The sequence below is a fragment of the Numida meleagris genome, chromosome 12 (genome assembly GCF_002078875.1).
Source record: "Numida meleagris isolate 19003 breed g44 Domestic line chromosome 12, NumMel1.0, whole genome shotgun sequence".
Lineage (NCBI taxonomy): Eukaryota > Metazoa > Chordata > Aves > Galliformes > Numididae > Numida > Numida meleagris.
In genome coordinates, this window is record NC_034420.1 from 426,473 (window position 1) to 497,528 (window position 71,056).

Genomic DNA, 71,056 nt, shown 5'->3' on the forward strand with positions numbered 1-71,056 from the left:
CCCGCAGAGCTATTTATTTACTGTGGGAAAAACAGCGTGGATTTGGGGACCGGCAGGGAGCAGAGCCATGCCGGGTGCAGCACATCCCCACGGGGAAAGCAAGGTCGCCATCTCCCTGCCCCACACTGAAGCTCGTGGCTGGTGGGGGCAGGGCCGTGGCGTGGGGCTGGCTGCAGCACCGCTGCGCGGGGCTCCCACGGCCAGGGCTGGAGGAAGGCCAGCGGCGAACGGTGAGGATGCTGGAGCTCCGTCCCGCTCTTGGGCACGTTTCCTTCCCCAGGCGACGCCGGCCCCTTGGCTGCGCGCCGTCCCCCTGGTCCCCGTGAAGCCGGCGGCGCTCCGGGAGCTGGTGGCAAGGACCGCGTCACGGCGATGTGCCTTGGGGCCGCCCCGCCGTCCCGCTGCGCACCGTGCGGGGCCGGGGCTGGAGGCGGGGGGCGGCCCCGGGGGTACCACCCGCTGTCCCCACCGGACCCGGCGGGACGCGGCTCTGCCGGTGTCGCAGCGCCACCCGTTGCCTCCCGGGGAAAGTGCCCCGGGCGCCAGCGGCGCTCTCCAGCAATTAAGGGCCCGATGGATTAATTGTTTCCCATCTGCGCATCCCCAAGGTGACCCGTCCGCGGGGAGTGGGGAGCACCGCCCGGCGGTCCCTCCCACCCCCCGGGGAGGTGTCCCCTAACCCTAACCCATGGACCCCCCCGAGCATCCTCCTGGCACCGGGCTGCCCCCAGCCGGGGACGTGGGCAGCGATCCAGGCGCTGCACCCCTTTGCTGGCAGAGCTGGGGAGCATCGCCCTCCCGCGCGGCCGCCGCCTCGCGCCTCTCGCAGCCGCCCTCTGCCTTTGTCTCTGGCGCTCAGCGCGCTTCCAGTCTTCAAAGTGTTAAAAGTTTTCAGTGTGTGCTGCAGATCCCTCGCCTGCAGCCTCCTGCCCTGAGTCAAATTAATCATGTACTGGGAAACACAGCAGGCATGTACTAGCCCTGGGCATGGTGTATCACGTACTTTCTGGAATCTGTCACATGGGGAGCTTTCTGTTTTAGGCTCAATTGATCCTTTCTCGGTTTGATACTGTGTTTAATTGTGAGATGGGGCTGTGTGTTTTTGCTTCAGCCGAACTTAAAGGGCCGCTCTTCCCAGCCTTGTTTTCAGATGTCCGCAAGAACAGACCGCCGCTGTCTCCTCACCCAAACAAAAAGCCTTTCTCTCCCCGCACACAATATCCCCTCTGTATTGTCCACAACAAAGAGCAGGGCTAAATTAATTTTAGGTCCAGCTCTTTTAACGCAGGGCTGGGGAGGGGAGGTGCTTTGATGGCTGCAGCTGATGCTTCAAATGAGATAGTGAGAGGTGGCCAGGCGCTGCCCGGGAGCTGGGGGATGCCCGGACCCAGGGACCCCCAGCACGAGGTGTGGTGCACAGAGCCCACCCAGCCCCCCAGCGCTGCGGGACTGCCCAGGTGGGGTGCGGAGCCGCCAACCCAGCCCAGCTTTGCCTGCAGGGGAAGGCAGACAGAGCGGTCCAGGGAGGATGAGTGGACAGAAAAGGCCCCAAAAATGACGACCAAAGTGACCCCCCAGAACTGCGCATGAATACCTGTGGGCTGCAGTGCAGTGATTTTTCTTCCTGTCTCCACACAAAAGATTTCAAGAGCCAAGCAAAAAAAAAGGAACGTCCCTTTGAAACGGGATGAAAAGGGGAAACAAACACTTTTAATAATGTGACTGTCCCTCTGAAAAAGGCTCACCTGGAGCAGTTGGTGCAGGCAGCCATGCACACCTGTGGGTGCCAGGATGTGGTGCCTGTGTGGGAGACCACCAAGTCCCAGGTGTGCCCAGGACGGGCGGTGGGCGGCCCTCATGCTGCAGGGCTGTGGGGGCTGCAGCTGCAGGAGGGAGCATGATGTGGGAGCCCACAGGCACCAGTGGGAAAGGGGAAAGGTGCACACAGGGACATAGAGCAGGGAAGGAGGGCTGGTGCAAGCTCCCAGAGTTCAGCAGGCACCAAGGTCTGAAGAGGGGGAAGGGATGCTGAGGACAGTGCATCTCTGGGCCCTCCTTGGCTGCACGTTCTTCCCCTTCCCTAGCAGACAACCAGGCAAACCCCAACACGGTGCATGCGGGATGAGCCTCAGCCAGCCCCAAGAGGCCAGGCAGATCCTGGGCATCTCCTCACTCCAGTGCAGCCCCTGGTTGCTCTGTGGATGGGTAGGAACTTGCTCTGGGTTATAAATATTCAGTGTTGGCGAAACCCATTAATGTTGCATTAGGGCTGTGAATCTGCAAGCCCCAAAGCCAGGCAGTGCAATGCTGCAGCAGCAGTGCTCTCCGGTGGCCCCCCCTTGTGTGCTGCCTGTCCTGCTCCAGCGCAGAACCCTCTGCTGCCCTGGCACTGCGTGCTGCTGGGAGCATCGCTTCTGTGGCCTGGCGCCTGCACCCATGGCCCCTGGGAAAAGCCAAGGGGAAGGAGGGCACGGTGATGAACTCTCACTCCCAAACCTCCCCGCCTCCCCGAAATGCCACGGCTGCGGGGGCTGAGGGCTGGGTGCTTTTTGAAGTGGGAGAACAAAGGGAAGCCCCTTGGCTGAGGAGTCAGGCTGCCTCAGTCTCATGGGCTGCTCCCTCCATCCGGCAGCGTGCGCTGAATTGCATCTCCAGGAATAGGCAGCAATGCGTGCATTAAAACAGAAGCTGGAGAAAGGAGTTACATCTGTGCAAAGCAGCGATCCAAATGTTACTATCGGGACCAAATTTTCTCACTTCCAGGAGAGCAGCTCTGAATGTGACAATCTGCAGACTTGGGCACCGGTTGCAGACAGCTTCCTCATCTCACTGTATTTTGCAGATCCGCCCAGCAGCCACGTCCCCTCCGCTCCAGCAGCGTGTCGTTGAGCTCGAGGTGGCAGGAGAAGCAGGAGCGGGCTGAGAAGGGGGGACACAGAGGGAGGGAAAAGCTTTGGGGAGCTGAGGGGAGCGGGCGGGATGGAGAGGGAGGCTGGGAGGTGGCAGGGAATCCCTTTGGGCACTGCCATGCAAGGGGAAGGACCACCAGAGGGAACAAAGGGCTGAGCTGTCCCTTTCTGGTCCATCCTCCCACATAGCTGTCCTCCTCCTTGGCAGCTCATGGCTGGCTTCCGAATCCTTGGGACGGACCTGTCTAGGGGTTGATGGCTTCGGCTGGACCGCTCTGGAGGCAGCTCTGTGGGCCCAGGCGAACAAGCTGCGGTCAGCGCTCTGCCTCCTTCTTCCCTTTGTTTCCACTGACGCTGCACCCCCTGCCCCAGGAGCCGTAATTACCTGTCCCTGCTTCTCCTATGAGCTGCTGCCAGCCCCAGGGGAGCACGCCTGGCTGCGGCTTCGCAGGCAGAGCCCGAGGTCAGAATGTGCGTGTGGAGACGTCAAGGGCTGCGGGAGGGGGGAGGATGCAGCCTTCCCCCAGAAGGATCAGTATTGCAGGGAGCTCCTCGAGGAGAAAAGCAGAGAGATGAGGTGAGGAGCTGCTGAAGTTAATTTCTGCAGCTCTTAATGAGCAGCCAAAACCTGAACATTGGGTGGTGCTGCGTGGAGCCAGGATCTGGGCCCGGTGACACTTGTGGGTCCCTTCCAAGTCAGGATGTGCTGTGATCCTGGCGTATGTTATTAGGGGGAGGAAACCAGTTTGATATTAACAAACACCAGAAGACAATGAGAAGGAGTCTGTACCACATAGGTTAGGCAGAGAACTAAGCATTAGCCTGCTAAGGAGTAACACTGAGTGAACTGCTTCTCCTGGGTGCTGGGAACGGGTAGCAATCCAGTGTGCTAGGAGCAGAGCATCCTTGGTGTCGTACAGCCACACAGCCCGACAACTAAGCCCAAGTGGAAGCAACTGAATGGAAACGTTGAGAACAGAAAAACAGCAGGAAACCTGGGAAAAGAGGGAGTGCAAAGCTCTCCTTGTGCCGGCTGTGCGCGCTGAGGTAAGTCAGCTGGAATCTGGCTTGGAGGCTGCTGCCCCAGCCAGAAACAAGGGCTGAACGTGTCCCAGGGCCCATCGCCTGCAAGAAGCCCTGCCTTGTGGCTGGAAATAATGAGCTGCATGACAGACGTGTTCTCTGACACGATGGCTTTCGGTGCCACTGGTGCCAAATTCAACACGGCATTGTCCAAAGGCGCCTCGTGTTCTTCCTGCAGCCCCCGGCTGGGATCAGAGTTGTGGGGATGGGCATCAGCGCAGGGGTTTGGGGGGGGGGGCGGCTTCCTCCCCCTGGGGTGGGGTCAGCTTTGCTCTGCGCTCTGTGGCATTATCTGGAGCTGAACATCTGGAGTTGGGTGAACCTGGCGTCTGCCCATGGTGGGGCTGGCAGCTCTCTGTGGGGACATGGAGCAGTGCTAAGCAACTCTCAGATCTGGCTTCACCAGCACAGGAATGCAATTGGTTGACCCTAGGCCAGCCTGAGACCAGGGATGCTATGTGTTCTCCCATTTTATTTATCTGAAACCACCTTTTTGATGAAATGGAGATGGGTGAAGGGGGGAGAGTTTTGCGAGAGGAAAAAAACACTATCAAGCAAAAAAAAAAAAAAAAAAAAACCATCAAAATATTTGAGGTTTTCAGAAACATCCCTCTCCATCCCCAAGCTCATCCGATAATGAATGTGTCATGCTTAATGAGGGCCTTCCACCGGGAAGGATTCTCAGCAGCTCCTTTCGCAGCCTCCCGCTCCCATCCAGCCGGACGTGCTGCTGTGCCAGGGACCCGCGGCGTGCCAGCCCCGCGCAGCAGCGCTCAGTCCCGGCCCATTACCTTGAGGAGCTCCAGAGCAGCGTGTGTGCCTCTGGTGACGTGACGAGCCCTTCACCGGGGGATGCAGCAACAGCCGCCACCAAATCCGGCTGCAGAGGCTCCTGCTTGTGGGTGGGGAGGATCTACCTGGGGGTGGAGACATCTGCCTCCTGCTCGACGCACAGGTGCCTGCCTGCAGCCTTTTCAACCATCAGCATCCATGCGTGGGGGCTGGATCTTTGGAGAATTCAGTTTAACCCGTGGAAATAACACTTCTAATCTGGATTTACAGAGGCTGCCTTGATTTGTGAGCTGCCTCCCACCCCATGCAACCAGCCTGCACCTGGATTTCTAGCAAATGTCACCGGAGCAAAGCTGTCCCCTCAGTCCACAAGAGCAGCCCAGAGTTTTGTCCCCAGCTCTGCCCACAGCCCTTCCAAGACCTTTCCTCTGGCTGCCTCTGTCTTCTTACAGGTGGGAGAAGCAGGGGGCAAAGAGCAGAAGTTGGCTGGGAATGGGGATGGCAGCAGTTTCTGGTCCTCCTCCGGAAACCCTCAGGCCCAAGAACTTGCCAGCTTGCATAGGAAGCAGAGATGGGAGGCAGGAGAGGGGCAGGCAGAGTCCGTGCATCTGGATGGCTGTGCAACGGACACACTGTGGACAACTGGAGGCTGATTCTGGCCTCAGCTACATATGCAGGGATGGTGTGAGAAGCAGGGAGCTGGGAGAGCCCTGCACTTGGCCAGCCCCAAACCAGGGGCAGCAGCAGGCGGAGACTGGGGTGCCACGGACGCCTTCCCAGCAATGAAAATGCTTCCAGCTCTCTGCTGTGATGCTTCCCGCAAGGCAAGAGCAAGAAACCCACCCTGGCTGTAACGAGTCTCTAAACTCATTAGCTACTGGGCAATGAGTGATGCGTTGCACGGGGTGGGTGGTGACTTGTGTTGGTGCAGAGGCAGACAACGTGGCACCTTGGTGATGGGAGGGCTGGGGACTGCATGAGGGACACCACGCAGCCCAGGGGAAGCACCACCCACCCCAGGCAACACCCCGGTGCTTCGGGGCTCGAACTGATCACCCCAGGGACTGGGAAGGAACCTGTCTCCATCTGCCTCCTGTCTGCTGTGAGGAGCAACAGGCGAGTGAGGAGGGGAGGGCTCAGCAGTGATGTTTGTTGGAGAGAAGCATCATTCCCCTGTCTGGACCACATAAATGAGCACGTGTTTTTCACTATGGGGGAATACATGCAGGGACAGAGAAAAAAATGTTTCAAAAAAGAATGAAGGAAAAGGGGGAGGGGGGAAATGAATCGATATAACAGAAGCATTAGGGCACTCAGGGGAGTGTTTTACTGGGGCCATTAATATACTTCTCAGGTGGTAAAAGCCACTTAGCCTTTAAAAATGATAATGAAATGTTAACTACCCAAAGCATTATTGCTGAGTCACGGAGAGCAGGCAGCCCTCCGGCTCCCACCTGACCCTGGGGTGCTGCGATGGTCCCGTGTGCCCCACCTCCTTCAGTGGGACCCCATAACCTCATTGCCCCCAGCCCACGCAGTGTGTGCCACGTGCCAGATCGCCAGATCTGCCACCACGCATGGGAATGCTCTGCCATGGGGAGCAGGAAGGACCCTGAACCTGAAGTGCTGAGTCAGCGCAGGGACGTGGTGTGCCAGATGTCAGGAATGTTGGCTCCCAGGAGATGGGGACAGATGAGAGTGGAGGCCTCACGCACTTCCAGTCTGCACTGCACAAAACATTGGTGGCTGCTGGTACCTGGTCCTTAATGCCCTATTAACACCCTAAAACACCAGGGCAGCATTATGCCCTGCTGTGCACCCTCAGCCTGACCGCCATGCTGAGCTTTGGGGGTACTGGGACCCTCTGGAGGCCAACCAGCTCTGAGAACCATGGGGGCCAAATTCAGGCTGCGTTCTTGTCAAGGAGGGCTTATGCGCAAGGGAGCAGGGATTCTCATTTCTCATCTTTTATGTATCACTGACTTTTATTTGATTGTGAAGGGCCCAAACAGCCCCCTGCAGTGTCACACAAGGAAATCCAACAGGTCTGCATGGTCCAGCGAGCCCAAGTGTGAGATGAAGGACTTCTCCTAGGACGAGTCAGTGCCCAAGCAGAAAATTAATTTCATTCCATCCATCTGTATATGACCCCAAACTCATCCCCAGTCAGGAAGATTATGGAGCTTTTCCACGGGTGTGGATTCAAAGTCAGAGGTAGCTGTGCTGGTGGGGGGACAGGGAGCACTTGGCTCCTGGCAGCACCATTGCTGATCCCCTGTGCCCATTTCAGGCGCCGCTGAGAGACTCTTTTCTGGGAAATCTTTTCTCTTGGTTGAGTTTTCAGCTCTGTGAGGGAGCGCCTGTGCAGCCCCCGAAGCATGCAGGTGGACTTCTTTACCTCCAAGCCCCACGTATGTAGCTCTGAAAGTAATGCCTCTTTATTTCCATGGAAACTACAAACAGGTACAAAGAGCACAATGACACTATTTGATGGAGCAAATTCTCAGCTACAGAACACTGTTTTTCAACACAGACACCACCATAGCTATGCGCTTTTGCCGGCAATAAACAAGAGCCTGCACGTCACATTCTGTACGTAGGCTCCACACCCACTGTCACTGCCGCTGAAATGCACCACCCGCCGCCTCACCGCGCTCACATCCACTGTTGTCTCCATCAGTGTTCACAACCATTGATGAATGTCAGTGGGTGCCACTTTTTCCTCACGGAGGAATTCAATTCCACACCTTTGCTTTATACGTATTCCCACGTCAGACGCCATTCTGTCAGACCGCCCCTCTGCTGCCGTCTGTCACACGGCAACAAAACGTAACAGGATATTGGTGGAAGGTCCAACCTCTACTGCCATCCCACCAACATCTTCCTCTGCCTGTGCGGGCCGGCATCGCAAAACAGGAGGCATTACTTTTGGAGCAGCCCCCACAGAAGTCAGCACGGCAGCAGGAGCCGTGCAGGCGGTGCAGAGCTGGAGCTCCCTTCTCCTTGCCCTGCCTCACCTCTGCGCTTCGCCCCCCGCTCCCTCTGGGACGCAGCCGCACGGTGCTGTGACCGGCCCCGCTGGGTTCCCCGCGCTGCGGCCGGCCTGCAGGTACAGCACAAGGGCAAAGGAAGGACGTTTCCTTCCGGAGCGCCACTCTGGAAATTAATGGACGCAGAGGGCTTTCTGCCTGCCGAGGGAAGCGGTTCTCGAGCCGCGGGTCACGGCGCGCCTGGAGCCGGCTGGAGCTGCTAACTGGGTCACGCGGCGCTGCGGGCCGGTGACGCGCGGCGCGGGCCAGCCCTGCTCCCAGCACGGCCCCAGAGCAGCGCTCACCCAGCGGCACCGGCGGCCCCGTATTAAGAGCCACGCAGCCGCCTCCGCCGCCGCGCTTTATCCCCAGCGCCCGCTGTGAACAAAATTGCCTCGGATCAGGTGGTGCGAGCCAATTTTTCTCGCAGCAGGGGCTGCAGGTAAAGCACCTCGGTGCAGGAGAGCTGCGCGGCTCTGAACTTCTCTGCTGCCCGTCTGAACCCGGGGAAGGAGGAGAAGGGATACTGTGTGCGCTCGAGCAGAAGCGGAGAAGATGCCAAGAGAGGAGAGAAGCAGATGGAAAAGGCAGAGAAAGCTCAAGATGAGGAGAGAGCAGGAAGGAAGGAGAAGAGGAAGGATAAAGCAAGAGGGAGGTGAGAAAAGAGCTGGAGCTGGGATGCCACAAAGCAGTGGCCAAGGCAGCGAGAGAACTGCATCTTCTCTTTCTTGTCCTACAAACCAGACACAGACGTGGCAGCAGCTAATCTTCCTGGCTCGTGAACAAAAGGATTCTTTTCATGCCAGTAATCCAAGAGCTGCCATGCCACGACTCTCCCAGCTCATCTGCTGTGAATGCACTTATGTGGCGTCCAACTGAACGGGTTAGCAAAATAAAGACAGATGGCGATGGATTAGCTCTAACACTTCTTCAGTATCACAATGCAATCATTGCGGTCTTCTCCGCTGCCTCCTCTCGGGACACTCTGCTGCACTGCAGCTGTGCAGCCGCCCCCAGGTATCCACCAGCCCCAGAGCTGCAACTTAGCACCATGCAAGCGGGAAAGATCTGCCCCCATTATTTGTTTGTGTCTAGGAAAATGGTATGGAGATGTCACAGTGATGGTGAGCCCGCAGCCACCTCTCTGATGCAATGGGATTTCTTTGTCACAGAACACACTTTGTCACACATCTCCAGCTGATTAAGGGTAGACTCTAAGGCCCATGCTGGTGAAGGAGATGCATTGCTGAGCAGCATTTTTACCGTCTAGCCCTGCCAGCTCCAAGGAGTCCACGTGTCCAGCTCCGTGTGTCACATGGTCCATTAAATATCAAGGCAGATATATGGAGAAACAACGATGGAATGCTGACACCACATCTTCATAAGCAAGCAAGGAGAATGGTCTCTTCTCCATGACCAAATATACCTCAACTGAGTGAATGCAGCTGTGGAAGTAGAGCTTCCAGCCAAACCAGTGCCAGCTGATGTGCACAGAGGCAGTGTGCTGGTGACAGACTGGTCTTTGTTTTAGCCGAGACTTTTTCACATTTTTTCCCAGCTGGAAACGGTGTGGGAATTCTAGCATCAAGTCTCATTAAGAGTTGGTTGTTGCTAGTAAACATCCTTTGCAACTGCATCGTCTGCTTGTGCCAAACTGACTCCAGCCCACCATCCAGGTGCAGCCCACCTAACAGCGTTAGCGGGCTGTTAGTGCCGGAGCTGCTGGTAGCTGCAGGAATACTGAGGTTCTTCGGGATGACAACATTTCTGTCCTGCTGAAGCAGTCTCCCAGTCTCATTTAGGAAGTTAGTGGGACATTTTCACCTCTGACCCTATTATTTTGTAAACTGTCTCTTCTGACCCCTCCCTCACCCACGATCACCACAAGATCAAGCAGCCCCATTTTCTCAAGAGGATGCCTTTCCCTGTGGCCATGTTTAGTAAACAAGAGCTGATGACACTCAGAAATGGCCAGGAAACATCAGGCTATCCCTAACAAAAACAAGACATGGTCAGCGTTTTTGGCAAGGAGATAGCTTGCCTCTGCGTTGGCTTTACCATTGGAGGGGCACCCAAACTGCCTAGTCATTGGTATCTTTAGGGATGTCCCTTGCTAGTTTTCATGCATATTTCATCAAGGAGTGTTCCTGATCATTCTGCTTATGCCTGAAAATGTAGGATTCATTCAGATATGGGAAGCCCAGTCTGCCTTCGATCTGTTCCAACGGGCATTTACATCAGCATCTGTCCAGGCGCTGCAAAACCACTCACTGCTGAGATAGATGCACTCTGCCATGTCATCGGGGCTGAATCCTTGCAACATTCAGTGCCCCAAAATGAGCTTAGGCTGTGCATATCGAGCTCCTTTAGGTCTGCACAGTAACAGTAGTATTTTAAGGTCAGCTGTAGGAAACACAGTTGTTGTCAAATATGCCCTAGAACAACAGCACTGACATCTATAAGACAGGTGGTTTTAGGCAAAAAACAACCCTGATGCATTTTGCTGTAATAAAGGCTATCTTGCCCCTGAATTGATAAGAACTGTAGAGAAATTGTTCAAGAAACTGATCCACTCATTTAGTTTGGCTGTCCTCTGGCAGGAAGAGGCTGACCAGGGATACCGCTCCCGCTTCTGCAGTCTGCATATTAGATAAAAAATATTATAAGACATTTACTGAGATCTCCAGTTGGTAATGATGCTTCAGTGAAATTTGAAACATCTAACTTATGTATAGTTGACTGCAACAGAGGAATAGGGGCAGCTGAGGAAGGACAGGCCGGGAAGATGAGGAGGAGATGTTACTCTGTATGTGAGAAAGCTGTTGGAGCACATGGAGCTCTGCCTGGGGGTGGATGAGGAGCTGACAGAGCTTCTGGGAAAGAATTAAAAAGTAGACCAGTACAGGCAGTGTTGTAGCACGTGTCAGCTACAGGCTACCAGACCTGGAGGAACAACAGAGTGAGGCCCTCTGCAGACAGCTAGAAGCTGCCTCACACATTCATGCCCCATACCTGCATGGGGGGACAACACTGCAGGACATAAGCAATGCAGGAGGTTCCTGGAGAATGCTGATGACACCCTTTTACTCCAAGTGGTAGAGGAGCCAATGATGAGAGGAGCTCTGATGGACTTCACACTCAACAAGAAGAAGGGACTTGCTGGGTATCCAGGGGTCCAACGCAGCTTCGGGAATCCCAGACTCCAGAGACCGCAAGGAAAGGCTGAAGCAAGGAAATCTGACCCTGGGTGGAAGAAGATCGGGTCAGGGAACACTCAGTCAAACTGGACATGGGCCTTGGTGGAGTGTATATACTAGTGCTGAGGGAGCTGGCAGATACCATTGTGAGGCCACTCTCAATAATCTTTTGTGGATCATGATGAATATGAGAAGAGCCCAATGAATGGAGGAAAGCAGATGTGTAGCTCCAAGAAGTGCAAGAAGGAGGACCTGGGGAACTCCAGACTGGTCAGCCTCAACTCAGTATGTTGGAAGGTAATGGAGTAACTCATCCTGGAAATTATCTCCAAGCACAAGAAGGACAAAGAAATCATCATCAGCAGTCAGCACGGCATTGCCAAGGGAAAGGCGGGGGAGTAATGCTTAGCCAACCTGATACACTTCTGTGCTGAAAGGACTGGCTTGTCAGATGAGGGGTGAGCAGCAGACATTGCACACCTGGATTTACGTAAGGCCTTTGACTGACACTGTCTCCCACAGGATCTTCATAGAGAAGGTGTTGACACATGGGGCTGGATGAGTACACAGTGGGGTGTGCTGGGAAGTGGCTAATGGCTGGGCCAAGAGTGTGGAGATCAGTGGCTACTGAAGCTTAGTTGGCAGCCATTAACTGGCAGTGTGGCCCAGTGGCCAGTCCTGGCTCCAATCCTATTTAACTTTTCCATTACTAATCTGGATAATGGAGCAGAGTGTACCCTCCGCAGTCTGAAGATGACACTAAGCTGTGTGGTGTGGTTGACATGCCTGAGGGATGGGATGCCATCCAGACACCTAGACAGGCTGAGCAGTGGCTGAGCATCCCAAAAAGCAAGCTGTATCCTGGCTACAGCAAAGGAGTTGTAGCTAGCAGGCTGAGGGAGGTGATACCTCCCCTCACAGACTCGTGATTCCCCACCTCATTGCTGTGTTCAGCTCTGGGACCCCAACATAAGAAGGATGCAGAGCTGTTGGAGAGGAGGCCACATAGTTGGTCAGAGGGCTGGAGCACCTCTCCTGTGAGAAAGAGTTGGGCTGTTCAGCCTGGAGATGGCTCCAGGGAGGCCTTGCAGCAGCCTTCCTGTACCTGAAGGGGCTGACAGGAATGATGGCAAGGGACCCATTTGTCAGAGACAGTAGTTGAGAGAACAAGGGGTAGCTGCTGTATACTAAAAGAGGACAGATTTAGATTAGATGTCAGGAAGAAATTCTTTACTATAAGGGTGATGATGCACTGGAACAGGTTGCCAGAGAAACTGTGGATGCCACATCCAAGGAAGTATGAGGTGGATGGGAGCCCCTCTAGGTAAGGCAAGGGATCCCTGAGATGAGCTCTGACGATATCCTGCTGCTCACAGGTCTCAGGTATATTCTAAGATGGGAGAAAATCGAGGCTGGTAGGAGCCTTGATGGACTTGCACATTTCTGACAGATGGAGCCGTTCTGCAGGGACGACTGCTTCCAGGAGGGCTGTCTGCAGCCCTCCTCCTCCTGCTGCCCTCTGGGAAAGGCACGGGAGAGCAGAGGCGAAGTCATGGAGCTGGCGGTGCCATGCTGGTGAGGAGTTCTGCCCTCAAACCAGTGCCCAGTCCATTTGTCATAGAGGGACAGTGCAGGCTTAGATCTTTAAACACTGTACATCTTATCCATACTGATATTTTTCCCTCAAGCAACCTGAAATCATTACTAGACACTGTACAGACCAGCCAAGAGGGGGACAAATGCTTCAGCCTCCAGGACAGCACCGGGGAGGTTTGTCCTGAGTAGGGCCAGAACACACACTGGATATGCTGGGAAAACAAAATATTAAATAACCTTCCACTGATCTTATTTAGCACTGAACCAGGCATGTTTCCTCTCAAAGCGGGAGACTTGCTCTGGTTGGCACTCAGAGATCAGCCAAAGTCAGGCTGAGTGGGCAGCTGGAATTTTGACATTTTTGTCTTTAGGGAGCTTGAGATTTGCAGCCTCCCCTGCATATTTTCTTCTTCTTGTGCAAGGTAGAATTGGACAGGTAACCAAACAGCAGGCACTGAATGACAGCCTGACAGCATTCTCTGAGCTCCTTTGGAATGCCGACAACAGGCAGGTGACTATCATGTGCAGAGAGGGTCTTGCTGCTGCAGGGTGTGACTGCACTCATAGCTCCTGGCACAGCTCCCCTGAGCAGAGCACGTCGCTTTCAGGGATGCAGTGTGACTGCGTGGGAAGCAGAACTGCCCCTTTTGCATCCCCACCAGCTCAGAGGCTGCTTTCACCCTCTGTGACCCACCTCTCTCCTCACAGCATCACCTCTTCCCACATAACTCCCACCCGACTTTTCTGCACTGCTGCACCTGCTGCTGAGTCCTCCCAGGGCTCCGAGCCTGGTGCAGTGGGAAGTGGTGTGCCAGCTCACTGTTGGCTTGCCCTGTTCTGCAGAGACACTGCAGCTTGCTTTCCACGCAGCTGAAACAAAAGGCAGTGGCAGTGGCTGCTGATGCTGCAGATGGTGATGCAGCCCTGGTGCTGCTGGGTTGTCCCTAAAGACACACACCTGGTCCCTGTGAGATAAAGCTGAGCTCCATTCCCTTCCATGGCCCCGGTGCTTTGGTCTGTACACAGCATGGGAGAAGGTGGAGATGGGGAAAAAAGGGATTGCATCTGAGACAGGCAAAAATCTGGAGAGTTTCAGCCATGGCAAAAACACGGCACTGCAGCCAGCAAAGCTCAGCTTCATCACACCGCTCCTGAGCCAGCTCTGCAATTTGCATCTGGGTGATTTCATTCCCTATCAGTGTTCATTAGCAGCTGCCCAGCACTCAGCTGCCTGCTTGGGAATAATTAGGCCCTTTCTCTGAAGGTCGTGACAGAGCTAACATCTCAGCCTCCCCTCCTTTGAACACCCATAGAGCCAGATACCGGGAGCATCTATTGGACAGCTCCTGAGAGAGGTCCTGGGAGCGCACAGGAGTGGGGCAGCATGGACACCAGTCTGGTGCTGCTGTGAGTTATTCCTACAGCAAACAACAGAGCTGCCCGACAGCTCTGCCCTCCCAGGCAGGCAGATACCAGCTTGTGCTGGAGAGAGCAAAGAGCTGGAAGTGGCACACCTCCTTTGGTGCACAGACTGCTGGGCTCTTGATGCCACACTGCGTGATATGGGAGGGCCTTCATCACCAGCGCTTTCGTCCCAGAAAGAGCCACATGAAGACATCTCTGCAGGAGGTAAAAATAGTATTGTATGTCTCCGAGGTGACTACCAAGACCTTTGAACCAAGCAGTGTCGAAAGGCTCATAAATCTGACCCAGGGGTTGCATGTGGCCATTGCTACTCACTTACCTGTAGTTGAATGCCCTTGGTGAGAACTTATCAGAAGCTCCAAAAAACTGGTAGCCCCAACAGTTACTGTGTTAAGCAGTCTTATTTCAAAACAGTCTGTCATCACAGGCTGCACTGAGCCTAGGGTGGCTGCTTTCATCGGCAGTCCTGGCATCACCTGGGCTGGACAGCTAAAAGCCAGTGTCTAACCAACAACTCTTCTCATCACATCTCATCACCATGTGGTAGAACCCCATGGAAATGGTACTCAGTGGCTGTGGGCGACTGCAGATTTTCAAGGAGAGCACACACACCTCTGTAACCTGTGTTAAAATAGTGCCTAGGCATTGCACGATTCCATCTCCGTACCAGATAGCCCACAGTTCAAACAGATACGTGCAAGAGTGCAATGGCCTGGAGCTGCTCTACAGTCACACGGAGGGTTTGTGCAGACCACAGCCAAGCCCAGGTTTGGCCTGACATTGCAGGGGACAAGGGCACTCCCTGTCTCCACAGGGTTCAGCAGAGCACAGATAGTATCTCTGCAAAGCAGCATCCATCCCATCGGACTGCCATCTTCCTCTGCAAGCTGGGGAAGGGGTCTCATCTCATGCCAGCAGGGGCTCTCCTCTGAGCCAGTGTGCATGAGAGCACAGGGCCAGCACTGCTGGCCTTTGTCCTTCAGGTCAGGATGCTGTTCCCATGGCAGAGCTCGTCTGTCTTGTCAGGAGTTCCCAGCATAGACCAAGGCCAGCGTGTAGTCTTTGTATAAATATAATACAGCAAAACTTGGCTACACTGGAGCACCTTGCTTGTTAAAAATTTAAATAAAAGAATAAAGTGTAACCCGGAGCCATTTCAAACTCCCAGGCAGGCAGATACCTGTTTTGCTCTACTGAATCTGTGCATATTTAGACAGCGTTTGATTAAATAGACAAGAGCTACTCTATCTATTAAAAACTTTCATGAAGATGGAGCATGCTTTTGGTATCTCTGCAGAATACTGCATGCTCTGCTGAGACCGACACCAGCTGTGTTTTGTGTCTTGTGCAGCACCTAGGAAGGCTGGAATACAGATCCAACAGCTGCGCTCCCCTGTGCACAGTAGTGAGCAGCACTGTACATCAGTGTAGCTGTGGGTCGCTGTGGGATGACGTGATGATGAGAGACGTGGATAGGAAATGAGAGGAAATAAGCAGTCACTGGGTGCTGGTGCATGTCCACAGTGTGTCTCAGTCTTCTCCTTCTCACAGTCACACAGCTCAGGTAGCTCAGGCTCCCGGCACCCAGTATGCTGCGTGCTGCCTTGAGAAGTTTGGGTGGGAACCAGTTTGGATGAGAAATGGAACAGGAAAAATTCCCATAGCTGGTGAGGGGAGGTTGGTACTCTGCTCCTGCTGATATATCCCGCAGGCAGCTGGGGTAGCTTCAGCTCCAGAAGACCTGCAGTGCTTGCTTGTAAATGCCTGGTGCTCCGTTATGTGTCACATGAAGCATTCCAACCTGCGAGAGAACAGGCACCAACTTACACCCAGGAGTGAGTTCCCAGGTCATGCTGGCAGCTGGAAAATTGCTGTGATAAGGGACCACTGACAAAGAGCATGGATAACATGTGCGTTCACGCTGATTTCTGGCTGAGCCTGTTGTATTTGCATGGAAATGCTGAGGGTGGCTGTGTTCTTGCTGTAATCTCACAGGCCAGCTTCTGATTCTCAAGATAGACTCACAAAGAAAGGGAAGGTGAGGCTCCCAGAACTGTGTTCTCTTCTGTATACGCTCAGCTTACTTTAACTGCTCAGTGATCCCAAAACTTTATGCCAAGCCATACACCTCACCTTGCTCAGTGCCCAGGTTCTGCCCACTGCCCTCAGCGCCCATTCATTTATTGCTCTCAGGTCCTTCTTCGGTTTGAAAGCACATGGGAGCAATGACTTCCCTACCATGTGTTCAGCATTGGCTGTGATCACAGCAGCACTGACGTACGTTGTTTTTACCTTCACTGATGGAAGCAATGCTCGCCAAACTCACTGCAGGTCTCTGATTTTCATGGGTGTACAATCAGTATTTTAATACGTTTTCCTACCAGAATGGTGGCCTGATTCAACTGGATGGGCGAACTGAATTCTTCTCTCAGAGTTTCTGCCATGATGGCACAGAAACGGAATATTTTGTCATAGTTGAAGATACTTCTGTCCTCCTTATAGTGGACTTTCTTTTAAATTGGAGGCTTTCTCTAGAGCATCCCAAAAAGAGTTCATTACATTAGCGCTCTGTTGATTTATTATTTATAATGACAGTTTACAAAGCAGACTGTGAAGAGACGAGCCCTAGCTAGGTGACTGCACACTTCCACAGGCAGCTCAGCCCTCCTGAGCAACCTGCGAGCCTGAGCTCAGCAAAAATTAGCTGCTGATTAGAAGTGATTTGCAAGGAGATTTAAACAAAATAATCCATCTGTGGTTGGAGGAGCGCCGCTGCGGCTGCTGCAGCTCGCCTGCAGTCTGAGCTTTGCTGGAGATTTTTGTAATGCTTCCTGCAGGCTGCTGCGCTCGCTGCTTTCCCAGGATGGTGTCAGCAGGGCAAGAAGTGCTGCAGTCCCTCACTGCCCCTTCCCAGTCTTTTCTCTGGAGCATCTCCCTGTCAGCCCACAGGCCTGCTCGCTGCTGTTACACACCACCAAACCCCGACTCCATCCACACCGCCCTTCAGCCGACACTGGACTTGGGCACGAGCCTGGGGCAGCACTGCCCCTTTGCTCCCCTCCTGTATTGGGGGGGTGTCTCTGCCAGGTCCATTTTTTTGACAGTTTAGAACAGGGGGCCTGATTAACCAAAGACTTACGTGTGCTTAACTTGATTCCCATCATCCAGAGGGATGTTTTATCACTACCGGCAGCAGAATTGGCGAGGTGAGTGCAGCGCAGTATTGAGCATCTCTCCCTTAGGCATCAGTCACCGAACCGCCAGGTTACTGAGCCTGCAGGTATTGGGAAGCATCGACTGGTGCGAAGCCTGCGACGGGAGAAGATTGATTGCGGTGCTGCTGGAGCGGGGCTGGCGGGGCTCTGCCGCAGTGCCGCAGGCTGCGTGCTCCCGATGGAGCTGCCAACATTAGCTGCTTGGCTTGTGGTGTGGGTGCTTTGTCTGGAGGAATCAGCCTGGGTTTGCACACGAGCTCTTTAGGAGCAGCTTTCTGTTGTCTTTGTTCTGTATCTTTGCTGACCTCTGTTGCAAAGGGTCGCTCAACAAGATGCACCCAGATAGCTTCCTCTGGCTGTTAGGGAGGAAACACCCTTCCTAGCCCTGCAGACAAAGCCAAAGGTCTGGCAGGCTGTGGGGGCCCTGCTGGGCTTGAGCCCCCCTGGGTTTCCCATGCCCATCATGGAGGCAGGAGGTCCTGGCCCCTCCTGATGGGCTGTGCAAAGACAAGAGGCTCATAAAGCTACATCAGCCGCAATAGAGGTAAAGCAAGAAGGTGGCTGCTGCTAAATAACAACTCTGCTGGTTTGTGCTGAACTGAAGACCAAGATTTAAGCAGTTCCCTTAGGTTCTTTCCCTCCCTCACATGTTCACTGGGTCACACCTAGGATGCAGCACCAGACCTCCTGGCCCTGTTGCAAATTTGCTGGATCTATGGGCACAGCAGCCCTCTGCCATCAGTGCCTCTTAGTCCTGTGCACTGCTGGTGCACCTTGTGAACTGCTTCCACGAAGCACTGTGCCCCGTGGAGCTGAAAGACGAGGTGGTCTGGTCTCATTTAGTCAAACTGGCTGTTGGAACCCCAGGTGATTCCTGACACAACAGGTAAAACCCAGCTCTCCCAGCAGTGCTTTTTCTTGAGCCCTGCTGAGTTTGGGTCGGCGGGCATTTCTGATCTGTTCCATCTTGGGCATGGAAGTCCTTGTCTCTGTCTTGAGCTAGAAGAAAACCTTTGCTGCCTTCAGATTTCCCAGTTGAAATTGCAGGAACAACACCTCCCTGCTTTTCACTTTTCTTAAATGAAGGTCTAAGCATGTTCAGTGGTGTGTAACTGCGACATAAACCACTTGGATGGGACGTCAAGGGCAGCTCTTTCTGCACAGGTATCTGTGGCTTGGGGAGCTTGAGACAGAACAGGCACTCGGGGCTTTGTGTGTCAGACAGATTCTCGTTCCCAAGCCAACGATTCCTCTCTTACACTGAGCGCCTTCATTTCACTTTCACATGCCCCTGGGGAAGACACTGGGTTCCCCACTCCTGTGTGTCAGCTGTGCTGGGTCACACTGGGGTCAGTGCTCCCAACACACGTGGCACCATCGCCATCATGCCGCTGTGTCGCTGAGACGTGGCACGTGGGCCACCCCCTGCTAGTGGCAGCGCTGGCACCTCCTGCAGTGGGAAGGACTCCTTTCTGCAGAGGAATGCAGCCATGGAAAGAGGCACTACCAGCTGAAGAAGCACAGCCTGGGAATTTTTGCCTCCAGTTTTTGAGCCATGAATAGCTTGCAAGCAGATCCCTGCTTTTTTTTGCACTGATCTTTTCAGTCTCCCCTGCACCCTCCCTCCCAACCCCTTGTGTTTTCTCATGTGCCAGATCTCATGTTTGCTGGCTCATGGTCTGCTGTGTTGTAGGCTGAAGGCAGCGTCACCACTTAAATCCCCTAGTGTCTGTATCTAAGTCAGTTCTCATGAGGCCATGTCTGTTGGCCATGCTGTGGTGTGCACAGGAGTACAGAGGAGCTGCACCTCCCAGTCAGCCTTGTCACTTCTGAGCATAACCTGGAGCACCAAGCCATGGGAATCTTCCCAGCTCTTCCTGAAGATATTATTTGTTTCAATAATTGGTACGTTTTAATAGGAGGTCAGCTCCAAACTATACAAACAACCCAACCACTGTGTTTTATTTTTTAGCTTGTTCTTTTTTCCCCAAATGTTAAGGATGAGCGGTCCATTAGAATGGTAAGCAATGACCATTTTGCATAGTAAGAACTGGAAGAAGAGATTCAGTAACAAACTTTCACCTCTACTATTTACGATGATGATAAACTGTTTGATCTGCCTGAGTCTCCAGCTCCACTTCTCCCCTCACCTTGTCCCATCCTTCTCTGCTCCACTCCCTCTTGTCCCCCCAACCCTGCTGCTCAGTACATGCCTGGCTAGGTACTTCCCACTGTCGTCCTCCTGGGGGTGTGACTTTGCTTGATTACTCCATCATATCTTTCCACGTACTGCATGGTACTTAACAAGTAAGGCCTGGTCTCTAGGAACTACTGTAACAACCACAGTCTGTAATAACCGTGATGGCGGGGTATGGTTAATCAGGGAATGGTAAAGAAAAGTATCTGTAATGAAGAAACCGAATTTCTGACTTTACCGTGGAGAACAAACTCACAGGCAATTTCATGGAAAAGAAATCCATTGAGGAATACTGAACACAGATACTTTGCCTGTGGGTCAGGAAGCCTCACAAACTATTGCAGGCTGAAGAAAATAGTGAGAAGTGTATGCCCATGCTCAGACCTGTGCTATGCATTAATCACAGCTGGAGGCAGGCTTCTGAGCATGGTGGCACAAAGGTTCCACCAGTCATGTCATACCACAGCCACAATCTGTTTCGCAGAACTTAGATGCTGAATGCAGACAGCAAGGGCTCCTACCCCGATCCCATGAGATGTGGAGTGAAGCGCAGCCCTTGGTGTGCATGCCAGCTCTCCACTCTGCTTGCACCCGCTGTGTCCCCTGGGAGCAACCTCTGTGCCTTTAGGGCAGATAGAAGAAATATCTCCTAACCTGGACTACCCCTTTCTGCTCGATCACAATAAAAATGCATGGCCCAGTCTAGCGCTAAAGTGCCTCTCTACAACAGAGGCTTTTCCAGCACATAAAACTCCTCTGTTATCTTCATGTAGCACCAAGCAGGGTATTACACAAGGCAGGCTCAGCCTGCAAAAAGTCCCTGGGATGGCTGAAGTCTTGCTCCCAGCAAAAGCAGAGTGGACTTCACATCCACTTACCATAGGAATTCCATCATCTAGTTTTCAGCTACAGATCTTGTTCCTAGCAAGATCTCACTTATTCTTTGCAAATGGCTAAAACCCACAAACACAATTTGAGTGAGAAGGTATACAATCATAGAATGGTTTGGGTTGGAAGGGACCCTTAAGATCATCTAGTTCCAACTCCCCTGCTATAGGCAGAGGCACCTCCCTCTAGACCAGGTTGCTCAAAGCCCCATCCAGCCTGGCCTTGAATGCTTGTTGAAAAACAACTTAATCCCCTAGCAGTAGAGACTGCTTTCAAATCATGTTTTTTTCAGGGGCATCTGACACAAAGTGTTGAAGGTAGCTAACACAGAGATGACGAGAAACCAAGGCAAGGATTTCCTAGTGACTTCTCAGTTTAACTCCATGTTGAGAGCACGGTTCTATAGTCTACTCAGAAGCAGGGCTGGGAGATGCTGACGATCACCGCTTTTGCGTTCTGCAAGACTCACCTTCAGCAGGAGTATTTGTAACACCTGGTGTTGCACGTGGACACCAGGCTGCATCCAGAGGAGCACGAGGTGGAAGCTGAGCAGCAGTTCCACCCCTGTGGTGAGGCACATGCAAGATCAGCTCTTCCTCCACTGCTGACCTGGAGGTGGCAGAATCTCCCGGCTCCCCTGAACATGATGCTGATCCAGAAGCCATTAAACCCCAGCCTCATTGTTATCTCTGCGTCTCACTCCATCAATATTTTTTCAGTCTGTATAAAAAACCCTACTATGGTTTTTAGCACAAAAGGGGAAAGAAGAGAACCTTCTATGTTCAGGACATTTGGGACATCACTAGAATTTCATCCATCTGTGATTGGCCCTCAGACCGTCATACTCAATTTATTTCTCAGCCAAAGTTTTTCAGCCATCTGCTCAAGTGGAACAGCTTCCAGCATTTATTCCCAATAGTGCTCCTCTGAGGGAGCACATGGATTTTCTCCAGTACGACAGCATCACTATTTTCCAAAAAAACACTCAGTGCAACCCTGCAGTGACTGGCGGGGAGCCCTCCCTGCTCTGCACCCTGACCTTGAATTTTAAGCAATTGATCAAGAAAACACAGAACTGTTTCTCTTCCACTTAGCACCACCAAACGTGACTGATGTTTTTTAAAGGACTCCTCTGCAAAGATGTTAATGAGGTCGCCTTGGATACTCAGCTTAAAATGGTGTCGCTTCAGCTTCTTTTATGTCAGCAGTCAACAATAACAACAAAAAATACACAACAACCCATCAACGGATCTGCTTGAGGAGGGGTGGGGGATCCTGGCAGGCAACAGGAGCAGATAGCAGCTCAGAGTCCACCTGCTGCCAGCAGCTCGGTGGCTGAGCCTCTCTGATTGTCTAGTAGAGCATCGACACAATGATCTCCATAATTATTATATCCTCAAATTGAAAAAAAAAAAAAAAAAGAGCCATAAATTATATGACATAAATGATGCCTGATTTTAACAGACATTGTGTTGAAAAGGCCCCAGGAAAGGGCTTCAAACTGGAGAAGCAAGAGGTTCAGGGGCAGCCAGGGAAATGAAAGTGTATGAACAAGAAGGAACTGCCAAAGACAGAGGAGGAGGCCATGTGTCCTTAGAGAACGGATTTGCAGGGCCCTGAGGCTCACTTGGGTTACTGCTGCTTCATGTACTGCCAGCCTACGGCAACTCATGGATACACGATGGGAGGGGACTACATCCAGTTCCAAAAAGCAGAGTGAAATGCACTTGAAGCAGAAACACAGGTACTCAATGCAGGTGTACTCAATGCTTTAATGATCTGCTTAACACTGTGCTAGTCATGTCTCCAAACTAATTACTCAGCTTCTCTGGACCTCAAACTCCCCAGTTTTGAGCAAGGATGGATTCAGTGACATCTCACAGGCTTCCTTGGAGCTTTGAAGACGTACATGGAGACATCAGTGGAAAGGTATGAGCCAGTACAAAGGATTACGTTTGGCAATCATATTTACATATGAATGGAGAGCAGAGTGATTCCTTGATTAGTAATTGTATTAATCAATCTAGAATGGGACTACAGTTATTCTTATTTCCTTATTTCATAGAATCATAGAGCAGTTGGGCTGGAAGGGCCCTTATAGCACCCTTAGCCCTGATATGGGCTGGCTTCCCCCACCAGCTCAGGCTGCCCAGGGCCCATCCATGGCACTGGACACCTCCAGGAATGGGGCACTCACACCTCTCTGGGCAGCAGTGCCAGAGCTTGACTGCCCCATGGGAGAAGAATTTCCTCCTAATATCTAATCTAAGTCTCCTCTCTTTTAGCTTAAAACCATTTGTCTTTGTCCTATCACTATCAGACCGTATAAAAAGCCAGTTTCCTGCTTCAAGTACTGGAAGGGCACAGAGAGGCCTCCCCAGAGCCTTCTCTTTTGCAGGCTGAACAAGCCCAGCTACCTCAGCCCCTCTTCACGGGAGAGGTGCTCCAGCCATGTAAGCATCTTCATGGCCTCCTAAGGACCCACTCCAACAGTTCCACTTCTTCCTTGTGCCAGGGGGCCAGGATGCAGCACTCCAGGTGGGGCCTCATGAGGGCAGAGCAGAGGGGGACAATCCCCTCCCTGCCCAGTGCCACCCCTCTGTCAGCACAGCCTGAGTACAGTTGGCCTTCCAGGCTGCAAGTGCACACTGCTGGGTCGCGTCAGCTTTTCATCCACCAGAACCCCCAAGTCCTTCTCCGCAGGGCTCCTCTCAAGAAGTTCTTCTCCCAGTCTGTACTTATATTTCAGATTGTCTCAACCCAAGTGCAAAACCTTGCATATGGCCTTGTTGAATATCACTAGGTTCATGAGAACCCACTTTTCAAGCCTGTCCAAGTCACTCTGGATGGCATCTCTTCCTTCTGTCATATCAACTGTACCACCATCAAATGGCCCTTGCTCAGCCATTCTGATTTCCTGCCTCCTCTGCTTGATTTCTTCTGCTGGTGGATGGAGAGCTCTTGTGTTCTCAGGAAGGTGTTCTTGAAGAGCTGTCAGCTCCTTTGTTCGTAAGGACAGTTTCCCTGGGGATCCCATCCAATAATTCCTTAAACAATAATTCCTTAGATTTATATACCTATTTTTCCACTTATCCAGACTATACAAAAATGGAGGGAGTACTTCCTGATATCTAACCAAAAGTGCCCAAACATGATGAAGAGCAGACTCAAATTCTGAAGTAAATGGCCATCATGATGTGAATATTCCTGTCCTGTGAGGACAACAGGCAAGCCTGGGACAGTGTCTGGGATGTCAAAGCTCAGACCATGGAGCAGTTCAGGGCAGTAGGGATCAGAGCTGTGGCCAGCTAAGGGTTGATTACCTCCACAGATGGAGATTCCCACAGCCCTTCTAGGCAGTGTCCCAGTGTTTGACACATTTATGCTGCAACAGAGCCTAATTGCCCTGTCCTGGTGCCTCCAGCATCTGCTTACAGGCCTGGGATCTCAATTTGAGCCCAGTCCTTGTTCAGGTGTACCTGTTTCCAGTATGGTCTTCTGTGTGGACCTTGAATGATGCTGTAGCCTTGCTTCCAGTCCTGTCTCTGGCCCTTAAAACTGCTGATGATGACTGGAATCCTTGAATGGGTCCTGGGCCTGGTTCATCATCTGGCCTTGCCCGGGATGGCTGGTCAGCCCTGTTACTGTCACCATGCTCAACCCAGATGCAGCAGGACTGTGCCCTGATCAGTTAGAGCACCGTTTTCACTCAGGTCACCCTTGACTCACAGCTCATCCCATCCCACACAACAGCCCTGTTCTTGCTTTCTGACTTAAGGTGAAAACATCTTTCCTCATATCTACAAGAATTTTCCCACATTCCAGCCTCACCAATTGCCTCTCATCCTTCTACTTTGCACTTCCAAGAGTCCTTTCTATCTCTGTTCCTTCAGGTAAGTGCAGAAAGCAATTAGATTTTTGCTTGCACTCATCCAGAAGGAACAAACGCTGCTCTCTGCCCCCCAACCATACCAGTGGCCTCTGCCAGACCTGCTCCAACCTATCAGTTCTTGCACTGGGAAGTCCCAAACTGGACCCAGTATTTCAGATGCAGTCTCAAAAGGGCCAAAAAAAAGAGTAATTACCATGTCCTTGGTGTCCTGTCTATACCCTTGATAGCACAGACTAGGGTGCAGCTAGCCTTTTTTCTGTAGACACAATGCTGATTCCTGCTCAATGTCTAATTTGCCAGGACTCTCAGCTCCTTTTCAGAAAGCTGCTTTCTATCAGGCTGCTTTCCAGCCAGCTGTCCCATAGCCTGTCCTGTTCCCCCATGAGGTTATGCCATCCCAGGTGTAGGACTGAATTTTCTTTCAGTCAGCCTGTTTCTCCAGTCTGTTGAATCCCTCCCAAACAACAGCTGTAGCCTCCTGGGTATCAAGTGCTTCCTTCCCCTCCACTTCCTTTAGTATCATCTGAAAACTTCCTGCAAGTGCACTTTGTCCAATTATCCAGGCTATCAGCAAAACTGTAAAACAGTGCTGGCCTCAATATCAGCCCCTCAAAGATCCCAGTAGGAACCAGTTGCTAACTGGATCTTGTACTGCTGCTAACCACCCTGCGAGCACAATGGTCCATCCTATTTTTCATCCACCTTATTTTCTGTTTGTCCAGTATATATCTCCCCAGTCTGGATATAAGGAGAGTATGCACTGAAAGCTTTATGACAGGAAAGAAAAAACATTACCACTTTGTTCCCCTGTCCTCACCTTATTCACATAGCCAGTTTTCTTACTGTTCAGCATAGTCAAGCTGGTCAGGTGTGATTTGCGCTTTGTAAATCCCCACTGGCTGTTCCCAATGCCCTTCTTGTCCTCCAGGTGCTTGGAAGTGCCTGCTGGGAGTTTCCTCCATCCCCTACCCAGGACAGCGGGGAGGCCAGGCAGGCTGCAGCTCACCAAGCTCTCCTTGTTCTGCCCGAAGCTGGGTGAGATGCTTGCCTTTTCCCACTCATCAGGAACCTCTCTGATTGCTATGACCCCCAAAGAGACCAGTGAGCATCCCTGCCACAGCATGGGCCTACTCCCTCAGTACCCCCAGTGCATCCCACCTTGTGCCAGTCTGTCTCTGGCACGGGTAATGCCTCCCTACTGCAGTCCCTGCTGCTAGTACCCATGACTTGGCAGGCTTGAGGGCAAACCTCAGCAAAAAAAATGGAGTCAAAGGTGGCCTTGAGCACCTCAGCTGCTCTGGGCCTGTGGTCACCAGGTGCACTGGCCCATGAGCAGGTGCCCAAGGGCCACTCGTCCCGAAGCCTCCTTCTGCTACTGGTGTCCTTCTAGGAGCCTACTCCTTCCACTTCACTTCTGTTGCTGGTTTCAACACAGGGGAGTTTTGGCTGTGCAAATATCACAACTTATCCCATTGACTCAGGCAATGCCTCTCCAATCTTCACAGGCTGCCTGTGCTCACCCCCCCCTACTTGTGTGCCTCCTTCTTGCATCTGAGCTCAGACAGGTATTCCTTGTTCTATGTTGGATTCTGTCCCACATGCTTGACAAATGCTGGAAGAGGTGGTCCATGAAGGTATATCTGCTGTCATGACTTTTTGCCCTCTTGCAAATATAATAAAATAATTTCTCACTATGTATCCTGCTAACAGGCCCCTAAAGAGGCTGAAGCCTGCTCTCCTACATTTGGGATTAGGATTCTACAGTGTGTCTTGTGGTGAAACTGGGGTCAGCGTCTGCTCCCAGGTAACAGGGATAGGATGAGATGCAATGACCTCCATTTGCTCCAGGGGAGGTTCAAGTTGGATATTAGGAAACATTTCTTCCCGGAAAGAGCAGTTGGGCATTGGAACAGGCTGCCCAGGGAAGCGGCGGAGTCACCATCCCAGGAGGTGTTCCAGAAACATGCAGATGTGGCATTTAGGGACATGGTTAGTGGGCATGGCTGGCAGTTGGACTTGATCTTAGAGGTCTTTTGCAATCTTAATGATTCTATGATTCTTTATAATTGGAATTGCTTCTTCGAGAGAATTATTGTCCCAACAGATAGCATAGCAGGAAGACAAAGAGACACGAGACCACCAGGGAAAATCAGTCTGAAGGAAGATAAAGTGGGATTTTACAGTCATTTAGTTAAATTGTTGTTAACACAGTTCTGTGGATAGTCCTAGTCAGAATGGACAAAAGCTCAGTTTGATTTCTCATTTATTTGGACATGAGGTAAGGTAGGATAAGTGAAGGCTACTTGAATTCTGAACAGGAATGTCCACATAGACATTTTAATGAAGTTTAGCTAATTCAATTTGCAAAGGTTAATTCAGATTCATTTTCCTGATTGTCTCTGTATAGATAAGGCCAAGGTCACTTCCCCAATGTCACTGGCTGAGTCAGACACAGGATCCAGAATTTTTTGCTCAGGAAGCACAAGGACACAAGTTTCTTCCCCTGGACTGATTTGTCTCTGGGTTTCAGATGCCATCCCGCTATTCCCTTCATATGCTCCCATACCAAAGAACACAATTTCTTCCACTTTCCTCAATGAACATTCAGCACCACTGATTCTTGCTGCCACTTTTAGGCTTCAGATCTCTACAAGGACTTATTCTAGGTGATCTGTACCCTCTATTACTGGGGAATAGTTGTTGCTTGGAGGTAAATTATGGTATCCACTTTATCAGAGAGCCATAATATATGTATAGGTACTGGAAATCTAGTAAGATCCTCAATAAGAGGCCAGTACTTCCCATATTCCCCAGTGCTGGGCAGTATTAGTTCTACAGTTCTTTCAGCATGTGTTCTCACCTTTGCTTCTCAGCCTCTGGTACTGGGCACCAACTGCAATGTCCCAGTTACTCATAAGAGATTGAGATCCAAAATGTGAAAACTTTACGGGGTTTAAAAAATATATACATTCTCATCAGAACTGTAGAGCTGCCTTCACAGAAAACTTTCCCAATGGAGTTAGAATCCCAGAACAAGTAGCTTGCATCTCCTAGTACATAAGAAATGGATACAGGAGCTATTCTGAACAGCAGGCAATAGTGAATGGTCACAAGTCCTTGGCCAAGATGAGGAAGTTGCAAGTAACTAGTTAAAAAAAGAAAAAAAAGAATCAATAGGAAGTCTTTTCCCACGATCTTTTGCCATGAGTCCTTGGCAATAATTTCAGCGCTCACTTCAAAGCACTGAGGTCTCTTTTCTGAGCTTCTCTCTACCACAACAAAGGAGTTTACAGAGATGAGTTACTTGAGCACAGTAGCTGGCAGTGAGCTTGCTGTACTGCTTCAGGGTGGGCTTACAGTCCTGGTGTTCAGGGATATCTGTATGCTGAGTCTTGTAACCATCATGAGCGTCCATATTTCTGGCCCTTTGCTGTCATTAGAAGATTGTTTCAGCTCTTTGGGACTTTGTCAGGTTTTCTGCTGCCCCACAGCAATGCAGTGGTCATTTCTGATATTTCCCCAAAACAGCTGTCCTGATCATCCTCCTCTTATTAACTGTTTCATCCTCTGTAAGCTCCTGTCTTAGATCTTACCTGCCTAGCACAGAACTTGGGCCTTGCTCCAAGAACTTCTGTGTGAACTGAAAAACAAGAGACAAAGCAGCGAGGACAGAGATCTGGGGGTGTGCAGGAGTAAGGAGAAGTTGTCTGCTGGTAAGGACAACAAGTGCTCTCCACCTGGCATTGCCATTGTAGTCTTAAACCACAGAGAGGCCACGATGGAGCTGCGACACCAACCAGACAGACACAAGCTGTGCTGCCCACATCGGCAAAGAAGACTTAAGAGGCAGAGTCACCTGTCAAGCTGTGCAGAAAGAGCTGATGCTGATGTCCTCTGTCCCAAGGAATTGTCTCAAGCCCTGCTTATACAACTAATTTGCTGGAGAATTTGCCTCTGACAATTTCAGAAAAATTTTCACGCCTAGTGAAAAAGTGGAAATATTTACTGCTCTTAGTCCAGTTTCTCTTAGCTGCTCCATGCTAAGGTAAAGTCTGAATCTGCCCTGCAATTGCCAAGGGGGAACCCGGATGTTGCCTCTCCTCTTCCATCAGTGATGCCATCTGCTGTTGTATTTCTGGTATCCTCATTTTCACATCTTAGCAATTCATTGGAGGTATCTGGACAGCAGATCAGGAATGCACATGGATTTGAGTTGCCTGTATTACTGAGGGACTTCTTCTAAGAGGGAAAAGTCACTTTCCATAGTTAGCAGCCAGCTCCCTGTCTCATCTGTTCAGACAGACAGCTCTGTAACAAGCCTGAAACAAAGTCTGAGCTCTTACACCAATATCTGCAGGCATATCTTCACCATTTTCCTCACACTGCCCTCAGAAGCATCAAAGACAATCTGCAGCTCCTCCTTCCCCTCCCTTTTCAACCCTGCAGTTGAGCACTTTTCATGTGTAGGCAAAAATAAGAAAATGAATTATGCAAAAATCCTTCCCCTTCCTCTTATATCATCCTTCTTTCCAAAAGCCTCCTTAAAGACAGAAGATGGGAATGGGAATCAAATACTTGAGGAGGTGAAGTTGCCTTTGCTTTGGAAAGATGTCTCTGAGTCACACCAAGACGTTTATGTTGGTGAAGAGAGAGCATGTTATGTTGCTTTAGTAGAGTTGAATATGATTTGTAGCATCGTACTCTGATCAGTTTCTCATGTTTCCCTAGTATAAAGCAGGACTTCATTTCTTCTCATAGTCCATATTGTGATGAATACAAGATCCTATTTCCTGAGCACAGCTGGGCTCAATCAGCAGGATACACTTTAGGTGCTCACTGCTTCCCAGAACTTGTCCCATGCGCTCAGGACTCCTCCCAGGACTCTGCCCTTTGGCTCCTTCCCATGCCCATAATCCACTGTCTTGTTTGCAGTCTTTTCCTTGTTGCTTGCATTATAATAACCCTTGTGTTTGCTGTTCAGCAACCTGGATAGATTCTTCCTGGTGCTGTCAGTACTGAATATGTGTCTCCAATGCCTTCACCAATCATTGCACAAAAGCACTTCTTCCATTAATTTGTACCAGGTAATTCTATGGGGACCAATTAGAGGCATCCCCGCATTCTGGAGGAACTGGCTGATGTGGTTGCCAAGCTGCTCTCCGTCATATTTGAAGAGTCATGGCTGTCAGGTGAGGTCCCTGCTGTCTGGAGAAAGGGAAGCATGACTCCCATTTTCAAGAAAAGGAGAAAGGAAGACCCGGGAAGCTACAGGCTGGTGAGCCTCACCTCTGAGCCCCTGAAGATGGTGGAGTGGATCCTCCTGGAAGAGACGTTAAGGCACATGTGAGAGGAGGAGGTGTTCTGAGACAGCCAGCACAGCTTCACCAGGGGCAGATCATGCCTGACCCCTCTGGTGGCCTACTATGATGGAGTGATGGCATCAGTGGACCAAGGAAGGGCAACCGATGTCATCTACCTGGAATTGTGCAAGGCCGTTGACATGGTCCTGCACCGCATCCTTATTTCTAAATTGGAGACATATAGATTTGAAGGCTGGACTATTAGGTGGATAAGGAATTGGTTGGATAGCCAATTCCTTATCCACCTAAGTTGGTCGTAGCCAGAGTGTTGTTGTCAGTGGCTCTATGTCCAAGTGGGGGCCAGTTACAAGTGGTGTCCCCCAGGGGTCCATCTTGGGACCAGTGCTCTTCAACATCTTTATCAATGACCTAGACAGTAGGACTGCAGAATCATAGAATCATAGAGTGGTTTGGGTTGGAAGGGACCCTTAAGATCATCTAGTTCCAAACCCCCTGTGATAGGCAGGGTCACCTCCCACTAGACCAGGTTGCTCAATGCCCCATCCAGCCTGGCCTTGAATGCTTCTGGGGACGGGGCATTCACAGCTTCTCTGGGCAACCTGTTGCAGGGTCTCACCACCCTCACAGTAAAGAATTTCTTCCTAATATCTAGTCTAAATCTTCCCTCTTCCAGTTTAAACCCATTTCCCCTTGTCCTGTCTCTACATGCCCTTAGAGAAACACTTTCCTGCAGGGCCCCTTCAGGTACTGGAAGGCCACTGTAAGGTCCCTCTGGATCCTTCTATTCTCCAGACTGAAGAGCTCCCAACTCTCTCAGCCTGTCTCTGTAGAGGAGGTGCTCCAGCCCTCTGTTTATCTTCATGGTCCTCCTCTGGACCCACTATAAGCTCACATCAAGTGTATCCTCAATTAAATGTACCCTCAGCAAGTTTGCTGATGACACCAAACTGACTGGTGCCCTTGACACAACAGAAGGAAGGGATGCCATCCAGAGGGACCTGGACAAGCTCATTAAGTAGACACACAAGAACCTAATGAGGTTTAACAAGGCCAAGTGCAAGGTGTTGCACTTGGGTCAAGACAATCGCAGATATGAGTACAGGCTGGGAGAAGAACTCCTTGAAAGCAGCTCTGTGGAGAAGGTCTTGGGGGTTCTGGTGGATGAAAGGCTTACCATGATCCAAGGAAGGCCAACTGCACCCTGGGCTGCACCAAAAGACGGGTGGCAGCAGGGAGAGGAGGGGGTTGTCCTTGGCTGCTCTGTTGTCATGAAGCTCCATCTGGAGTACTGCATCCAGGCCTGGGGACCCCAGTACAGGAAGGATGCGGAGCTGTTGGAAGGGACCCAGGGGAGGGCCATGAAGATGATCAAAGGGCTGAAGCACCTCTCCTATGAAGAAAGGCTGAGAGAGTTGGGCTTGATCATCTTGGAGAAGAAAATGCTCCGGGGAGATCTCATTGCAGCCTTCCAGTACTTGAAAGGAGCTTATAAGCAGGAGGAGGACATACCTTTTAGATAGTCTGATACTGATTGGACAATGGGGTATGGCTTTAAGCTAAAAGAGGGGAGATTTAGGTCAGACGTTAGGAAGATTTTTTTTTTCTCAGAGGTTGTGGATGGTGCATCCCTGGAGGCATTCTAGACCAGGTAGGATGGGATCCTGAGCAGCCTCATCTGGTGGTTGGCAACCCTGCTCATGGCAGGGGGGTAGAACTAGATGATCTTTGAGGTCTCCTCCAACCTAAGCCATTCTATGATTCTATAAATCAAAACATACTTGATGGGAGTGAATAGCGTTCTAGTGTGTAAATATGTCCTTCCCGGTGACACCATCCAGAATATTTATTCTTTGGCTCTGTTGTGAAAGCAAGAGCTTTCAATGGATTGTGTGGGATGGCATTCACTTCCCAAATGTTTAGAGAAAGGGTAGTTTTGTGGCTGAAATATAGGATGCTCTGGGGCCTATTCTAGACCCAAGATCACCTTTATGAGGGCTGGAAATTTTCAAGAGCACTCAGCTCTCCTCCAGCCCTTCTATAAATGAAATTCTTCCAGTGAAGGAACATCACTGTCTGTTTCTACTTTCCAGCTTTAAAATGAATCTGACACTTCTGACCTGCCCCACAACCATGTGTCTCTCCTGCTGAGTCTCCTTACAAATCAGCATCTTCAAAAAGCCTAGGTAAGAGGAAGACCTTCATCAGTGCTTGGTACTGGGCAGCTGCCAGGAGATCTCTTAGGACTTTTCAGTGCTTTAGAGATGGTGGAAAACCAGGGCTTGCAAAACCAAGGTCTTCCCAGGCATTACTTATCCTTTCCCCAGATCTGTGAGACATTTATCTATCTCAGGCCACTTGAAACACATCCTGGTCCCTCCAGTGACCCAGCAGCCCCTGGGAGGTGAGACCTGACCCCATTCAATTGGAGAATTTTGATTTCTCAAGTTGCTCACCGTTGTTTTTCCTTTGTAAATGGATCAGGTTTGCTTGTTCAATACATTCTTGTGCACTGCTGAATTGCTGCACCGTCCTGCCCCAGGGCTGAGCACGCTTCGGCAAGAAGCCAAGCCCCATGGTCATTGGCTGAAGTGACAAAAAGGTGGTTTCTCACCATATTTCAGGCACGTTTTCACAGAATGGAGTTTTGCTGTCAGTATCAGCAGGCAGTTGTTGCTCACCTTCTGCCTGCCCTTTGTCTCCAGTCCAGTCTTTGAGCTCCCAAACAGGAACATCTCCAGTGAGGTGCAGTGCCTCCGCACGGCAACTGCGCAGGGCCACGTGCCGGACAGATGGTCAGCATCACACAGACCCCTGTGGGCTTTGAATTTTAACCTTATTTGCTGTGTGGAGGGGCGTGCTGGTCTTCACCTAACGATCTGCCACACTGCAAACGCCGCAAGGAGCAGTGTGCCTGTCTGCTGCCAGCCCGCGCCGAGTGCTTTTATCTCCTCTCCTGATGTTTACGAGGGTGGCTTTCTCCCTCGCTCAGTGGCAGTGGCAGTGAATGCTAATGGAGCGCGGCGGCTGCCCTCCGCAGTCCTTGGCAGGCAATTTTCTCGGGGCTGGGCTGCGGAACCCGACGGCGTTTGCTGGCTCTGCAGCCCCGCAGCACCTCCCTGCCCCAGTGCCAGGCTGGTCTGTAAATCATGTCTGCGCTGGCCCTTCTCTTCAGGGAGCAAGGGACTGCTTCACCCAAATGCTCTGAGGCAGACAGACATCAGACTCCTGGAGACTGGGGCCAGAAACACTCCCTGCATCCTTGCCAGGCCTTTTGTCTCAGCCAGACAAGGTGACGCTACCATCAGTGCCTGGGAAGAAAGGGGACAGCCAGGGCCACCCCAGGCACTGTTGTCCCATGCTGTTGTCCCTTCAGATGCTGTGGCAGGGACGCATTGTGCTTCCTATGGCACCTCAACTGCATGAGAAGCAGCAGAAACCTCAGCCTTTCTTCCTAAATGTGAGTGACTCCCTCAGGAATAGTGTGACCATAAAAAATCAGGGGGCAGGGGTGCTCCGAGGCAGCCATTGCTGCGGTGCAAGGAAGATGCAGGCAGTAGACCCAGAGGTACCACAGGTATCACAGCAGTGCCTGGTTGCTTCAGGTGCCGAGCTTGGACATCTCAGACAGGCCTGTGTGAGCAGCTCTCGTGGAAAGAAAGGGCTACGCATGCCACTTTTCCTATGATCTCACTCCATGCAAGGCCCTCCCTGGCCAGCACTGTGAGTCATTGGAAACCTGGTCTCCCTGGGGCTGAGCCAAAGCTGGCTGAGCTGACAGAAAGACCACCAAGGCCTTAGGGACCAGATGAGCTCCATGGCTTGGAGCGGGGCCAGCACATCCCCTACTGCCCTGCGAGGGCAGAGGCTGGGGTCAGCTCGGTGGGGAGCACAGTAATATTGCAGCACCCTGGGTGAGCTGCTCAGGTGAGCCGCACCCCACTAAGGTGGGGATCCAGTCCAGGCCCCTGCGTGTACTGACTTTGGTGTTGCCTCCCTTGCCAGATGATGATTTGTCAGCTCCCAGGGAGGCAAAGCTGAGGAGCAGAGGGGTTGGCTGTGTAGCTCTGCTCAGACTGCCACAAGGTGGTTTCCACGATGGGCAGTTCATTTCTTCCAGAGCATCCAGAATCAGGCTGGGACTGGCATTGCCTGCTTTCTTAGCCAGAAGCCATTGCAAGACTTCCCCGAGGTGGGGCTGGGTTTTTGCTATCATCTAATTACTCTCACTAGGCAGATGTTTTCTCTGTGCCTGGTAATAAGCAGCTGAAAAGACAGCTCAGTTCTTTCTGTAGGAAGTAAAAAAACAAAGCTCTGTTTCTGCACAGCTTCTCTCCTGGTGCTGCCCTCTCCACCTGTTGAGGTAGGTGGTGCTCATTATCCTGGAGACTCCCACATGCCTTAGATTCATCAAATCATTGAATTGTTAAGGTTGGAAGAGACCACTAAGATCATCTAGTCATCTAGATGATCATCTAAATCATCAGCGCACCCCCACCATGCCCACTAACCATGTCCCCAAACACCACACCTACACATTTCTTGAAAGCCTCCAGGGACAGTGACCCCACCACCTCCCTGGGCAGCCTGTTCTAATCCCTCACCACTCTTTCTGGTTCCATAAGAGAAACCTAGGCAAAGCTCCCCATGCTGATATCTAGCCCTAGATAATGCTATGACACAAACTGTATCTGGGATCTTTAGTACTCAGAGCCTTACTTGAAAGATGACAGATGCTAGGTTGCACATGGTCCTCATCACCATGGCGGGACATGGATTCAGCACTGACTGCTTGCAAAGAGTGTAAACTACTGAAGCGCATACTTCCTTGGAGATACGGCTTTTATGGGATAAGACTGTGCTCTTGAAGGATCCTGTGTTGATGAGATAAGGATCTTGGGAAGAACTATGTTCCTTTCATAAACTTTCCTGGTAGTCTGTTTGGTTTTTAGGCCTCCCACGGAACATTAAACTACCCCAGTCATCATCTCTAGGGAAAACCAACCGGCTTCTACCAGGTTTCAGGTCTAACTGAAGGCAGGTGGTGAAGGGCAGGAACAGGAAGAGGCAGAAACAGCTCAGCCTCAAATACAAGAGAGCAGCTTGTTGTGGAAGCTGCTGTCTTCTACTGTCTTCCTGGAAGATATCTGTGTTGGACTGTGTTGGCCATGTCAACTGTGTGTCTACTGTTTTCACTGAAATGCCAGGTGGTGGTTCACTGAGGGCTAGGTATGTTTGTTTCTACAAATTCGTACCTCCTCATTCTTAACCATAAGAAATGGATGAAGTTCCCAGGTCCAACACTGCCAGAGTGAACTGCACCATTTTTTTCTCAGCATCGAAAAGTTCTGAAACATGCCAAAATCCTTTCTTCCTTCCTGGTGCATTGGTCCAACAACATAACTGGGACCCAGTTGCTGACAACATGAAGTTTGGCATAGTGATAGACGGAGCCCATATGCTGACCGATTTGAGTTCCTTTAAAATGATGCAGTATGATGTCATCATCATGTCACAGTGTTGTCACATATGTTGATTTAGGGCTGAGCAGAAACTGAATTTCCAGAGAGTAGTTTATCTGTTAAAACTAGGCGTAGCTAGATGCTCATCATATTAGGTTGCTGAATACAAGCAATAAGTGCTTTGGCTTCTTATGAACTTCATGAAAGTCCTTGTGTATGTGTGGCTTCACCTACCGGCTCAGGCTTTTAATCTGTATCCCACAGCTGCACAGTAGGTTCTTAAGCCAACTCTCAGGGATATCTGTGGATTTGCAGTATATCCCAGAAATTCATGGTGTCACACATATTCAGGCTTTGGAATTTTGTGGGTGCTTTTTTTTGCAAGACAGGTGGATACATTTAATGACATTATGCCCGGACAGACTGACAGCTACAAAGTTACCCTTTCAAACTGGAAGCATTTCTTAAAGCTTTGGAAAATGATATTTCAAGATCCTCCCTTTCGTAGTCCATTGTCTGCCACAGCTCTTCCACCTCTCCTTATCCTCCCAGTTCCCAGTGGGCTAATACTTGTTTCTCAGAAATGCTGCTAGTGAATGGTAGCGGGTAGGGCAGTTTGGTGAAGGTATGTTTCATGGCATGAGCAGGAAGCTGTTTCTGGCCATGAGAAATGGGGCTGGTCCAGCCACAGTGGCCATTGTGGTGTTGTGGGAGAAATCCTAGAGATGTTTTCAGTCTACGTGGGATTTTTATCAAAGGTTCATTCGGTTTTCTGAGACAGCCGTGACATTGTCAAACATACTCAGCACATCTGTCCTGCTTTGCAAAGAACAGAACTGTGTCACAAGCAGTTAATGTATGGACCAGTGGCTTTTTCATGACCAGTGAACATCGGTTTGGCCTTTTCCACACCAAGTGCAACAAGGGGCCCTACATTTCCTAGTTGATGACTGCTGAAGTGTCAAGATGTGCTACATTGCTAGACTGGGTCCAGACACTAACACAGCAGATGTCCTGGGCCTGTAGCCATCATTTCCGTACCAAAATATCCTCGTGTCTGGTTTGCCACCTTGCAGGTTATAATCTTTGGGATGCTGTGAAGCGGTGGTATCAACACATTTTGACCAGTTTTAGATATGACTGTGTTTTGCTGGGGTCTTTGAAATTCTCTCTCATAAAAACTTGCCAGATATGGAAAGAACTCCTTCTGTTCCTGTTTTGACAATGAAAAGGATGCCATTTTGGGGGGACACCATAATTATACATAAGATCTTTTATCAGCCCTGGTGTTAGTGTTTTCTGGCAGTGCTTTCAGAAGCGTCTCATTGATAAGCACTCACAATAGTGAGTCCTGACACGTCAACTGGGGTTTACAGATGTAGGAGGTAACCTTGCCTGATCATCTTTGAATTTCAGATTGAGGGCTGAACATAGTTTATTGATAACCATGTATTGATGTAGACCTTTGCTTTTTGTCTTCCAACAGAGTAGGAACACCCCTGTCATCCAACACCTATCTCTAAGCAGCAGTCAGGAGCAGAAGAGATGAAAATACCTTCTTGGGGCTCTCCAGCAGGATCTCCAGTTCTGCAGGTGCACCTCTGGTGAGCAACTCCTGTGGGCAGATGGAGCCTGCTCTGATGGGTCAGGCACTGGGAACCTGCTTTGTGGGGACCACAGGTGTGCCCAGGTCCTGGAGTGTTTTGGGAGCCTGATTCTGTGCCCACTCACCTCTCCATTGCCCCAGTTCCCTTGTGCTGAGGAGTTTCTCCTCTTTGTGACCAGCTTCAGACAAAGCAGAATCTGCCCTTGGTATCTTTATTTGAAACCTGATCAGAAGTGCTCAGTTACCAACAGTCCCCTCCCCTCCCTTACTCTTCAGTGCACTCTAGAGCATTGTAATGGCTTAAGATGATGAATACTATGCAGACAACACACCCAGCTGTCCAAGCAGACAGTCAGCGGAGAAATGAAGATATGCCTGCCTAAGTAAAAGTTTGATTAATTGCATTAATTAGGCCCTAAGGTATGGTTCATAAAATAAGAGTACAACTGGTGTATTGGATTGGGGAATTGACTATGTGACAGGAAACAAACTGTGGTGTGAACAGGAACTCTTCTCTGTCTGGAATGGCACGATAAATTATCAATTAAATAACGGAGATTGACAAAGCTGCAGTCTGTTAAAGGCAACCTCCCTGCCTCGGTTGCGGCCGGCTGGGGCAGGTGGCTCGGAGGTGTGATGGCCCCTCCAGCATGGCCACGCAAGCTCACCCTGCTGTGGTTCTGCTGGGCTCTCAATCCCATCTGTACAGCACGGGGTGAGGATAAGGGGACTGCCCAGTCAAGAGCTCTGCAGTCCAGGGGCCACTGGGCTCCTGCAGGAGCTATGCCAGAGCACTTTGCATTCATGTGGCTGCTGCTCTCCTCCTGCCGTGGCAGCAGGACCTCCTTCCACTGGGCAGAGTGGAGAAGAGGCATTAATTCCTCCCAGGGTGCTGCTCATGCCTTGTCCTTGGGCCACAGCCTTCTGCCTCGGTGCGTGCCTGTCCCTCGCTGCAGCTCCACAAAGGACTTGCCTGCAGCTGGGAGCGGATGGTCTGTGTTTGAGGTGAGCACTACAGCATCCACCTTCCACTTACCACCTGAGTGATTAGAGCTGCTGACGCTCCGGTCTGGACTCGCTCTCACCCATCTGTCAAACATCGCTTTCTCTCCTGTCTCAGGCGGCTGCTGACGTGCGTGTGCTGCAGCCGCAGCTGTGCAGGAGGAGGCTCTCCAGATTCCTCGTTACCGGTTGTTATTAATGATTGTGCATTTCCATAAAGCCAATAGCAGGCTGGGACAGATGCACACCCTGCCCTGGAAAGCTTATGAAAGATGCTGTCTCCCCAGTGGCACTGCTTCACAGTTTCTTCTGGAAGAAGGTTCCTTCAGGATCATTTCCACCTGCTCTCACTCTCACAACATTTTCTCACATTCTGCATTATTTTCTGTTCCAAGATTTGTTCCATTAATATTTTTAGTACCTCATACAGGCCTCAGCTGAGATCTAGGCCGCACCACTTGTCCCAGTGCAGTTGGCACATACGATATGGGGAACCCCAGAGGAACGTCAGTGCTGACGGCAGTGGCACAGGAGGAGAGAGCTGCATGGCTCAGCTCCCTTGCCTTGTAAATACAGCAGGGTCTGAAGACAGGGTGAGAGCGGCAACCGAGCAGAGAAATAATCTCACAGTTCTGTGCTGAACGGCTGAGTCAAGAAGATGCTCCAGAGCTCCTGGTTGTCTTTTCTCCATTGTGGGTGTCCAGTTGACCTAAGACATTGCCCAAACATTTCTCTTGTTGCATTCCCTCAGCAAAGTGGATTGTTGGGGAAAGGACACCCCTGTGGCTCTTGGTGTTCTGCTCCTGCTCAAACCATCATCAGGAACATTCTCACCTCCTGTCAGACTTCTCAGTCTCCTGACTTGTATGGTCAGAGAAGACCCATTCAGACAGACTAACACTGAGCCCTGCTGTCATCCAGAAATAAGGTTGCCCCTTCTTTCTGGATGAGCTTACTGAAAGCTGCACGGTCTGCTCCTCCCTCCCTTCCTTCCCTCCCTCCTCCACAGACCGCTGGCCTCTTCCACTTTGCCTGAGCTCCTGTGCACTGTTGTTTGGGAACAGAGCAATCACACACCTTGGTGTTTACTTCGTGCATGTTTAAGAATGACAGCTTCTGCCCAGAAGTACAGAAAGAAACAGTTCTGGTTCTGTAGTGCTTCTGGTTGTCGTGTTGTAATGAGTGAAGATCAGGAACAGGAGGAAAGATAGAGAAAAGAAAGGGAAACAAGAGCTATAGAGACAGCACACCCCGGCGGCTGGTTTAAACTTTCCTCCACCCTAATGACTGAGCAGAACCAGAAACCTCACAACATTTATGGTTCGTTGTTCTTTCCTTAAAGCACTCTCCCATTCTCTGCGATTTTTGGAATTACAAGCTGTGTGCTACTCATCCCTTTCTCTTCAACTTTCCCCAAGTCCTTCATGCCCCACTCTCCCAAGCTGATCAGGGCTGTTATTTCTGTGCAACTCTCTATGATCACTGCTGGTGACAGCATCACTACCTTGCCCCCATCCGGCTCTGACATGACCTCAGCAGGATGCCCTTTGCTCTCTGATAGACCAGTGACCAGCTGCAATATTTGCAAAGTGGTGTCCACGTCCCTCTCAATACCAGCATGTTGCTGTCACGTGAACCTGGGGAAGAGGCTGCTCTAAGAACTTCTCATCTAGATGGTTTGGTTATAATAGCTGTAGTACAGGCTGTAGATGGGACATTGCTTTCACAAAGTATGGATCCATTAGAAATAGGCATGCTAGCAGATTCTCTTTCCATTTTGCCTACATTTTTATTTTGTCTTAAAAAAACCCATTCTGCAATTCTAAAGCTGCAGTTCCTGCTAGAGAGGCTAGATACATTCCTGGGGAAGTTGTCCTTGTCTCATCAGAGTTGCATAGGGGGACACAAAATCTCACCCTGACTTTTGTACATTGCACTCGGTAAACTTGTGATTGAATGAAATCATGGCTTTTCAAAAGACGCCAGCTTAGGAGTTTTGGATGAGTCCATTTCCAACTGTGGGTAGAGCATCCCCCCATTCAGCAACAAAACTAAGCTTCTAGCTTTCTCTTTAAACATGGAAATCTACTGGCAATGGGCAAGCTACTGCAAAGCAAACCCATGGCTGCCGTTTCTGCTCCTGCTTGGGGTTCCCCTGGTGAGACAACTGGCTGCAAATTCGATTGGTGTCATCACAGAAAGTGGTGGCTGTTTAACAGCTGCGAGCACCCAGCTGCCCTGGGCTGCAGCACACGTGGCCTTTCTGTGCTCCCACAGACCAGGGGCCCTGCTCTTCTCAGGGTCTCACCAGCAGGCGCACATATCCGCCTTCCTTCAGCCTCCCAAAGGGCCCCATGGAGCTGGTCCGGCACATCTCCTCACCATGCCCTCTGCTCCGCACCGACACCAGCCCGTGCCAAGCAAGATGCTTTATGAGGGCTGGCCCAGATGAAAGCACTGTGCTCAGATGCGGCCGTCCCCACCGCCCTCCGCCCAGAGGTGGCAGCTGGTAGATGCGCTGGGAAATGCCATCCACTGCCCTGTTTATTCCAAACAAAGTCTCCTGCCCAGGGATTCTTTCCCGAGGCAGAGTACTTCATTCGTGGAAGCACTTCAGAAGGAAAGCAAGCAGTGCTGAAACTAAACCCTGCTCTATAATCACTGCCCGGGAGTCCAGCTAAAGCTGCTATAGCACCCCTGCTTTATTTTCCAGAGAAAAAGAGATCCCTCCCATGGCAAGAGACAGCCCTGCCAATGTTTCCTTCTGATACCTAGCACTGGCAGTAATTTCAGCTGTGGCAAGATTCATCAAAGTTAATCATCTGACCCTCATCTACATGAGATAATTTTTCAGTGAGCAGAATTTGCCAGTAGCCTCAGCTGGTGTTGCACAGTCCAACATGAGCAAATCACATCCTGTTCCAGATCTGGCTTTCCAAATCCCCAGCAAGGAAAGAGAGCAGCGGGCGTCAGCTCCCTAGGAAGACCTAGATTCAATTCAGCGCTTGGTGTCGGGCCATAAGGCTGCCTCAGGTAGCTCTTCAGAGAAATCTGACAGTCCCCAAAACTTCACGAACACTTCTGGCCCGGAGCGGCTGGCGTCTTGCAAAACCTTCTGATCTGACAAGTTTGCCAACATCCTGAATGGTGAGCATCTCATGAGGTAGGCGGTTCTTGGGAGGTTTCCATGCATCTTCTGTCGTCTCTGAAAACCTGTCTGAAAAAAATCAGTCTCCTTCTGGCTTTGGAATCAGCCCGACACGAAACCTATGGAGGCAGGTTCAGTTGGAAAGGTCCCATCTCAGCAGGGGTTTGAGCCAACCTTCTGATTTGATGTGAACAGTATGTACGAGTGCCACTGAATGACATGTTTCCATGATAAAGAGTGTGGTGATGAAATTCTTCTGCTTGCCAAGGATGGAAACAAAAAAGTCGGTGGGCAGCTGCAACACATCACAAGAGATAGAAAACAAAACCCTTCCCGATTCCCAGAGCGCTTCTCAAGGTACTTGGAAACTTCCAATCCCTGCCCCGTGGGAGGGCTCTGCACTCCCCAGGGTACACATAAAAGCAGACGGGCACTGTCACTGGTTAGTATTAAAGCTGAACACTCACATAGAAGACGTTCATACAGGGAGATATTATTTGAAAGACAAAGACTGATAAATCATTCTCTGGAGCTTTTCCTCTTAGCTTGGCTTCTTCCCATTGATCCATAGGAAATCGATGCAAGTCGCATTGTGAAAATCCATAACGCAAAAGTCCATGCACTGATGACTTTGAGCAAGTCATGTTCTCAGCGTAACACACCATTTGCTTTTCATTTTCATTAGCGCTATTTTGGGTGTGAAGGAGGTTCACCATGATTTTTGTACAGGGGATGACGGAGTCTGTCTATGTCCCTGTGTTAGAGCAGCTCCCAGACCCACCATGCAGAAATGCATCCCACTCGTGACACCCATCCCTGAGGCTATTGGAAGCTGCAATAGCTCGGTAGCACTCAGGCTCTTAGGAACCAACAGCAGTTGGATAAACATGTGGTGTGCACCAGGCATCCACTAGTCCAGCAGAGCTCTGAGAAGGTCGTCTTGATCTCACTGACCTTGCACCCCATAGCCGCCCATCTCAAGAAGAGGGATAATGGCATCACCATGCTCTCAAGGTGCAAGCAGGCTGTTCTGCCTGCAGGCAGTGCTGTGGGGTGCTGTGTGCTTTAGACCTGCTGAAGTGAGCCTACATGTCCCTGCTTCCTGCTCCTTTCCCTGAACTGTTATTGCTGAGCATGATGGCATACGGTATGGCATATCTGTTTGGTCACTGTGGCCCAGCAGTCCTGGCTGTGTCCCCTCCCAGCTCCTTTCCCACCCTCAGCCTGCTGACTGGAAACCCTGCTGAGCAGGAACCCTCAATGCATTGCAAGCATGCTCAGAAATAGCCAAAAACACTGGTGTGTTATCAGCACTGTTTTAATCACAAATCCAAAACACAGGCTGCAGGGAGGAAAATTAACTCCATCCCAGCCAGATCCAGCAGCCCATGAAGCTTTGGTTTCACAAAGCAGCACTGTCCCTGGGGCATGGACAAAAGCTTCACAGGGCTCTATCAGTGCAACATACAGCAATAGGACCATCAAGACCACCTTCCCCCTGTACATCTCCTGTTGCTCCAAAGGGACAGACAGCGCTGAGGCTGGAGGGAAGAGCAGGCGGCCAAGGGAGAGCAGAAGAGCTCCTTTCCATTTTGATTTCCTGAAGAACTCAATTCCTCTCCCTGTGCCTTGTTTCCCCAGTGCCCAGAGCAGGAGCTTGTGTCACAGAGGCACTGCAGTGATGTTGGAGAGATGGGCTGTGTGAAATCACTTGGTGCTCGCTCTGTTGAAGTGATACTGTGCCCTCTCTTCTGCCCTTGTTTGTCTTCGAGCTGCCACTCCCACGAGGTGTAACCTCCACCTGAACGTGGACCAGTTTGTTTTAAGACTTGCAGAAGTTTCCCTGTAGATCTGTGCCACAAGATGCGATGTGAACCTCAACATATGGTTCAGATCTCCTTATTTCGTGTAGAATGGGACTTAATTCCATAATCCTGAACTAAACAGAAAGAGATACAAAAAGAGCTAGAGGGGACCACTGTCCTGCCAGTTTTCTGGGTTGATATTGCCCTCCACACATCTCTGCACAAGCTTTCAGTAGTCAGCCTGTATCACCCACCAAAACTCATTCCCAAGTGTCCAGATGGGCATGGAGACATGTTTTAGCTGAGCCACTTCCAGCTGGTGCTGTGGGCAGCCCTTGGCAGCCCTAGCCTTGCACTGCAGCCCCAGTGCTGGGTCTGTGCACACAGGGCCCTTTCCAGCTCCAGCATCCTGCAAGAGCTCTAGAGCCAGCAGCGAGTGGCACGGGTGCCCTTGTGTTGGCAGGAGTGGGAGATGAGCCCCCTGTGTCCAGCCAGCAGCCTGCAATAGCACTTCGGGTCCTGCACTCACCATGAAGGGCTGTTGGTGCCTAGGCAGGGAGGAGAGACCTCGCTGCCCTGTGTTCTCTGGCTAACTCTTCTTCAGCCTCAGACTTTTTGACCCCCACTTTCTCACTCTTCTTTTATCCATTGCTCAGTTATAGTCATTCAGCTTTGCTTTCTTCTTGAGTTTCAGATAATGAATTGCTCAGAATTCAGCAACTTTGGTTATTCGCCGTGTCTCCTTGCCTTACTTTGCACCTGTATGCTTAGGAAATTTATGTAAGAAGCTGTCAGCAACCCTTGTCTCTGTCCCCCTTAGCCCTGTGGGAGCTCACCTCCTGCTCTTGGAGGCTGCAGGAGATGTCTCTCAAGCCTCTTGTCTTTCTCTTGCCACTCTCCTGCCACTTCAGAGCTGTGAACTCTCACAGCTGCTCTCACCCAAGGTGCCTCCCACTTTCTGTTTGCAAGGATCCCACATCAAATGCATACAGCCTAAAGTGAGCAGATGTTTTTCCAGCCCATCAGCTCAGTAGGAAACTGAGATTCAGATTTTTTTCCATCACTTGTTCCGCTGGTACTAAAGGTTCTCTGGGATACAAGCTGGCTTCACTGAATGCCTGCTCAGCCCTTTTCCCTGCAGTATTTCTAGATCTAGTCGTGGTATTTTCCTACAGATGCTGCCTTAGGATGCAGATTTGAAAGTAATAATCTCAACAATCATAGAAAATGTATATTTGTCTGATTACAGGTCTTTCTAGTCTTTCTTCAGGTCACCTGGACACATTTTCAACTGAAGGTGAATGTTACTTGAGCATATAGTTTACTAAAAAGCCAGTGTTCTTCTTTATAACTTAGCTTAAATGGCTGGAAAGAACCAGAACTATTTTTTAGAGAGTCGAGCCATTTTTTCTGGGATGAGACCAACACACAGTGGCTATCACCAACTGGTCACGTAAGAAAATGTAAAGGGCACCGGGAAGTTTTTCCTAAGAGTGTGACCGGAGGCAGACTCTTTAGCAGGGTCTGTTGCAATAGGAAATGGTTTCAAACTAGAAGAGAAGAGCTGTAGATTGGATATAAGGAGGAAGTTTTTTACAATAATGGCGGTGAGGCACTGGCACAGGGTGCACAGAGAGGTGGCAGTGCCCCATCCCTGCAGACACCCAAGGTCCAGCTGGATGGGGCTCTGAGCTCCTGATGGAGCTGTGGGTGTTCCTGAGCACTGCAGGGGGTTTGGACTGGATGGCCTTTAAGGAGAATCTTCCTTTGTGGTCTCTGTGCATTGGTCAGCCAGACAAGGTGAGTCCTCCCCAGGGTGTCCCACCCCACTGCCACAGCTCCTCCTTACTCAAGAGGTGGAGCCACTTCTGGGAAGAAAGAGGAAAAGGCTGGGAAAAGGGAAAAGTGCCAGCAGCTTTTCTGTGCACATGAGAGCCCAGTTGTGATGAGCACCGGTGATGCTGCATAATTCCCTATGGTACACATGCTTTTTACCCCCTGAATTCCAGCATTGCCCAGACTGTCATCCCCTGCATCACACAGCCTTCCAACCGCAGTGGTTTTGTAGCCACCCCCTGTGCTGCTCCATGGCCTTCTCAAGGTGCTGCCCGTGTGCCAAGGGTAGGCTGCTCATTTCAATGATTCACCAGAAAACGCGTCCTCCCTGCTCCCTCCCTGTAGCCATCCCAGCTCCGCAGAGCCGTGAGTCATGCAAAGCAGCAAGATTTTATTCCTGTCACTGCCACACGAGTTCAGACCGATGCACACGGGAGTTGGTGGGCTGAGTGAAAAGGTGCCATTTTTACATGGTTGATTTTCAAACAGAGGATGGACTTTTCTTTTTTACAACATCTCAGCAAATAAAAGTTGGTGCAGAGAGGGTCAGGACATGTGGTGTATTGATGAGGAGGATGGACACTGGATATAAAACAGTCACTACATTTCTTCATCTCCTATTTCCTATGGAAACATGGACCTCAATGCCAGCATGTCTTACTACAGAGGTCTCCAGCATGACACACAAGTCAGCAGGGAGCAGGAGGACTGTCAGTAGCAAGAAGAGACACCATGAAGGGACTGTTGGATGGAAGGGGAATTTAGAAAGCTGTGCGCAGCCACTGACCCTTGATAAGACACAACCAGAGCTCCCAGGGGAGCTGGAAGAAGTAAGCATCCACCATCTGGCCATCAGAATCAACTTCTTCCCCAGCAGACAATGTCATGGTCAGAACAGGATCGCACCTTGCTCTTTCCCAGCAACTGGGAAGCTTTGCTCTCCTGTCCTGTCCATGTGGATCCACTGCAGACTGTTACCTCCTCTGACTTAGAAAACAAACACTGTGTTGCCTAAATGACTCATCTGTTTCCTCAGTAAGGAGACAAATTTGTCCTAGGTAGAAGAAACTTTAAAGGTTGATTATCAGGGAATTGTAGAATGGCTTGAGTTGGAAGGGACATTCAAGATCATTGAGTTCCAACCCCCTGCCATGGGCTGGATGCCCCTTCCCTCCAGCTCAGGCTGTTCAGGGCTCATCCATGGCCTTGGGCACCTCCAGGGATAGGGCACCCAAAGCTCGCTGGGCTGCAGTTGCCAGGGCCTCACCACTCTCTGAGTAAAGAATTTCCTCCCAGCATCTAACCTAAATCTTCCCTATTTTAGCTTAAAATTGCTCCCCTGTATGCTATCACTGTCAGATCATGTAAAAAGTCATTCTCCCTCCTGTTGATAAGCTCCCTTTAATTACTGGAAGGCCGCAGTGAGGTATCCCCAGAGCTTTCTCTTCTCCAGATTGAACAAGCCCAGTTCCCTCAGCCTTTCTCCACAGGAGAGGTGCTGCAGCCCTCTGAGCATCTTCATGGCCTCCTCTGGACTCACTCCAGCAGGTCCATGTCTGTCTTGAGTTGGGAGCTCCAGAGCTGGATGGAGCATTCCAGATGGGGCCTCATGAGAGCAGAATAGAGGAGGACAGTCACATCCCTGCTGCCACCCCTCTGTTGATGCAGCCTCTGTTGGCCTTCCAGGCTGCGAGCGCACACTGCTGGCTCACGTCAGCTTTTCATCCACCAAAACCAAGTCCTTCTCCTCAGGGCTGCTCTCAAGGAGTTCTTCTCCCAGTCTGTACTCGTATCTGAGAATGTCTTGACCCAAGAGCAGCACCTTGAACTTGTTCAATCTCATTAGATTCTCATGTGCCTACTTACTGAGCCTGTCCAGGTCCCTCTAGATGGTGTCCCTTCATTCTATCATGTCAGTCACACCAGTCAGTTTGGTGTCATCAGCAAACTTGCTGAGGGTGTGCTTGATCCCACTATCCAAGTCATTGGTAAAGATGTTGAAGGGCATCGATCCCAAGATTGACCCCTGGGAGACATAACCCTTCAGCAGCCACCACGCGGACATAGAGCTGTTGACCATAACAGGCCTAAAGCTTGCTTAGACATCAAAGTGTGATTTAGGCGAGCCTTTACTGAATGTCAGAAGCTATAACTCATGGCTCTGTGGTATGGGAGGCAGACAGTTCCTCTGGCTCTCTGGGCTGCCCCATGTTGCTTCTGTCCCTCAGCTGGCCTGTCCAGGCATATATTTCACTCAAAAGGGTGAGGGCAAAAAGAGATTTGCTGAGAAAACCAGTAGCTTAAAGCTTCTTGAATGGTTGCTACCCTTAACATCCAGAAGAACTCCAATGTCTTCTCCAGGTCAGGTGTGGTCTGAGTGAGGGACAAGTCTAAATTTTAGACTCATTGAGGGATTTTCACACACTTTTGAGCTGGCTGAGGAGAAGCCAAAATCAGGAAAATCAATTGCTTGTAATTTGGTGAATACCATTTCTACGTTTTGGGTTCTGCATCAATGAGGTTTCCACGAGGGCTGAAATCCAAGAGTGGACCATGGCAAGAGAAAGAGGATACACTCAAGATTTGTTACTGAACCAATGGGAAAACAATGTCTTCTGCACTCACATCCATCACACACACAAAGAAGTGTTGATGGGAAGGTTCCCCTGGAGACTTCTAGTACAGTTTGCTAAGGTCTGAACTACGGCCACTGTGTGACCAGGTCACCTGTTGTCTCATGGGATTCTTGAGAAATTTCAAGGTTGGTGAATCCTTCACTTTGGTGGTGACATGTCCCAAGGCAGCAACGTCCCTATGGAGATTTTTTTTCCAATCAGAACATCTCAAGCACAACTTGGATTTTTACTTGCAAATGTCTTACTAGTTTGTCACCTCCCCAAGTCTATACTAATTAGTGACAGAAAGGGAGACATTAGAAAAGGTATCAGCCTACATGCGTCCCCATCAGAGCGTGTACAGGAGAAAGATTTCAGTAAGGTCTAACATGAGCACTGGGAAGTTATCAGCAAAAAACTATACTGACTGCCTCAACCACCAGGCCACCAGGCAGTCAAGAGCCACGCTATGACTGCAGAACTGAGATGTTCTCAAACATGGGACAAGAGAGGATCCAAAAGGCAGTGTTAGGCAGATTGCTCCTGGCAGGATGTGACAGTCAGGCAGGGCCATTGAGTCCTGTCCAGTTTGCCTGTATCTGGCAAGAAGCTGCCAAAACCAAGGGCAGCTGCTAAGCAAGATCTCCACATTAACTGTGGTTGGAATAATTTTAAGGCTGCTGGTACCAGAGACAGAAGGTTCTGCAAATGGCACCACCCTGAATGTTTTAAGAGACAAAGACAGATAAAACTAATTGATTTTTGAAGCTGAGAGATGCAAACTCCACTTCCTGGGACAGGAAATGACAAAAGTCCTTTATTCAGAACACAGAGAAGAGTGAGGTGGAGAAGAGGGACTTAATGTCTGGGGCTAGGCATGCATGCACAGATCGAAGCAGCTACAGACGTGTCCCATTTGCTTATAGCATCACACATCAAAATTCCCCCTCCTGCTGGGCCTTCTTGCCCATGGCAAAAGTTGGCAAGAAACTTCTTTGTGCTGAATAATTGAAGCCATGTGGTTGTAGTCATTATTTGGAGATGGAGAGACTGAGAAAATGCACATGGTTGGCATTCACAAGGTTCACAGCATCATAGAATGCCTTGGGTTGGAGGGCACATTAAAGCCCACCCAGCTCCAGCCCCTGCATGGTCTGGGTGCCCCCTCCAGCTCAGGCTGCCCAGGGCCCATCTACAGCCTAGAACACCTCCAGCGACGGGGCACCACAGCTCTGGGCATAAATGCCACGGCCTCACTGCCCTCTGAGTGAAGTATTTCCTCCCAACATCTAACCTAATTCTGCCTTCTTTTCATTTAAAACCATTTCCCCTTCTCCCATCACTATTAGGTCATGAAAAAAGCCAGTCTGTCCCTGTTGGTCAGCTCCCTTCCCTGCCTGCTGGCTGCAGCTTATCTCCATCCAGCAATGTTCACGAGGAGCTCAGCATCTTGTCCAGATCAGCTTTTCTGAGCTGAAAAATGGTTTGAATGTTTCCTGTGTGCTCACTGAAGTTATAAAGGTTTCCCAGGAAAGACCCAGATTTCATTGTCTGTTTTTACTGTAACCTTCTTCAAAACTGTTCACAACTTCGTCATTGCTAAAAGCCAGTCTGTTTAAATATGGTTTCTGAGAAAAGTGACTACTGGTAATTCTGCAGAAAGTAGGAAATGTCAAACTCAGTTCACGCCAGCCTCTGTTTTTATTACAAAGCACCCATCTTTCCATTGAAATAAATTCCTATAAACTATTTTGACCAGATTCCCTATCTGTAGCTCCAGGTGCAAACTACTTGTCCCGCGCTGTTCCTCAGATGAACAGAGGTGAGGGCACATGGCGGGAATTGCTGGCAAATGACATCAAGGGTAGCTCAGGAATTCCCTACACCCATGCTAAAATCCCACCTGTGGCTGAGGTAAGCTCACTGCTCAGGCATTAGGCACTGCAGCTTGTGCCCAAGTTGCGTACCACAGTTCTTCTGCTGTGATGAAGAGGAGATGCTCTTAACTGCAGACAAAGAAAAACGTGGTGCTCAGCAGAACGATGCCGTGCTCCAGAGCAGTCTCGGTGACAGCAGCTGCCGTCAGCCTGCGCTGAGATCCCGGCCAGCTCCGATGTGTGATGGCGAGTCAGATACAGGCGGGAGGAGGCATTTCTTTATGTGCTGGGCAGCCAGACAAGCTTTATTTCACCTCAAGCCAGGAAGATATTTCCCTAGAGCACAGGCCGGTGTGATTAACCCACAAGGTCTCAACAGTGGTGGATGAGAGAAAAAGAGGCAATGGCTCCAGGTGGGATATTCAGATCAGATGGGAGAAAAGACTTCTTCCCTGGGTGGGTGGTGCACTCTGGGACAGGTCACACAGATGTTGGGGCTCCATCCCTGGGGATTTTCAAGATCTGGCCAAACAAAACCACACCTGACTGCCAACACTCCTGCTTCCAGGCAGAGCCAAGGGCCTCCCAAGGGTCTGGCTCTAGTTCGTGCTGTGTCTCAGGTCTTAGCCTGGCCGCCACTGCTTCACTGAGCTCCGGTCTAGCATCCTTCGTCTTCCAGCTCAGCCCCAGCCCTGGCTCCAGGCTGGTTGGCTTCTGTGCTGCCTTCCAACGAGGACAAATGAGGTGAAATCCAGAGAAGAGCAACAGGAATGATTACGGGGGTGGAGGTAATGGCTGAGGAGGAAAGATTTTTAAATTTAAAGATGGATAGCCAGGCTACAGGCCTACATATGGAGACATTATCATCAGTCATTAAGCAATATAATGCTTCAGAGCTGGGGCAGGCTCATGACTCAAGACAGCCTGTTCTGCAGGTGCTGGAGCCCTCAGGAGCAGCATAAGGCCGGGCGAAAGGAGGAACTTCACGTGTGTGTGAGCATGAGCGTTTTCTTCCCTCGGTACAATCACTCTTAAGGTGAAATCCCACTTAGCAGTCAGCAGTGCTGGAGGGGTACCAGGGAGGGGGAACCTCAGGCTCAGCATCCCCATCTGAGAGCTGGAATTGGTTAGGCATGGCAACCATCAGGCCAGGGAGAGTGTCAGAGCCCCGTTGCTCAGGACACTGGAGTTAAACCGGACAAAGCATCAGTCAGCAGACAATGGAGAGCAATCTGTCACCGACAGCGCTGCCCGAACGGCTTTCCCAGCGCAGATTCACAGGAGGAGGACAGATTTGCCTGGGGGTAATCCTCAGCTTCCCTCCTCGTTGTAAGAGGTGGTGTGCCAAGCCCTCCTCACACCTTCACCCAGGGAAGGGCCGGCCTTGCTTAGCAATGCATTCGCACAAAGTTTGCAAACCGCAAATGTCATGCGGCGAGACAGGGAGGGAGCGAGCGAGAGGAGAAAGGAGAGCAATTAATATGCAGCTGGTGCACGGGCTTGAGTGAAAGGAGCCGACGATGACCACCCGGAGCTGACGCTTAGAAACGTACAATAAAAGCTGAACGGATGGCTGAATGCGAGACCCAGCAAATCAAAACAGATGCAATAAGCTGAGGCCAGTGGAACCAGCAGCCAACAATGACAGCAGAGCCCACGGGCTGGGGGGCACGTGGTTGGCACAGAGAAGGGAGGGGGGCAGAAAGAACCGCAGATGAGCGCTACCAAGGGAATCAAAAGCTCGCTGTTCTGAGAGCCAGAACAAATGGCAAGTGTGTTCCTGCCACACATGGCATCAGCAGCAGGAGCTCCACGGCCTCCCGCGTCCCTCCAGGAGCCTCTCGGAGGGGGCAGCTCCCAGGCATCCCGCCCCAGCCGCCTGCCTCCCGGCAGGCAGGGTGCCCTCGGGCCCATGCCGCTGCAGGGAGCTCTGGGGCCATACTCTGGGAGGGGTCTCCCACACTGCTCGAGCCCGCTGCCAGAGCCCAAGCCCTTCCATCACCCACACCTTGCCCAGCATGGTCATGATGTTGGTCACCTGCAGCTGACCGGAGGCAGCCGCACCACCTGTGCTAGCCACCAGCCCGTGGCTCCCACATCAGCTTTGCTGTCCAGTGTGACCTGTGTGAGAGGAGAGCTGATCTTGTATCTGGGGGCACAGATAACCATCCAGCCTGAGGGACGGTGGTGGTGACATGCATGGATCTGCACAGGACACATCTGCACATTAGAAATAGTGAGCACTTGTGACTCATATCCAGTATGTAGGATACCTGGTAAGAAGCGTCAGAGCAGATTTGCAGGGGATGTAAAGCAGCACTTGGCTCACACAGAGCTCTGCTGCCTTGCAGAAGTGAACACCTGGCCCCCAGCTGCATGCCCAGGGGTGCAACGTCCCTGAGCTGTTGGCTTCCTGCTGCACACAAAGGACAGCAAAGCAAAGGCTGGGCATTGCTGCACCTCCACATCTCTGGGAGCAGTGAACCTGCCTTGAGCATCACAGGCCTTTTAAAGATGGGGGGGAGGGAGGGGGAAACACCTGAAAACTCCCTTTTGACTGCTGGTATCTCATCCGTTTGTTTGTGAAATCCCTTGTGAAAGACTATAAAGGAAATTTTTGCAAAGGGCAGGGTGTTTTTTTGAGATACCTCTTGGTGCTCCCAATACACAGCCCAATTTAGAGGAGTGTTGCTTCATCTCCCCAGCTCCTCACAGTTAACCTGCAGAGCAAGGCAGACTCTGCAATGCTGTAACAACCCATTAGACAGCCAGTCAGTCACATCAGCTATCACTATAATGGTACGTACACCAGCAGGTCCCCCCAGCACCTGCCAGGGGGTCAGAGGATATGAAAGGGGTAAAAATAAAGCACTCCACCCAATCTATCCTCCAGCTGCCTCTCCTTCCTGGTGGAGGCTCAGCGCCCCTTCCAGCCTCACTTTGGCTTACCAGAGCCCTTCTCCTACAAAGCCAAAAACCAGCCTTGAGGAGGTGCTGGGCAGAGGGGAAGGCAGGATGTCTCCATCCCTGCCATAAACCTCCTTAAAGCCCGATGGCAGATGACTGACAACAGATGCTGTTGTGGAGATCCCACACAGGAATCCTATCCTGGGCCCTTGTTTTCTTACAGCAGTGTTCTGCTCCTCCTTGCTTTTCATTTTTGCTGTGTCCTGTCCTTAGCATGTGACGGGTACAGGGAACAGCTCCAGAGTTAGCTTCTGCTTCCAGGGAAGGTGCACTGTGTGGCCAATCCCTCAAAATCCAGTTGTAAACAGCTTTAGAGAACTGTACCAGAAGCCAGTTTTGTAACTCCTCCACCTTGAATCCCTCTGAAGAGGTGTGGCCCAGAGGCATAAGCTCTTCCCAGCAAGTCTCAAACCAACACAAATACAAATATATCAAAGCAAGATTCTCACATACTCTCAAACCTCCCAAATATTCAGTCTTGCATTAAAATCAGTCAGACCAGCAAGCTCTTAATGTCTCAAGCAGAAGGCTTTTCCAGAAGGACGACCTCAGCCCTCTTTATGCTTATGGACATTGTACAGGGTAATGGGATTGAAGTCCCTGGACTCTGCCACTCAAAATGATTTCTTCTGGCCTTAGAACTCATTTACCAAAGTACGCCAAGCCCATCCTGTGCCAGCAAAACCTCTGTTAAAGATTTGGCAACAAGATGTCCAGATCTGCTGCGGCCACCAACACCACCGTGGTGGATGTGCTGGAGAAGGCCTTGAGAAAGGGCAGGTACGTATATAAGAAGGAATATGGTACATACATAAATACGTGCAGACTTCAGTAAGTGATAAATCGGTTGAGAACCCCTTAGTGTTTAGAGACAACCACACTCTGTTCTAGTCAATCAATCTGTTGCTGAAAATATTATTAATGCCTGGCACATAGATTTATGATGAAGGCTAAGTGGATGCAAAATAAATGTTTGTTTGGGGGAATTTTTGATGACTGTGCTAAAATAGCATTCCTTTGTAAAAAGAAGGCTAAATTCAATCATCACAGCTGTTTATCAGGGAATAGAAACTTCCTTACCTCTTTGCTGTCCACTTTAATGTACAGAGCAGCGGGGTTCCCCTACTGCTGCTTCTTTTGCCTGGAGTGCATGGCAGGTAGACAGGGCTAATGGCACACCCAGCCCTGCAGTAGGCTGTATTCCACCATCACATTGTTCACACCACAATTAGAGACATGGGCTTTGTGTTCAGACCCTAGAGACACAAGGATACCATGCAGGACATCACCTCAGCAAGATCACCTACGGGTCAAGGATGGACACGTGAGGAGAAGGCTGGTCCTATTCTGGAGCCTTTGCTAAGCTCAGGGGTTACAGAGCTCAGAGATATCAGGCAGTGCATATCACTGAGCACCTACAGAAAGTCCAAATGAAGGAGATCATAGTGACGTGGGCATTTCTGACATTGTCTGTAGGTCTGTGGGCTGACGCTGTGGTGCTGTTCCTTTCAGTGGTGCAGTTCCCAACATGTTCTCATCTCAGCCCCGCCAGCCCCATCCTCACTTTGCCCCCTCCAGCTCCCATTGTCCCCAGGACAATGCCTGAGCAGCACTTAGGCACTGGTGTGGTCATTCCACCTCAGCAGTCAGCCAAGAGGTCTCTGCAGTGTGGAAAAGTCAAGCTAGGACATGGGGTCCTTAGGGTCCCACAGGACCCCAGGACATGTCCAACAGCAGCATGGATGAGGCAGACACAAAGTGAGTGACTGGCTCCACAGCAAGAGGAGCTCAGGACAGTTGCAAAAGGGGCCACTGGAACCCTTCCTGCAGCACGTGGCATCACTGTGGGGCTGCTGCTCCAGCACCATCCCCAGGCTGAGCTGCTCTGCCCCTCCAGCCCCAGCCCCAGCTCTCTGCCGAGCCAGCCTCCTCGCTTCCCCGTTGCAGTTGTTTTTGTTTTCTTTCCACAGCTCGTTTTCTCGGCCATCCATGTCTTTGCGCATCATATATCACGCCTATGTGTCCAGAGGAAAGAAAGATCCCCTCCAACCCAGCAGCCCTGTAACGGATGGACCTTCCCGATTTGCAGCTAGCTGACAGCTTGTGAGAACAACAGCTTGAATTACTGAAAGAACTTTTCCCACTGAGTTAATCTGCAATGGATGTAGGTGACCTTCTAAAGGCATCTATTAATCAAAAAACCCGTGCCCATTCACTGCGCTAGGCTGAGCCCTTTGGGGGAAGGGGGGGTACTAATTTCCCTCTGAGATAAATCATAATTTGACAATAATCATCTGCCCTAATCACTCCGATTCTTCCCTTTAATTATTTGTACACACAGCTCTTCCTGCCTGGGAAACACAAAGGATGACATTAAACGTGGCCAGGGAGGGGTGGGCAGCGGGGCTGCGAGGCTGTCACCCAGCACTGTCCGCCATGGGGCCAGCATGGTGACACCCCACAGTGACACCCCACGGTGACACCCCACTGTGACACCCCCAGCCCTAAATCTGTGTCTGTGGACAGATATACGCAGTGTGTAGTCGACAAGGAGCAAGGACAGTGATGGCAGCTGGGCTCCGAGCGCAGCAGCATCACTGCAGAGATGTGCCTTGGTCTCTGCACGGTGCAGTCTGGGAGGCAGGTCTTTCAGGATGTACACATCAGCCCCCCCAATACGAGCAAAATCGGGGACAGCCCCCACAAGCTTCCTCAGAGCAGCTGGGCTGATGTACAGTAATTCCCACAGCCCAGGTCAGTAGGATGTCTCACAAGCTATAACACGGACCTACAGCACCATATGCTGGCCTAGTTTAGCATCTACACAGCAGTGCAGCCTGCCTGGCTGCATCGCTGCTCCCAGAGCACAGCAGAGCAGAGCTGGCCACCTGGCCCGCAGAGCAGAGCAGGCACTTGGGGACCTGCAGGGCTGCTGGTGCAGCTGGGAGAGGCAGCTCTGCTGCTGTGTGCGTGGGGACCGGCCAGCAGCATGCCGGGACAGGCCGTCGGTGGGAGTGGGGCACACAGGTAGGACACGCTGGGCCCAGCCATGTGAAGCCACTCTGTGGTTCAAGCAGTGCCTGCAGTGAAAGAGACGGGTGACCCCGAGCAGCTCTGAATGTGAGAGCACTAACACTGAGCTGTCTCTACAAGCCGAGTCCCCGGGACTCCCTGCCATGGGAGACAGGCATGAGAAGAGCCAAAGATGCAAGAAAAGGAAAACTTAATACAGCTGATGGGAGCTAACTGCATCACCGAGAAAAACAGGCATAACGCCGACACATGGTGCAGACCAAGGAAACACCTGGACCTCAGGCATACTTAGCTCTGGGCAGTGGAGGCAGCACTGGGCGCAGTCTTTTTTGAAAGAGGCTCTTTGCACTGCAGTGGCATTTTCTGAGTCAGGGAAATGGCTGAGAGGTACTGTGTGGTTCCTCTGGCACAAGGCTGGTGGCAGTCCTGGGTGGCCTCCTGCCTTGGTTCTGAGCAGGTTCCACCACGGGCACAAGAGATGAATGGTTCCTACTGGAAGCTCAGAGTGCCCATGCACATTAACGTAGCCCAAACCAGAAACTGCTGGGAGAAATCCATCCTCGTGCTAATCCTATCAGCAGCTTGGATCCCTCCTGTCCCCAAAACCTGGAGGAACATAGCTGGAGTTGAGTTGGTCTATCCAGACTTTGGATGTCTGCATTCTCACCTCATCACATGCTCCAGCTGTTCTTGCTTTGCAAAGAAACATGTCCCCTTGTTCTGGATGAGCCTCTCTTCTTTGTGGGATGTGCCATGAGAGAGAACAATTTAATGTCCAGCAAGCAGAGAGCTGAACCTGCAGTCATACATGCTCACCATGTCCCTGTACCTGTGGATCAGACTGCCCAAAGACATGGAGTCCAGTGGAACGTCTGGGGTGAAATGGAGAGAGCTCTTGCCCCAAAGTCCGTGGATGGAAGGCACCAAACAAAATGCAAGGGGTCAGCAAACATGATGCAGCCATCAGCACAGGAGGGGAGGAGACACTGTGACAGTGCAGTTTGTGGAGTTCAGGAGAGACAATTCTTTAGGGGCACTGATCATGCACTATCAATACTTCCAATGTAATAACATTAATGAAGGCAGTGAGTTATTCTCCACTTCTGATGGTGGCAGGGGGAGAGGCAGTGACCTAGATTTGAGGAAGTTTGGGCAGCAGGAACAGCTCGGCGTGGGATGCGCAGTCTGCCTGGATGTCCTTGGCCATGGCCACGTCAGTGCTGGTGCTGGAGGGGCTGCAGAGTTCCCCTGGCACAGAGGCGGCTGATGAAGCTTCCTGGATGTGATAGCTCTGCCCACACGCTGAGCACACTGCTTCCTGGGACTGCAGGGAAACAATGAAGGGTGGCTGCCTGCCCTGCATGGGCAGGAATTGAAGGAGATCGGCTTGGGGCTCGTGACAGCCACTTACCCTGATGGGCAAGTGAAGAGGAGGGAGCTAGACAAAGCCATGGCTTTGGCTTGAAAGGAGGAATGAAAGACTGGAAATGCAACCTCCAGCAAGATCACAGAATCACAAACTGGTTGAAGTTGGAAGGGACCTCTGAATCCACCTGCTCCAACCTCTGCTCAAATAGGGACAGCCAGAGCAGGTGTCCAGGGCCATGTCCATCTTCATAAATAAAGACCCCCTAACCCCTCTGACCTCTGTGCCAACACTCTGTCACCTGCACAGCACAGAAGCATTTCCTGATGGTCAAAGGGAGCCTCCCGCATTCTAGTTTATTCCCATTGCCTCTTGTCCTGGCACTGGACACCCTGAGAAGAGCCTGGCTCTGTCCTCTTTATACCCTCCCTGTAGATAACTTTTTACGCAGTGATGAGGTTCCCCTTGAGCCTTAAAGATGGAGGTTTCTTGTGATTATGCATAGATAAGAAACTTCCTGCATGCTGCAGGGATTTTTTATTTGTCTGTTGACATGCAGGTCTCTGCTAAAGAGTAACTGACCACACTGAGATCGTGCATGTGAGGAGGCCTCTGCTTCCAACCTTGGTATGGGCTGGGGGTCAGTTCTGCTCCTTCTTCTGGAGATGAGGTCACACTCTGCCCAGTGTGACCTCACTCCTCACCAGCCCTCAGACCTGACCTGCTTCTGCTCTCCTTGCAAGAGTCAGGTATTCTTGCAAGTGGACAGACTCTTGGCAAACTGTTACACCCTGGCTTGCACAGACCTACTTTTTTCACCCAAGGTGGACAAACAGGAAATAAATGCCCCCATGGATCCTGGGGATCTGCCTAGGTCAGGCTCACGTGGCTGTGAGCAGTACCCATTCCCTAGGAACATCCTGTCTGCTTACAGCAAATTGGCTTGGCTTTAAATCACAGTCCTGATAAGAGAAGATCTGAGGTGGAAAGCAAACATTACAGCAGGTGCCACCTGGACACCTCTGATTCAGACCAGTTGGGGTGTTTGCATATGGAAGGGACCCACTGCATTCGCTAGGAGACCCATTTTGTTCTCTGGAGCCTTTTCTATCTCACTGCAGGTGGGTTTGTCCTTACCTGCACCTCCCTTGGCAGGCTGAGTGCCTTATCACACCCAGTGGGCCTGGGAGATGCCTATGGGTCCCCCAGAATTGCTTGTGGGGTCAGGGTGTCACTGGGGCAGCCATCAGCAGCTACCTGCCATCCTAGTCCTGGCAGAGGCAGGTGCTGGAAGGGAAGCAACCTGGGAGATCAGCGCATCATCTTGAGTGGTTCTTGCAACCTCTCCAGAAAACTCATGGGAAACAGTGATCGGCTGTCCCGTCCAATGTGCAGAGCCATGTTCCCTCTTAGTGTGGGCAGGGGTGGCCAGTCTGACTGTTGGGCAAAAATAAGGAAAGTGAAATCCACATGCTAAGAACATTAGCATGTGGAACAAATGTGAACAAAAGTGCGTAAGAACTTCTTCACTGTGAGGGTGATGGAGCACTGGAACAGGCTGCCCAGAGAGGTTGTGGATTCTCCTTCTCTGGAGACATTCAAGACCCGCCTGGACGCCAACCTGTGCAACCTGCTCTAGGGAGCCTGCTTTGGCAGGGAGGTTGGACTCAATGATCTCTAGAGGTCCCTTCCAGCCCCTACAATTCTATGATTCTGTGATTCTTTGATTCTGTGATTCTGTGATTATGGCACTGGCAGCCTCAGGCCAGTTCCCCCACAGAGGTCCACATCTCCCATAGACTGTTGAATTCACACCTTCTGGATACTACGGAGGCACGGGGCTGTATCACAATAGCAGGAAAACAACGGTCCCTGAGACCCTGGTCAGTCCTATCCTGCACAGGCAGAGATGCAGTATCTGAGATAGAATCATAGAATAGAATCACAGAATAATTAGGGTTGGAAAAGACCACTAAGATCACATGTGTTACCTGTCTCAGGCACAGCAGCTGTATGCAGAGAACAAAGGCATGCGGTCTGGTCCAGTGTGGGGTTTGCAGCCATACAATCCAGAGCAGGAGGAAAGGCAAAGGACACTGCCTCCTAAATTCCAAATGACTGGATGCAGCCTCCAGATCCTGAAAACAAAGCTATAAATCTGCCCAGCCCTGCTGAGAAGCATGGGACACCCTGAAACCACTCCATGGCGTCACAGTGCCCTTGATCTCTGCTTTCTCCTCCATTTCCTGCTTTCATCCCTGCCAGCCCTGGAGGCACATTCGCTCTCCCGGTGGCCATTGACCCTCAGCCTGCTCAAGCACCACCTCACCCTGTGTCACTGTGTTTTCCAATGGGCTCAGCAGGGAGTGCAGCCCCAGCTGAGGACCAGCTTCGGGCAGGATGCTCTGCACCCATCTGTGGTGCCGTACATCCTGCTCCCTTCTGCTATGTGCCAGCATAGCTGAGCTGTGCAGGGAATGCAAACTGATGGGCTTTCCCCCAGGGCTTGTGGTCAGTCATGTGGCCAGCAGAGCTCTGTCACATGTTGGGAACGTGCCTGTAGCATTGCCTGACCCATGGCCATGGTGGGCACGAAGCTCTGCCCCAGGCTGACCGGGGGTCACAGGATGCGGTGCAACGGCTGCTGACCCTCCTGTGTTTGCTGGGCTTGAATGCTTCTCAGGATCTGGGATAAAAAGAGGAATGTTCCTGCAGGCATGGGGAGGGGGAGCCGCATCAATGCCTCTTGCTGCAGCAGCCTGACACAGAGATTTCCCCAGGGAGGCACAAGCTGGCCCAGCTCCTCAGTGGGCTGAGCAGCAAAGCCACTTCTGGAGCCACAGGCTGCCCCTCCCGCAGCAGCAGCCAGCCCAAAGGCCACCCAAACCACATCCAAGCAAGGCCATTGCTTGCCTGTCCCCATCCAACCATGTCCTGAACATCATCTGGAAGTGAGGGAGCAAAACACAGAGGGCATACAGCCATTGTCTCGATCTCCCCTGATTTAGCTCCAGAGAGCATAGGCAAAATCAGCATGTAAGCCACAAAAAGAAATGGCCTGTGCCACATTTGTCTCCTTTGTGTCTCTGGGCTTGCTGCACAGGGAGCACGGGGAAGAGAAATGTGCTCAGGCTGCAACTAATGCCAGAGCCTATGGAATGGATCAATTCACCCTCAAAAAATTTGCAATGCAAAGGGAGCAGCTCTCCTCTTGGTTTACTTGGGGAGCCATGCACAGACGGGCACGCTCCCTCTCCCTGCCCGGGGAGGAAGGCAGCTGGGTGCAGGCCCAGCTCAGTGCCTGCTGGCTGCCTTAACTCCCTGCCATGGGCATGCCAGTGCCCGTCACCCTCATGGCAGTGAGTTTGGGCAGTGAGGAGTGGCCACCAGGAAGGGCTGACCCCGCCACATCGGCGGTGCTGCCCGGCTCCAGCTCAGCTCCCTCCATTTCCAAAGGTTTCTCTCCCAGGCGTGCTTGGCTAATTAGTAAACGGAGTCTAAACCTTTTGGTCTCCATCGATCTTATCTTTAAACCCTGCAGACAACAATTCCTCAATCGATACCTCATTTAATTGCTGCCACCAGGCTGACAGCTGGGGTTCTGGCTGCGCACGCCTGGCTGTCACATGGCAGGCTGCCAGTGCCACCTTCTAATCCCAAACTGATTTATCCTTCTGCAGTTCCTCTCCCCCCGCAGACCCCGCAGTTCCCACTCTTACTCCCTGTACAGGGGCACCCCGGTGGAAAACGCCCCAGCTGCGGGGACATCACACCTGTGTGCTCACTCCCTCCGGAGCGCAGCCATGTTTGAACTATTGTGTCAATGAAAGACCAACGTGAACATGCAGCCTCTGTGTGTGCTGCTGAGAGCTGACGCAGCCCAGAGCACAGCTGTGGGATGTGTTCGGGGTGTCACGTGCATGTTCCAGAGCTGCTTCTACCCCACACCTCCCAGCACCAGACTGGGAACCCATGCATCCCAGTGGCACAGCTATACCCTGCAGGGACCCAGCACATGGGTTGCAGGATTTCAAGCACGTCAGGCTTCTGGGCTGGGGCACCTGCCACACTTGCTGTCTTTGCTCTGGCTCAGTTTTCACTTGTTTTGCTGCTTTCTGCTGTAGCTTAATGACAATCATTGGTGCAACATGGCAGATACGTGAAATAATTGCTGCAGCCCTGTCTTTGATCAGTTCCGTGTTTGTCATCTGCAGTTCTTGATGGCCTACCTTTGTGGTGCTGCTGATTGCTCTATCCTTGTACATCAGGAAACATTCATAAGTAATTTTGGAAGGAAACTGAGCTTGTCTGTGAACACACTGGTAACAATACCATCCAGATGAAACCTGTGCAGGGGGATGCCTTGCTTTCAGTGGGGCCCATGTGATCCACCACTCCATAGCTCAGCCCAGCCACTGAGACCCAGTGCAGACCCAGTTTGGGTCACATCAGCTTTCAAGCAGCATCACCTACAGGCCCACCGGGTAAAGTATACTGCAATCTGTGGGCGTCAGCCTTGCTTGCAAAGTGCTCTGATGGTCTCTTGTTCCGCTGTCCCCCTTGCTCCCTGCTGAACACACATAGGGAGGCTCTCAGCCCGGCTGTGGTAGCACGGCTGCTCTGCCAGAAATCTTCAATCTACATTTTGTTATGTCCACAGAGTCAGTGCCTGCAGCTAATCGCCCGCCTCCCCGAACTCCGGGGCAGCAGAGGCTGTAGCAGAAAGAAGCTTTCAGATTTGCCGTAGAAATGGTCACTTGCCCACTGAGTAACATTTTGAGTACCACCTGTCCTTGCAGCGTATGGTTGCCCCACACCATGGCAAATCAGTCACTCTTCTCCACGCAAGAAGAGCTGCAGAGACATAAAAGAAATCATGGTAAAACTTTAGTGACCTTAGCCACTTATCCTCACTTAGAGTCATGGAATCACAGAACTGTTTGAGTTGGAAGGGACCCCCCAAGGCCATCCAGTCCAACTCTCTGCAGTGCACAGGGACACCCACAGCTCCACCAGGTGCTCACAGCCCGAACAGCCAGACCTTGGGCGTCTGCAGGGACTGGGCACCACAACCTCCCTGTGCAACCCATTCCAGTTCCAGCTGCACTCAATCCCACTGTTGGTGTCACTGATGAAGATAGTAAGCAGCACTGGTCCCAATACTGACCCCTGAGGGACACCACTCATCACTTTGTGCCAAGCAACAGGAACACCTTGCTGTGCGGGGTGTTGTACAGAGATGAGTCTGGCAGAACAGACATCTCTTCCCAAGGTCCCAGAGGAATGTGGAAACCTTCTCAGAGGTGACCACCATGACACCACACAATGTCTTCCCAGAGCAGCATGGTGGAACTGGTGCAGTAGGAAAGTCAAGGGAATATGTTAACAGCTTAATGATAATGAATTCAACTGCGGTGTCAGTGGAGGCATTTTGGCTGCACTGGGCTAGCTCAGAAGGCCTTGGCTCCAGCTGATGTCAGGTAGGATACACACTTCCCCACTTATCTACTCTTCCAGTTTGCTTTTCTCCTGTAATAGCTACACCAAGGCAGAACGTGACCTGGGCAAAAAGCCAGCTTCTGCTGATGGTGCAGACTGCTGGGGACAGAAAACTTTGCAAAAGTCAATGCTGAAGTTAAAGTTATCTGAATCACAGCTCTCCGGGACAAAAACTCTTTCCAGAGCCTTTCGGTATGAACAGCGTCTGGCCTGTAATTCCAGAAGGTCTTACCAGTGGGTTTCTGTGTAGGCAGAAGCGTGCCTTGTCAGAGTATGATGCTGGGAGAAAGTCGGCCCATTTCCCAGCCTTCAAGGCCAGAGCTTCCCAGAGAGCCAGGGAGGGAGGTGACTGCTTTATCGCTCCATCAGTGAAGTCACTGGCAGCTTCTACCAATGCACTGGGAGTGGGGCTGTGTTCTATCAGCAAGCAGTTGTTTCCTCTGTTGTATGAAGAACCACTACCTGCAGCAGCTTGCTCATGCCAGAGCAAGAGAGGATCTGCCACAAGTCTGGCAGAGATTTCTGGGAGCAAAGGGGACCAGGTCCTAGTGAGATCCCCAGGTGGCAGAGACCCCTGGGGCAGGATGGGGGCTGGTACCTATGCAGGCAGCAACACTGGAGCAGCAGCCCTGCATTGCCCGCTGCCTTGGCACGAGAGGGCTCCTGACATGCTCCTGGAAGATCTGTAGTTGGCCCTGAGCATGCCCCAGATGGTTTAATGCCAGGGTGTTTGCACACAGCTCTGCCATTTAATGGGGAGAGAACACATAGCTGATCCCAGCTGAAGCCATACACTAAAATGCTGACAGACTGTTTGTCGAGACACAAACATTGGCAAATGGCCCTACTTGCCATATACTTAGAGTCAAGACAGAGAGGGAGGGAACCGAAGAACAGTGTTATCTGGCAGCAACTGAGAGTCATCAAAGAGCAGTTTGCTGTATGCTGGAAAGAGGGAAGTAATTTTCCCAGGAGAATTAAATTCCCTTTTCCAAATGGCTGTGTTGGGATGCCCAGCTTCTTAAAATGAGACGAGGGGTGATGGGGACAGCTGAGTACACTCTTCACATAGCACAAGTTGGGCGATGGAGCATCCCACCTGCCTGGCCAGGATGGCAGCTCTTTGCGTCTCAGGCTGGATGTGTCCAGCAACACTTCTCCAAAGGGAGCCATCAGCATCTCGGGTGTGTGAGAGAACTCTCCCAGCAGGAAACACGGCATATGGAAAAGCCACCTCCCTGGCACTGGGGTGGCAAGGCTGCAGAAAGGTTTCTGCAGGCACAGTGAGAGCTGCTGCTCGTAGCCATTAGACTAGGAAAAAGATAAGCACTGCTCCCATGGTGATCTAGTTGCCTTCAGTCTGCAAGCAGGTGCCTTTTGTCTCTCATACGATCCCACAAATTTTGGAGAAACTTCTAAACTTAATAGTTAATCTACCTGGGCCTCAAATTCAACATGACTGACTTCTATGAACAAGCAGTCCTGTCCTTCCAGGAGCTCTGCCCTGCTAAGCGCTGAATTCTTCCCAGGGCAATAGGCCGGGGAAGAGGGTACCCAGAGAAAGGAAAACAGGGCCTGTGTGGGTGGGCCACAAAAGAAGAAGGAGCACGAGGAGGGAAGGATCATCTGGGAAGAACTGCAAGTGCAGCAGATGGTAAGGAAGTTTTCATTTGCATGGACATCACTCCAAGGCAGCCTGATGTTCAGGGAGTCACAGAATCACAGAACCGTTTGAGTCAGAAGGGATCCCCAGATGCCATCCAGTCCAACCCCTGCAGTGCACAGGGACACCCACAGCTCCACCAGGAGCTCACAGCCCAAACAGCCGGACCTTGGGTATCTGCAGGGACAGGGCACTGCCACCTCTCTGGGTGACCTGTTCCAGTCTGTAGTTTAAATTACCACTAATGGTCGCATCAAAAACCATGGCAGAGGATGGATGGAAGAAAATGGGGACAGTCTGATTTCGGCTCAAGGTTCAATGAACGGGAAAACCTTCTCTTGTGATTTGATTCTCTGCTTCAAGTACCTTCATCAGAGTGTAGGCAACAAGGTTCTGGGGACTGTCCCTTTCACCAAGCTCCTGCAAGAGACGTGTGGGGAGGAAGAGGAAGGTGGGTCCCTGCAGAGAGCAGGGCTGTTTCTCACCCCAGTGCAAACACCCCAGCAGCACTCAGCTCCTCCCGTCCTGCCCCCATGCAGCTCATGCATGCCGGCTGCTGGCTGCTGCCCCAATGAGCAGAGCCTCCCCCCGCGGCCCTGGGAGGGGGAGCGGGTTGCAAACAGAAACCCCTTGCGTCAGCACGATCCTTCTGACCCGACCCCCTCCCCCCGAGACTTCTCTCAAGATTAAACTCATCTCGCTGATGCTGAACTCTTGCTGCCGCTCTCGACCCCTTTCTCCCCGCTCCAGAGCTGCCCACGTGAAGGCTGGGGCTGTCTCGCTGCAGCCCTGCGTGTGACCCCCCCCCGCCGTCCCTCGCTCCCCAGCAGCTCCATCACTCCTGCGACGTGCGGGCTCTCGGCTCCCAGCGGACCCTGTCTCTTAGCAACGCGGTGCCCGGGAGGCAGATGCTGCGCACGCGGCTGCTCCGTGCGTGCGTGGGGCTGTGTGCAGGGCAGAGGGCAGCTGCTGCCTGCGGGGAGGGGGCTGCGTGCCCCCACCTCCTTGTTACCCAGACCTGGGATAGGAGGGGTGCAGGGGGGAGAGCGGGAGGTATGCACGGGGCCAAATCAATGACCGCTGCCCCATGTTTTGAGGCCGCGAAGTGTGCCGAGTGAAGGGCACAGAGCTGAGAGAGGTCTGGAGCATAACTCCTATAGGGGGCGGCTGAGGGAACGGGGGCTGCTCAGTCTGGAGCGGAGGAGGCGCAGGGGAGACCTTATTGCACTCTGCAACTCCCTGATAGGAGGTTGCAGTGAGGGGGAGGGCGGCCTCGGCTCCCAAGTAACAGCAATAGGCGATGGCCTCGCGTTGTGCCAGGGGAGGGTCGGGTTGGATATTTGGAAACGTTTCTTCTCTGAAAGAGTGGTAACGCGCTGGCACGGGCTGCCCAGGGAGGAGGTGGAGTCACCGACTGCGGAGGTGTTCCAGATGAGCTGCTGAGGGATGTGCTCAGTGGGCATGGCGGGGCGGGCTGGGGTTGGGCTCGGTGATCCTAGAGGTCTTTTCCAACCCTAATGCTTCTGTCATTCATTGTCCAGGCAATGTGCTACAATGGCAGCTTGCAGAGCTCAGGTGCCTCTGGAGAGCACCAGCACCTCGGGGCTGCACAGCCCTGCAGGCCCCTAACGCTGTCCATGGCCAGCAGGGCCCTGAGGACCACTTGCACTCCTGTGCCCTGTGCGAGCCGCGGGGACAAACACAGGATCATGCCGGTCTGGTCACCGGTCGCAGCCACACAGGGAGCCCTGCTGGTGTCACGGCGCTGCTGGCGCTGGGCACAACGAGGGCACGGGCAGGGCCTGGAGGTCACTGAGCACCACCGCCCAGAGGAGGCTGCGCCGGGCTCTGCCGGACCGCCCCCCGCTAGGAAGGCCCGGTGCGTGCTGGGGCTGCACGGGAGGCCGCGTCGCCCCGCAAACCGCCACAGAGGCTCCGGAGAGCCTCGGGGCCGTGAGGCGCGGCCGCTCCGGAGGTGAGAGGCCGCCTGCGCGCCGCTCTCCGCGCGGAGCCGGGGCTGCCGTCCCGCCGTCCATGCCGGCCGCTCTCTGCCCGCCCGCGGCAGAGGGTGCGGGGCGCAGCGGGGCCGCCAGGGGGCGCCAAAGTGCGCGGCGGCGGCGGGCCGGGAGCGGGCGCTCGGCTCGGGCAGCGCCGGGGCCGGGTCTCGCGGAGAGGCGCCCCATGGCGCGGCGGGGCCCGGCGCCCCACGGGGAGGCGGGGAAGTGGCGGCGGGGTGAGTGCGCGGCCCCGGGACAGCGAAGCTCGGGGCGGCCGCGGGGCGGGCGGCGCGGAGCCGACGGAGCGGGGAGAGCGGGTTGCGGTCCCACCGTCACCTCCCGCCCCGCCCGGCCGCGGGGGCAGCGCGCCCCGAGCCGCCCCTCGTCGCGCCGTCCGGCTGCAGCCCGGGGCGGGTTCGCGAGCGCGAGGCGTGGTCTCGGAGAGCCGCCGTTGTCCCGAGAGCGGAAGCCCGGCGCTCCTGCCCCGGGGAACGGCTCCCCGTGATGCTGTCACGCCTTACCAGGTGCCCCAGCTGGCGGCTGCTGGCCGGCCGCTGTCTGTGCGGGAAGCCGCTGCCGCGCGGAGCCGTCTTGTCGTGCTGGGCGCCCGCAGCCTGCAGTGTGCTGCCGGCCCTGCGGGTGGTGCGCGCGGCGGCGGCGCTGAGCTCGCTCCGGACCGGAGTTGTGCGTCTACTTTCACTGCTTTGCGGACATGTAATGGACCTAGGGTATAGGAACGTGCGATAAGTTTGGTTGCTTTTCCTAATATTTTTTCACTAAAATAAAGTGAGGTTGCCCCCCACCAGCTCCGGTTGCTCATGGCCCCATCGTGGCCCCAGCACCTCCAGGGATGGGGCATGCGAAGCTCTCTGGGTGGCTGTGCTTGGCAGTGTGATGAGCTCAGGCACCCCTGGGCTGGAGGTGGGGGCCCGGCAGGTCACATACCCCTGGCTGCACCGGGGGGAGGCTGCAGTGGCCCCCGCTAGCTGGCTGTGGCTCACCCGGGATTGGCTGTGGCCCATGCGTGGCTGGTGGCCCTGGGCTGCTGTCGGGCTGAGTTGAAAGGAACACACCGCACCTGGCAGGGAGAGCCGAGTTCTGACGGCCTGACAGCTTTCTGCAAAGGAAAGTTCCCTGCAGGCTTGGATGGTTTCCTGCCACCTTCTTTGAGCAGCAACAAACAGGGAACGGGGTTTTGAACTCCGTCCTGAGACCTGGTGCTCTGGGTTTCCGTTCCACCACGAGATCCTAAGCCAAGAAAACTGCCTGTCCTGCCAAGGCCGACACAAAGCCCGGCCCCGGAGTGGCCGGTCAGCAGTGTAGCGTTAACTCTGCTGCAAAACGCAGCCAGGCCTCTTTGATACTCCTGCTATCTGTGGCGTTTTCCTTGTTTCTTCTTTAAAGAGCCATCGCACCTGGCTCAGCCACAGCTTCCTGGCTGGTGGCAGGTTGCAGAGCTTCTGGAGATGCTAACGCAAGTGCAGCGATAACAGTCCCGTGTCACTTCTTTGCCATGTCCTCTGAACACTGCCCTGCTGGTGGGCTGGAATCATGGCCGGGGCAAGGCACCAGGGCTCATAGAGCAGAGGTAGGGGGCTTGGGCACAGTGTGAGGGTTGTTCCAGGGAGAGGGAGAGTTGCTCTTCTTGGGGAACGCCTGTCCCAGCTGCAGCCCTGAAGGTGCTTCATGCCTGCTCCTTAGATGTGTGCGTGGAGAAGCTGTCTCCTCTGTGTTTGCTCCTGCTGTGGTGACCAGATGTCCTACTCTTCAGCGATGCTGTCCTACTTTCAAGTAGGTTAATCTATTTTTGCCTGGCCCAGGGTGTTGGACTGTCCTTTGCCGTGACTTTGCCTTTTTGTGTGTCCTGAGCCTGGCAGAAGATCTGCAGGTCATGATCCTGAGCAGCTTGTGTGGTTCTCCTTTGGTCAGTGTCCAGGGGAAGCACGTCTGGCCTCGCACAGTGGTCAGCCTGCTTGCTGCCGTGGGAGGTGCCTGCACCCTGGGTATCCATGCCTGCCTTCTGCATTAAGTGCTGGAGGACCTCAGAGGGATAGGTTGTGCTTCCAACTTGCTCTCAGGGTCTGAGTGTCCTCTGGCCATTGTGTGGCACTGTTTTTTTCTTGTTTGCATGTCTAGTCTTCAAGTTCCTGTGCTCCCAGGGTCTGGACAAGCCATGAGAGCAGAGAAGGAAAGAAGAACTTGTAGGGCCATGAGTGAGACTGGAGCCTTGGCCTGTAACTGGAGACTGAAGGCAGGTTGAAGCCTAGGCACTGCAGGAAATGACCTTACATCTCTCAGGCCTTGCTCTGGAAATAGCTTGTCTTTGGCGTGCAATCCCCTACTAATGCTGATCTGTCACTGTCTGGCTCTTCATAACCACTTGTTTGGCTGGAAGTTAAAACCAGTAGATTCTTGCTCATGCTAGCAGCGACACAATGAAGTCTGCACTGTGATGGGTCTCTGAGCGACCCATGTGCCATGGAAGGGCTGAAAGGGTGCAGTCATGGAAAAAAGAAGCTGAGCTCCCCTGCAAGACAGCGGTACCACGGCAGGGCTGGGAGCAAGGGCCGAGCATCCAGGGTGGAAGCTGAGGGGTGGTGAGCTTTGGACCATGTCTGTGGTTTATTTATGGCCTGCCAAGCAATCTCAGGCAGTCAGTGAGGGTTAAGGCATCTCCTGTCCTGGATTGACAGTACAGATCCAATTAGGCATGAAAGCCTCTAATTATTTGTCCCGAATTGCTCCGGTGGTAACCAAGGCTCTGCTATCTCCTTCCTTTGTCTGTGTCCCAGCTGGAAATGCCCCAGTGTCCCCGCATCTAGAGCAGCAAGCGTGGTGTGCGAGCAGAGTCAGCACAACCTAATCAGAGGAGACAGGCCTGTGAGTTAATGAGAGGATGGACCTGCTTCGTTAACTTTAGGGAACTCTCTAAGCCCTGTCTTGACAAAGGGCCAAGGTTATGCGTGGCTGAGATAAGACCTGTGTGATGGATGGCCATGGTGGGAGATGGGTGGAGGGGCTGTGCTGCAAGGAGGGAGGGGATGGCTGGCAGAAGGGATTTGTAAGTGGAGTTGTGCAAGGCTTCTGCTTGCACTGTGCCCTGGAGGAGGGGATGCCGGGACAATCCTGAGGGTGCCCACTCTGGGGAGAGCTGTCTGCAGGCATCCCCGGTGGCCACACCGATGGAACACCATGACCGAGCGTAGTGCTTCTCCCTGACTTCCAACCAAGGGACATGCGAACAGGACCTGTCTCTGCCAAGGAAAGTGCCCGTCCAGCATGGCTAGGAAGCGGCTGACACATCCTTCAAACCTCTCGGTGTCCTTCCGCCGTGGGCCAGAGGTGTGCGTGCCAAGTTCAGAGCAGAGAGCTTCCTCCATGCAAATGGGGACGAGGAGGGTGGGCTCTTAATCCACAAAAACTGTTTCTTTTCCGCCCACTTTGAAAGTGGAGCTATTGAATTTTAAACAGCAAAGACAAAGCTCTGCTGAAGAAGCCTCTTCTGTGCTTGCTTGGTGAAGTCACTGATCACAGTGGTGGGGGATCCAGGAAGATGCCAGAAGTTGGCCTTATTAATGACTCTGTTGTTGTCTGCTCTAGTTTGTTGGTCTTTGCTGTGGGAGACGGTTTGTCAAAGTGACAGCTCTTTTCCCTGGCAAAGCTTCCCTGTGAAGCTCCCCGTGGTCAGGTCAGACCATTCCTCACTGCATAGCTGCAGTTTTTAGAGGGAACTCTGGTGCTGGCCTCAGAGCAGTGCTGGCCTCACAGGCTGGGCCCATATGCTCTGGATCCACTACAGTAGTCACAAACGGGGTTGCAGCTCCGCTCTGGTGCATGTGTTCTGCACAGGACCTTCAGCATCCAGCAGAACAGCTCTGCGGTTGCTTTGCCCTGCACACCACCTGTTTCCCATCCCAAGCTCAGAGCATCAGGCCCTCTTGCCTGCATTTTTCTCCTTGAACCACTTAGTTTTAAAATAGAGCAATTATCTCCCTTCAGAAAGGAGCTTATTCTTTCCAATCTAGGGCAGTTTGACAGCACAGCAATCCATGCAGCTCTCTTTGGGAGCCCGATTGCATTCCCAGCGTGGTGCCACATGGCAGTGCTCACAGGGAACGAGGTCACATCAGGGCTTAGGATGAGCTTGCGCCAGGGGCTCAGGCCTGGCTCCTTGGCAGCAATGACATCAATGATCCCAAGGCTGAATTCTGCTGGTGCTTCCCAGCCTCTGTAGCCAATCGTTGCTCCGTGCAGGCTCTCTGAATGGAGAAGCTTACCTTGTCCGTGGATCTTTGTGATAAAATAGCAGAGATCTTCAGTTTTTGCCTGTGCATATAATGACAAGGGATAGATCTGCTGGGCTGGCATAGGCTCTGAGAGGAGTCTGAAGTCATAGAGTCCCCGAGTCCCAGAATGGCTTGGTTTGGAAGGGACCTCAAAGATCACAGTTCCAATGCCTGTGCTGTGGGGAGGGACCGGTTTTTGCATAGGTCCCTGTTCACAGACGCTTCTCCAACCTGCTCCTGAAATCCCTGCCCATCACCCATACATCTTTCACAATATTGGGAGTTTACTGTGATTTGGGGTATGTTGTTACTTCTGTAATTAAACAGTGAACATCTGTGGGACCCTTTGCAGAAGCTTGTTGTAGTGATGAGCTCAGTAACGGAGTGGATTCTGCCAGCATCAGCTGCCACACTGGCAGCAGTGGGAAAGGTTTACATCCTCACATTATGTAGATCTCCTAATCTCCTCTGTCTTGGGATCCTTCTGCTGTCTCACAAGTCTACATCCTGCTGCTGTTTAATTAAAGAATAAGCAGAAAGGTATTCACAAGGAAAATGAAGCTGTTTTATTCTTCATGTGTCCTTGATGTTCTTCTGACGTCTTGTCTGAGGACAACAGCTTTAAGTCCTGAATCTGAATGTGTGTCTCACAAAGCCCATCATGTTAATTGAGAACAAAGCCATGGAACAGTTAATGTCCCATGCCGAGCAGACTGGTCATGATGTCAGAGAGGAATGATGCATTTTTTCCCCTTTGCACCGCCCAGCGGTCTGTGAGGCTCAGGTGATGTGGCTGCAGCTCATGTTCAGCTTCATCTTTTGAGCTTCGTGCACCTGTGCTGAGCCAGCCGTAGCAGTAACCACAGCCCTTACTGTACTGTGACATAAGGGCAGGAGAACCAATGAAAGATCTACACAGTGCATCCAAAGTCACATGGAAAGGCGACATTAATGATTATTTCCAGTGTAGTGGAGAAGTTAAAGAAGAGCAAGCTGACTAGAAGCTGGAGGCCAGAAGTATAAGACATGCCTTTATAACAAAAAGTGTTTAACCATGGGCACAACACCAGGTTACTTGTCTTCCAGCTGAGCGTTTTGTCCTTTCGGTGAAGCTGGAGCTGCATCGTAGAAGTTGGGGACCTGCTGAGGAATCCCAGGTGAGCTCTGAGGCACCATGAAATACGTCTGTCTGGTCTTGATGAACCTCAAGGTGCCAGAGCAGTCCTGGGGAGGAGATGGACAGTCTCCATATTGCTTCAGTCAGCAGAGCTGCTGCAACCAGTGGCTTCGAGTGAGGCATGGAAGAAAAAAATTGAAATGCAAATTGTTTGACATTGGAGCTTTTGAATGTCT

At 51.9% G+C, this 71,056-nt stretch overlaps 1 protein-coding gene and 1 long non-coding RNA gene across 3 annotated transcripts in view; both read left to right on the forward strand.

Moving 5' to 3' along the window:
* On the forward strand, nucleotides 4,283-44,184 carry LOC110405445. The gene is made up of 3 exons (XR_002442877.1): nucleotides 4,283-22,260; nucleotides 31,635-31,727; nucleotides 36,490-44,184. It is a non-coding gene; the product is annotated as an uncharacterized LOC110405445 (long non-coding RNA).
* The window catches only part of PSD2 (pleckstrin and Sec7 domain containing 2), a 73,161-nt gene continuing 67,368 nt past the window's right edge, over nucleotides 65,264-71,056 (forward strand). The window contains exon 1 of one of the 2 annotated variants that reach the window (XM_021410644.1): nucleotides 65,264-65,395. The gene's annotated coding sequence lies outside the window, so the exon portion shown is untranslated. Of the gene's footprint in view, nucleotides 65,396-65,541; nucleotides 65,654-71,056 lie in introns of those variants that run through there. The other variant, XM_021410643.1, reaches the window with a different exon arrangement.